Raw genomic sequence first — 70,650 nt, 5'->3', positions numbered from 1 at the left:
GAAGAGAAAATAATTGGAGAGAAGAAGAGGAAAAAAAAAAAAAGTGAGTTTTCTTTCTCTCAAAAAGTGGAGAGAAGAAGAGAGAAATGGAGAGCCCTTTTAAAATATTTTCTAATTCCAACTCTACCCCTAGATCTCTTGTAAGATATTTTAAAATTTCAAAATTGTCCTAAATTCTCTTCTGTAAATTCAAACATGGTGGAGAGAAATTGAGTTTCTCTTCTCTTCTTTTCTCTTAATGAGTTTCTCTTATCTCCATTTCTCTAAATCCAAACATAGCGTAAGTGGATTAACAATTTTATCTATTGAAAAAGATACATTAGCAAAAATTGAATATAAAAACTTAATTACCACTTTTGCATTTCAAAAAGTAAAAAAAAGTAAATTTAAATATTTTTATTATTATTATTTAAATACATAATTATTAATATTCATAGTAAAATAATAAATATTAAAGAAAGGCCCTACATTGAGTTTTGCCTTAGGCCTCAAAAATTGTATTGAACTGGCTTGCCCGACACTAGTCCTTAGACAAGACCAAGGGTGGATTTAGAGTGGGTGCTGTTTCAAATTCTATGGATTAATGTGCTATTGAAACAGATTTTAGTAGTGGATAAAGAAATCGGCCACTATTGCCCCCACAAATTTTTTTCCTACTCTTAGTTGTCCCCACAACTATTTTTTTACTCTTAATTATCCTCACAAATTTTTTTTCTACTCTTAGTTGCCCACACATGAGCAAAATTCTAACTCGGCCCTAGGACAAAACCATGCTCTATAGACTGGGCAGAGCCCATATATGGGCTCAATCCATTGTCTACAGGGGTACCTGGTTATCACAAAAAAAAAAAGACGTGGATTGATACACCATATCATGAATGCATTAAGATATGGTTAGGGGTTCATAGGAGATTGGTAATAGTCGAATAAAAAATCCAGTTTCTAAAAATCAAATTTAAATCATGTGGTTCTTTACATCCAAACCAAATATTGCTTGTTACAGAATATCAAGATATGAAATTTAAGGGAAAATTATCAAAAGAGGGTTAAACATTTTAACATTTACAAAAAGGAATTTATTTATTTTTTATAATTATAAAAAACGAATTAAGTCGTTAGACAGTCTAGCGTTTGACTGTCCAGCGTTTTAATATGTTAAAATACATTGCTTTGCCAAAAATGCCCTCCAAATGATTAAAACGCTGGATTGTCCAGCATTTTATTAACTTGCTTTAACACCCTAAGAATCTAGCCCCTACTTAAAACGTTAGACAGTCCAACGAGTTATTAAAACACTGGATTATCCAACAACTTAATTCGGTTTTGATAAATTTTGAAAAAAAAAAACAAAATAGAATTTTTTTATATTATAAATATTAAAATATTTATCCCCTTTTTAGTAATTTTCCCGAAAATCAATATGTCAAACATGTATGATAAGGACGAGTTGCATTTTGGATCATATTTGTTTCTCGTAAACATGGATATGTGTAAATCCTAAAGTAGCCTCTCAAGTGCTCGGGTATCTATATATAAGGCTAAATGATTCCCCAGTTATAGGTATTCCAAGGCTTGCCATCTCTAATATACGATCGTGGAGATTAGTTCCATCCCAAAGGGTGTGGGGGCTCTGATGCTATATCCCCAAAAAAAATAAAAAAAAATAAAAAAAATATTCTTGCCTAGCCCAAACAAAGGGATCCATTATCCGGTTGTTGATTTGGGTGCAGAAGTTCAGTCATAGGATTACAAGTAGATGGCACATTTCTAATCACATTTTTATTTGTGAATGATCTGATACTTTTCTACAATGGCAATAAATAAGTCATTGCGTTATTTAAAAAAAGAAAGTTTATTTGTTCCTACAAACAAGCCTAAGTCAATAAGTAAACTTTGAAAAGGCAGGTACTTCTCACCCAATTGTCATTCTATGTGGGTTTGAAAATTATCCATTTTTTAGTGAATAAGTCATCCAATATGATTTATGAAGAGAGCTTCTATTGCTACACCAATTTTTGCTAACGCCATCTCAAGATGTGTACCAAATCTTTGGTGATTTACATATGAATTGGGGTGGCGTGAGCAAAAGTTGACATCATGATTTTAAATCTTGTCTGATAAATCTTAGTATCGTCCACTAACATGACATATAGACAAGTCAAACGTATCGGAAGAGATTTAAAACCATGGTTCATCTTTCTCATTGTTGAACGAGACAACTCAAGCATATTGAAAAACTTGTCCGAGAGGATTCGGTCTCGTTCATGTACGAGACAAGACATCAAAACAAGTTTTAAAACTATGGTTGATGTGGCAATAGAATCTCTCTTAATGAATATAAGTTAAAATTACTTTCTAAAGGCGGTACCTTATTTTCTTGCCATGGACTTGATTTCTCTTTAGTATGGATGAGGGTTGACTTTCGAATGTTAGTTGAAGACGAAGGCAAAATTAAACTTTTACCCAAGAGGTTGAACCTGAGTGTTTTTGGGAAAATCCATCCTTGTACTCTTTAAAATTTTCTTTATTAAAGTTTTCCCTGTGATTGAGATGTTCAAACCTCTTAGAAAACCCGACTATGGATTCACTATGTACACTTGTTATGTCTTTGCTACATGTCTTACATGCGTAACATGTAAGGCATCCTCGGAAAGGTCTATGGGGAAGTTGGCTACCCCCGACCACATGGGACGGTGTGCTTCAATGTGTGCGTTATGACAAAGTATGGCGACATTGTGCCCAAGTATGATATGTGTCTTGTGAATCCTATGTTGCCTCAAGATACTTGGTCATAATCCAAGAGTTGTGTTAGGGTGTGGAGAACCCTCAACTTATGTTACATTTGTGTGTGTTGTAAGAGCACCAAGGCATCATGTCATGTACGGCACACGAAGGCTTGTGTTAGTTGTGTTGTTACTAGCACGTCACATGACCCGTCAATGGTTGTTTCTATAGGTCCATGAGAGTCCATCCTTATACTTCTCCAAAAATCTTGTCCCTTTTTATTAGTGGGGGAGGACAATATGTATCCCCTCCCCCACGTGCACCTAGTACGTTTTGGAATAAATCCTAGAGGGTGGCCCTTAAGGGACTATTCGAACTCAAGACCTCCACTTCTTAAGGGGTCAAAATCCTATTTGGTTATTGATGTTTGAAGGCTCAAGAAGATAAAATCTTAAGATTAAAAACTTTACAATTGAAGACGACTATTTTAAGAAAAAAAATCAAGAGATTTTCTTGCAAAGGTTGAAGATGAGGGCATTTTGGTTATTTTCTTTCTCTCTCTCTCTCTCATCATGATTGTAAAACTCGTTTTGAAGCCTTTGTTAACAAAATAGGTTCAATTGAAACAAGAAAATGAATAAAAAAATCAAACACAAGATGCAATCACATAAATAAACACAGAGATTTTATGTGATTCCCTTTAGATTGAAGTACATCCAGAGATTACACCAATTCCACTATGAAGAAAAATTCGAAGTTACATATTACTACCTTTCACTAAAAACGAGAAATATAAATACTGTCGAAAACTTAACTAGGGTTTTATACAATATTAGTGAAATTATGAAAATGCCCTTAGAAAAATTTCTTTCGGGGGCTTCGCCCAGTACCTCCTTGTTGACCAGTGCTATCAGGCTCCACAAACCACAACAACCTTGTCTAGTCCAAGAACGAGATTGAGTAGGTTCGATTTATTCAAGTTGTCTCATTCAACAATGAACGTCCTCTACTTTATTTGGGAAACACATCAGGTTTGAGATGACTTGTCTATCCTTCTTGTTTATGGGTGATAGTGAGACGAATTGGACGAGTCATCTCGGTCTCGAAGGATGAATTTCAAAATCATGTCTCTTATAGAAGACCAAGGTCAATAGACATATCAATTTGAAAACGCGGCAAAACTAACGGACATGTATCACTCAAACAGTACATGAATAATTTTTTAAGGCTGTCCATATCTTCGACAGTTTGACCCGTTCTTCGCGCCAACAAGACTCAAAAGGAAGAATCTTCAGAACTTCTTGAGAGATTTAATTCTCTTTTCTCAAAAATTCAATTTTCTGTTTCAGAAATAATCGATTTTCAAGATGAGTGTGATCGACATTCTCACACGAGTCGATTCGATCTGCAAGAAATACGATAGGTACGACTTCGACAAACACAAGGACCTCAACGTCTCTGGAGATGATGCCTTCGCTCGTCTATACGCAGTCGTTGAATCCGACATTGGTGCAGCTCTTCAGGTACATTTCATCTCTCTCTATTGTTCTACTCTTTCTAGGGTTTCTCTTCTTAGTTTAATTTGGTTTTCTCAATCTCTTTTGACAGAAATCGGAGCTTGCATCGAAGGAGAAGAACAGGGCTGCATTGGTCGCCATGAACGCTGAAATTCGCCGAACTAAGGCTCGATTGCTCGAAGAGGTTCCAAAGTTGCAGAAATTAGTGCTCAAGAAGGTCTTTTCTTCAGAATCCCTTTGTATTCTCACCAAATATCCCCAAATGTTTAAATAAATTCTATGCGGAATTCTTCTTGTTTCAATTTAACTGAAAGTTTAAACTTTTCTTCTTTTTTTTTTTGCAATTGTACAATTGCATTGAGTTTCTTCAGAAAATTATCAAATAGGTTTTACATTCTGGGATTTTATGAAAATTTGTGATTTTCTGACTTTGTATTATCGTGTTTTTCTTTTTTGGTGAACCCAAGAATTTTTTTTTTTTTGCTAAGAAAACCCAAAAATCTTGGGTCTTATGGATCTTTAGTTATAGTATTTGATTTGTGTCAATCCGGTATAATCAATCATTCAAATAAATTTATCTTTCAAAAAAAAAACGTTCATATAAATTTTCTTTTCCAATTGTAGAATTGCGTTGAGTTTCTTCAGAAAATCATCAATTAGGTTTACGATTCTGGGATTTTATCAAAAATTGTGATTTTCTTAAATTTTATGTGAACCCAAGCAATTTTTTTTGCTAAGCAAACCCTAATCCTAGAAATTTTGGGTTTTATGGTTCTCTAGTTATAGTATTTGATTTATCTCAACTGTGTATAATCAATCATTCATATAAATTTTCTGTAACAATAAACACGAACTAATAATAGGTTAAAGGGCTCTCTAAAGAAGAACTTGCCATCCGTAATGATTTGGTTATTGCGCTGTCGGAGAGGATTCGAGTGATACCGGATGGGACTGCAATTGGAGCCAAACAAACTGGAGGTTGGGCAGCTTCAGGTTCTCGTCAAGAAATCAAATTCGATGCAACATCTGGTGATCCAAATTTTAAATCTTCTTTCAATCTTAATTTGGGATTTTAATGATTGTTATACTTAACCTAACATTTATTTTCTACAATATATTGCAGATGGAACATTTGATAATGAATTCTTTCAGCAATCTGAAGAGTCAAGTCAATTTAGGAATGAATATGAAATGCGGAGAATGAAACAGGAACAAGGCCTAGATGTTATATCAGAAGGTTTGAATACACTGAAAGATATGGCAAATGACATGAATGAGGTTTGTTGTTTTGCATTTTGTTCTGTAATCACAAGTGATAGAAAGAACATATTTAATGGGTTTTGCAATATAAGCAGGAATTGGACAGACAAGTGCCTTTGATTGATGAGGTTGATATGAAGGTGAGAAACTTGTCCAGGTTTACATTCTTCTACTCTTTTTGATGACATTTTGACACTATAATGTGGGTAAATTTATTCTTTTGATGTCATAACAGGTGGACAGGGTGACCTCAGACCTTAAGAATACTAATGTTAGACTCAAGGATACTGTTAACAAGGTAATCGAATCGCTCCAATATTTAAGTTTGACTATCATCTATGATTTAGCTGTCAATTGTGGATCCTTTTTTCTAACATGGTTCTAAATTGTAATAAATGGAATATTTGGTTTCCAGATGAGGTCCAGTAGGAACTTCTGTATTGATATTATTCTACTTTGCGTTATTCTGGGCATTGCTTCCTATTTATACAAGTAAGTTCCTTTATCTTCCACAGTACTAAAATTTAGAGGCACACATTGTATACAATTTTTGCTATCATTGCTACCGTTTTATTCTGTTTTGTTCTAGAATCATTTTTTTATTCTCTTTTTAGCTGCAAACAATTTTTCCACATGTGAGGGATTAAGACAACACAAGGGTCACTTCTGTTGGTGGGTGTGCATGGGAATAGTGGTGGGCCGTGAGCGTAGGTGAGGAAGTAAGGAAAACGTTAAGTAGGCACTAGTTTAGTTACCAACAACATGGTGGTCTATGGTACCTGTAGTTACAATCATTTTCACTTAATCTAGTTGGGACGTGGCACTTCGATAAATGTGCATTAGAGATACCCAGGAGTCACAAAACTAAGAAATGGTACTCAAAAGTCTCATCCTAATAAAAACTAGATAATTGTACATGGTACCAAAATATAAGATGAGATACCCATACCCATATCCATATCTGTTTCCTAGACTTCAGGAAATGAAGAGTCCGGTCATTTCCTTTAGTGATGTCTATATCCGAATCTAGGCATCATAGATGGTAGTGCACATGGAAAATGTGGCCCATCAAGACCTAGAGCATAAATCTGTCCTGCATTTCTGATTATTGGATAACATGTCCCAAGATACCCAGATACAAATACTAGCATGGGAAATGGGGATTTGACTCCTGATTTCCTGAAATTTAGAACAAGAAAATGGATACGGGTATCCCATCCAATATCTTAATAGTTAATACCATGCTTTTTTAAAAGCCTTTTATAATTAAGTATCATTTTTGTATAAGTATATGGAACTTGTATTATTGATTTTTTTTTCCTTTCTAGTAGTGACATGTTTTAATTTACTATGTACATTTTTTTTTCAGAATGCAAACAAACAAATCATTAGGAACTTAGTAAGCAAATAATAGTACAATGGGAAATGAGAACTGTAGCATAATAGCATCCATGCTGTATCTTGTATCGTGTACACGTTGAAGTATCCTTGGTATCATAGCATATGGCTCACGAGGAAAAAACAATTGGATAGACTAAATATCTTGTTGGTTCTGGTCTATGAGAGAGCCTTCATCTGTTAATCTCTCTTCATGTACATTTCAAGTTTTGGAAATCCATGGAACTTTTTTCTTGTGTTCTTTCATGGTTCGGTAATTGTTTTGGGTTTTCCGAGCATACAAAGTAGTCTAGAAGTTTGTTCTACCTCTTGATGATGATGTTCTTATCTTCCTTCTTTATATTTGAAAATTGTTATAAAGGAGTTGTGCTTGGTTTATTGCAGTGTATTGAAGTAGTGAAATGATCCCAAAGGCCACTTCTACTGCCCGTTTTATGTTGGTGTTGTCTGGTATTTTTCTGTGGTTTGAAGCCACCTGTGCATACTTTGTGCAATTGTCAATTCTTTTATTCTTTATACATTTCATCATTCTTGTTCACATTGGAAATGAAGGTTGTCTTTCGGATTTTTGGTATAATTCTGGGATATTGTATTAAATAATGCTCTACTTATTTTTCAAACAATTTCATCAATCTAACCAGACATATATTACAGTTTACAGAACAATATTACATACTATACTCTATTTTTATAACTTGGATATGGCCGTCTCCCTTATTTAATATTAACAAGAGCCTGTTAGCCTAAAATGGTATTCTTCATTTTTTCCTAGAATTGACTTTGACAACCACTCCTTTTTTCTATTTATTTTAATTTTTCTCTGAAAGGCAAAATTGTTCTAAAAGTGTGAGGAAAGCCTTGCTGGGATCTTCATTCAACATTTACTTTCTAATATACTCTTCCATAGTTATAGCTGCCATTTCTTTCTCTAATTTTGTAGATCATCATTACATCAACAACTAAAATATGCCAAGGGATCTCTTCTTGCATCTATAACAAATGTAAAAATAAAAAGGCCAAACTTAGATTTGATCTCCTTGAGCAGATTCATTTGTGGAAAAACATACAGACTCAAGGGTGATACTTAGTGCAAAGGGAGTTGAAAGTTCTAAATGATTCACAAAATTCTCAAATTTTGAAGCAAGGATTTACTTGTAATGATATTACAGTATGATTGCATGAACCTCCCATATGAATGGTTTAAAGAAATTCGAACTTGTAACCTCTCACACAACAGCCATGCATCTAACCACTTAATTTATGTAAACTATTAAAACTGCTACGAAGAAAAGTATGTATTATTTTAACCTCACAAATAATTAATTTTTGACATAACACCAAAATAAGATTTTTTTTTATTTTTATGGATATTAAACATAGATGTAGAGCCAAACACTACCTAAGCTAGACACTCTTATAATCTGCATGTTAGTGAATCTTCTAGGTTTCTAGGCTTTATTAGATGTCGATATAAATCATCATCAAAAGATTATTCATTAATACAGGGTTGCAGTTAAGATCCCAGTTAGCTTCTGCATACAGCACAACAATTCTCCAGCATGGTTACCAAACGATAATTTACTCAGACACACTAGCTTTTGTTTTCGGGACTTCCCAGTCGCAGAAGCTGGCAGCAATTCTAAATGAGGCCTATGTACCATTATTTTTAGTAAAATTAGGACACAATTTTTTTTATATGAAAAAATAAACATCTAGTGGTGCAGCCATGAAGAAGTTTCAGGATTAACAAATATATACAAACATTCCAGCTGATCAAATAGTTCACACCTATATTATACAGCTGAATTACAGATTTATATACAAAAACTATGTATAACAATAGCTATGCTATTTCCCATCATTCTTAAGCTGTACACGTTGGTAGCTTTCATTCTCCAGGCCTTCCTCCCATCTTCACTACTCTGAGCAATCATAATCTTCTTTCCAAGACTTCATCTTTGAATTTATTAAGATCTTGAAATTCGATATTGGGATTTGATGGATAAGGATTAAACATGTTATAGTCGGGATACTGTCTACAAAAGCTTAATTCAGTGGTGGTGTTTGGTAGTTTATTGCTATTGTTGACTAGCTTCTTGTTTAATGGAAGAAGACTCTCATATTCCAGATGACTCTCAAAGGGTTTCCTCTTCAATGGATTGAACGAACTATTGATGGAAGAATCTGTAATGAGTGAACTACCAAGATCAGATATGTTTTCTTCATGGACTGAATTACCATTGTTACTATTGTTTCCGCCTTGAAAACTTAAAAATGAAGTGGTTTCGATACGAGGATTATTCTGAGAAGCAAGAATCCAAGCTAGCAATGGGCAACCATTCTTGAGATAATTCTCATATGCATCCAAAGTGGGGTCTATATTCATTGAACTTTGCTCCTCAATCACCGGAGAGTATCCGAAAGGTTGGGTATTAGAAATGTTTTGATCTTCCCACATGTTCCTTAGCGTGTTGTCTTTCTGTCGAACTCGACATAGAACCCAATCATCTAACTGCATAAATAAGAAACATCTTTACATGAATTAAATTAAATGTTTGAGAGCTTTATAGTAAATCTACATGTACTAAGATTCCGATGATACTGTTGTTATCGATGTGTTGGTTCGTCTTATTTCAAACATAGAGAACTCTTAAAAAACTTACTCTCATGGAACCCCGTAATCTTGATGGCCTAACCATGTTATCGGGTAATCTATACTCTTGCATGATCCAATTTGTTTTCGTGCCCTTTGGAGGACGACCCATGTAAAAGACAAGAGCTTTCTTAACTCCGACGCTCTGCAATCTGCAAGAAGTGAGTATGGGTTTATCGGTCCCAGTCGCCTTCCAATAACCCGAAGCTGCAGCTCTATTAGGCCTCTCTCCATTTGGGTACTTCCTATCTCTTGGACTGAAGAAGTACCACTCATTATCTCCAAACAAAGCCTTCTCTGAAAAAAGAAGTGAGAAGTTTATAGTTATTTGAAAAAGCATTGCTTCTAATGGAAGCACTTCAGTTTGAATCACTTCTATATGAATTGTGATATTACGTAATTGGATTTTTGGTATATCATGCCGAAAAAAGTGCCATCTTGGGTCTTAAGTGGGTTTGATTGATTGCTAAAGCATCCATTTCATGTACTAGATTGTGTGTGTGTGTGTGAGGGGGAGAAAGAGATGATGGTAGTGATGAAACACATACTTGGCAGCTCCCACGGGTCATGCTTATAGAGATCAACTTCAGCGATGATTGATGCTGGAACTGGATTTGAAGTAACTTTGTTCCTCAAATAATGAACGATGAGTTCCTCATCAGATGGGTGGAATCGAAATCCAGGAGGAAGTTGGATATTTGAATTGGATTGTCCTTCCATGGAAGGGGGAGCTTCGACCTCGACGAAGGAGGAAGGAACTAAGAGAATCAAAGAACACCGAAAATATCGATCAAAATGGTTGTAAGTTGGAGTACACTGTGCAGAGGTGTTTTTATGGTGTGATCTAGGCAGATGTGGACATTTATTTAAGCTTAATAAGTTAAGAATTTTGTTTATTACATGTTGGAGTTCAAAGAAATTGATTTGAAAACAACCGATTTGGTCTTACATGTTGGAACATTCATTCTTCTCTAATATTATAGTGGTAGTTTATGATCTCATCATCTCCTGCTCAATCATTGACTTCAATCACAAATGGGTCCATTGAATGGATGGTTATGATCGTTTGATGTAGAAAAATAGGCAAGAGATGTGACGATAATAATCAAAATAAAATGTAAACCAAAGATAAAGCGAGTACGTCTGCATATTTTACGTTATTAGGCAAGATTGCTCATGTCCACAGGTGTCCTTTCGCTTATTTATTATTATTATTATTATTATTATTATCAATTTCACTTCTTTTATGTAAAATTGAAATCTCCCTCTTAGAAATCCTAAAATGAGTTGCCTACGAATTTATAGACGATAGAAAATATGAAATTTCATGGCTAGAAAAATTTTACGAAATTGAGGATTTTTTTTTTCATGGAATCACTTCTAGCGTAGAATCCCATTCTACCAATATGATACCACCAACCGAATCCAAACCAAAAACTTAATAGTCAATTTAAGATATTGCCCATTGATTATGATGATTTGGATCAATTGACACGAGCGCCCAACAATTTTTGGCGAGATTGTTAATTCAAAATCATACTTTCAAATGAAATTACATGCGACGAAGAAATGGTCAAGGTTTAATTTCTGTACGGTGTTTTTATAAGGAAAAAAAAAAAATTGAAACGATCTCAACCGAAACCTTTCAATACATTTAGAGACAATCCAAAACATTGAATGTTTCGTCCCAATGATCTTGGTTGACCGAAACATTCGAAAATATTCCAAAATGGTGCGAAACTTTGAACCATGGCAATGATGGGTGGGATAAATAGATCAAACTGATTGCATAAAAGCAGTTATGTGGGCCTATAGATTGATTAGTGTGTTTCATCAAATATCCAAATATTGCCCAAATTCAAGAGTGGACCCAAAGGATGCTGTATTTGGCTCTTTGTTTCAAATATAGCTTAGCTTTGTCCGCCCCAGAGTCCATGGGCGCTAAGATACTCCATAAAGACAGGATGAAGCCAATATTACAACCTGGATGTGTTTCTTCTTCTAAGCATTTTAATCTTATTCGTAGGGATCCTGTGCTCCAGTGAGTTGGATAGATACCCAATACCCTGAGCACTAAAACTCATCCTGATTGGTGATCTATACAATGTACACAATGGGTTTATGCATTTTTCTAATGGGCTTGGACCAACCCATGGGCCTAATTGAAAAATGAATTACCAAAATACTCAAATCAATGGCTTGAAATGAAAAATCAGGATCTTCTTTTATGTGAAAAGCCAGAAACATCCATGGCTCATTGCAATTTGAACAGTGTGTCATATGGCTTGCAAAGGAGACATGAAGTTAAGTAGCTACCCAAGTCCTGGATGCTAACGAGTCCAATACTTCTTGGGGACATTAGCATTGTCTAATACTTTTTTTTTTTTTTCAATAACACCTCTTCTTATTTTGTCTTTTAGTGAAACAAACAAAGGTGTATTGGACTTTCACATAATGAATGCTTGTTTACATAAATGTAACGAGTATTTAAGTGGTTTGAATTAAATATATTTTATTTTTGTAATAAATATTTTGACAATCAATGACAATATAATAAATGTATTATTGTGTAAAAAACTATCATGCCCTTATTTTTTTTACTAAAAGACAAGACAAAAAGGGGCATTGTTGAAAAAAAAATAAGTGTTAGACAATGTTAATTTTCCCATGAAATCTTGGACGTTAGTATTCTTTTATATATATAGTTTTTAAAAACTATTTTACAATGGTAACTCATCACATAACTACAAATTATTTAATCAATCGTGTTATTTATTTAATTCTTTTATAATATAAATGAAAACGGTTATATACATGGGCGGATTTAAAGTGGGGGCTGTGAGGGCAAGTGCCCCCACAAGAATTTTCAAATTCTATAGATTAGTGAGTTATTGCAACAAATTTTAATGGTGGATAAAGAAATCTGCCACCATTGCCCCCACACAAAAAAATCCAGTCTTAGTTGACCCCCCCCCCCCCCAACTATGCTTTTTTTCACTCTTAGTTGTCCTCACAAAAAATGTCTACTCATGGTTGCATGGGCAAAATCGTGGCTCCGTCCTTGGTTATATACCTAGTTTTTTTTAGGTTTTTAATCGGTGGGTTTATGACTACGTTCATGTGTATAAAAATAGGCTGATTATGTTATTTTGGAAATATATATATATATGTATATATGTTATTAATGATTCTCTTGCCTGAGAACCGCCATTCACGCAGGAAACAGAAAGAACTTAAAAAAAATGCTAAAGTTTTTCCCTTTTTATTTGTATAGAGAAACCCATCTCACAAATACTCTTTAAATTGACTTGGAATCCAAGGATAGTTAATAAAAAATTCCCTCTTTCTTTATTTTATAGATAAAGGTAATATAATTCAGGTTTTTAGTTCATTAAAGGAGGAAAAAAGAGTTTGATGAAGCTCCATCGAAGAATCCAGCCATTGATACCCAGGTTTTATTTTTTTCTTTCTAAAATGGATTTTATTTGTTGGGTGTTGGTATGCATAGTTCATATCGATGTATGGTCATGTGTCATACTGTAAAGACAAGGATGTCGAATCCAAGGAAATATTATGAGGCTACAAATGCTAGCTAGAAAACAAACTAGAAGAATATAAGAGGATGAAAATTATTAGAGAGAGAGAGAGAGAGATCAGATTGTCTTTAAGTCTTAAATGCAATTATCATTCTTATTTATTTTTTGTGAGCAAGGGTTCTTCACTCTTGAGTTTTGGAGAATTTCTAAGGGTCTAAGGGCACATGGAAAATTAGATGGAAAACAATTTTTTGTGATAAAATGATATTTTCAAGTGTTTAACTAAGCAAATAAAAAAATGTGTGGAAATTGATTTGTCAACACGCAGTATTTTTCACGATTATAGGCAAATTTAATTCCTTCCCTCTGTCTCGAAAATTGATTCACCAATACGTACGAAAAAATTATAAAAGAAAAGAATTAGAAACCTATACTCCTTAAACTCATATATATATATATATGTGTGTGTGTGTGTGTGCGCGCGCGCGCCAAAAAATCCCTTCTAAAAAAAATATGAACTCTTTAGTAATACTATTTTTATTAAATATTAGTCTAAAGAAGATTTTTGAAGTAAAAATACCTTAATTACTCTTTTAAGAATGTTTTAGGTTTCAACAAATGTGTTTATTTGAGAATATTTGAGGTTCTCCTATGTTTTAAATTTAATTAAAAGCCCCATGACTACGGTCATGTCTTATATAATAATGAAAAAAAAAAATCCTTATTTTCTCTTCCCAAAACTTTTAATCTTTATCTCACATAGATGGTGATAAAGATGAGTAAGGTCATCATCATCATCATCAAACTGATTTGGATTTATTAAAATATATAAATAATTTTCAATAATTAAAATATAATTTTAAAACTCGACTTGAATGTTCATCGAATTGATTCAACTAAAAAAATTAGCAAGTCGATTTAAATTAGTCAAATAAAATTATATTGAATTTATGAGTAGTTTCTAATAAATAAAAATATTTATATTTCACAGAAATATCAATAACCAAATAAATTGATTAAGTTTTTTATTTGACTCGGTATATTTTTAGATCAAATCACTTTGTAAAGTTGTTAAAGGGTATTTCAGATAGTTTTCTTTGAAAAAATTAAAAATAAAAACCCTCCAAAGATCCTTAATAGGTTAATACTTTATTAAGTGGGACTTAAATGACCCATATTCTTTAATAGGTGACTATTTAGTCCATATTCTAAATAAAGAGCCCTTCACCGTCATTTTCCCTAAACAAGTTCCTTTCTAACTAAGCAAAGATTTAAGCTCAAATAGATTACGACATTGGCAATCCAACACCATAACCCTCTAGATTGCATCGAAAAACTTAAATCCCAAAAAAAAAAAAAAAAATCAAAATACAATTTCCTTTGCATTTAATCTAAGATTTTGAAGATGGGTGACTACATAACTCCCAAATTTAAAAGTAAAAGTCAATGATAAAATATATATATATATATATATATGGGTCCCTATCCGTGGCCAACAGTTTGGCAAACACTTTTTCAAAACATGGGTTAGAGGTCTTGGAATGGGCTGATTTTTGGTGAGGATGATCTCTACGGTGAGGAGATCATCCTCACCAAAAATCAGCTCATTCCAAAACTTCTAGCCCCATTTTACAAGTTGAAAAATCGTGAACCGTCCATTTTTTGTAAACCATTTTTGATGAGGTTAGAAGTTTTGGAATGAGCTGATTTTTGGTGAGGATGATCTCCTCACCGTAGAGATCATTCTCACCAAAAATCAGCCCATTCCAAGACCTCTAACCCATGTTTTGAAAAATGTGTTTGCCAAAATGTTTGCCAAACTGTTGGCCATGGATCGCTACCCTATATATATATATATATATAAAGGGTCCCGTACAGCAACAAACATTTTGACAAATATTTTGGCAAAACATTTTTCAAAACATGGGTTAGAGGTTTTGGAATGGGCTGATTTTTGGTGAGGATGATCTCTACGGTGTAGAGATCATCCTCACCAAAAATCAGCCCATTACAAAACTTCTAGCCCCAGTTTACAAGTTGAAAAATTGTGGACCGTCCATTTTTTGTAAACCATTTTTGATGGGGTTAAAAGTTTTGGAATGGGTTGATTTTTGGTAATGATGATCTCCTCACCGTAGAGATCATCCTCACCAAAAATCAGCCCATTCCAAAACCTCTAACCCATGTTTTGAAAAATGTTTTGCCAAAATGTTTGTTGCTGAACATTTCCCATATATATATATATAGGGAAATGTTCAGCACCCTAAGTTTTACCACACATTTTAACAAACGTTTTTTGTCCTACATGGGTTAGAAGTTTTGGAATGAGCTGATTTTTGGTGAGGATGATCTCTATGATTAGAAGATCATCCTCCCCAAAAATCAGCCCATTCCGAAATGTTTAGCCCCATGTTTACACGTTGAAAAATCGTGGACCGTCCATTTTTTGTAAATCAATTTTGATGGGGTTAGAAGTTTTGGAATGAGCTGATTTTTGGTGAGGATGATCTACTCACCATAGAGATCATCCTCACCAAAAATCAGCTCATTCCGAAACTTCTAACCCATGTAAGACAAAACGCGTTTGTTAAAGTGTGTGGTAAAACTAAGGGTGGCGAACGGGACCCATATATATATATATATATATATATATATATATATATATATATATATATATATATATATATATATTATATATATATATATATATATATATGGGTCGGGTTCCGTATACCCCTATTACGACTCACATTGCGACACACCGTTTTGTCTTATATGGGAAAAAATGTTTGGAATGGGCTGATTTTTTGCGAGGATGATCTCTATGGTGAGGAGATCATCCTTGCCAAAAATCAGCTCATTATGAAACTTCTAGCCCCATGTTTACAAGTTGAAAAATTTTAGACCGTCCAATTTTTGTAAATCAATTTTGATGGGGTTAGAAGTTTTGGAATGGGATGATTTTTTTCCAGGATGATCCCCTCATCACAGAGATCATCCTCACAAAAAATCATCCCATTCCTAACATTTTTGCCCATATAAGACAAATGGTGAGTCGCAATATGAGTCGTAATAGGGGTCGTAATAACGTTGTCCTATATATATATATATATATATATATATATATATTTTTTTTTTTTTTTTTTTTTTTTTTTCTTTTTAAAAGTTCATAAAACTTTATCCTCTGCAACCCTCAAGCATTTGATCATGGTTTTTGGATGCCAAAATTTGAGCCTAAGGGCCCTTATGAGGGTGAAATCGTTGCTAACTTGGTAAGGCTAGTTGGACATATATTAAAATAATGAATTTTATTTTTTATTTACGCAATTGGAAATAATAATAATAATAATTTTCCATGATGTCCTCGTACAGTAGAAACTGATTTATCTGAAAAATCATTTGCCATGCAATATTTTCCTTGCAATCAAACATGCCCGTAAATGTTTAGCTGACGGCAAATAGATGAAAAGGAGTAATTGAATCCCTTAGATAATTAAAAGGGAGGCAAGTGCAATTGTCAAAACACTAGGGGGTCAGCATGGAATTATGTCAAACCACGGGGGTGAAAGTGCAATTGGCAAAGCCTTATCTTCCATTTCGCTGAAATATCCCTAATATGGACAATTTTACAAGGGGTAAACCAAAATTCTGAAAAAATACTAAATTTGTAGCTAGCCAAAAAGAAAATACTACTTTTATATACATAGTGCCAATAATAATAATAATAATAATAATAATAATAATAATAAAACAAAAGTTTGCAAGAACATTATAAGAAAAACGAATAATAGATAAAATTACGTAGCAATGGAAGTTGTTGTAAAGATCTGAAATCTGAAGGTTGGTTTACTAGAGAGAAATTACATTTTAAGGGGAAACAAACTTACAGATTATAAAAATCTTAAAACGATCTACTTTTGGTCATGAGTGGATATGATTTGATGTAATTATGCATAACTTAAGAGATTAAATAAATATTGGCAACTTAAGAAATATATAGTTTGGTTCTCTTTAACACAATTATTCAAAAGATATAACCACCTTTAGTACAAGTATATGGTTGCCTTACGTAATAGTACTAACATATGTTGAAACTTGAAAGTATTTAATGAGTATGTTTTTTAAGAGTCATGATAATCTGACGTCCCCATCACAGAATCGTAGATCATTTGCCTTGGGATACACAAGAAAACAATTTTGCATATCTTGAGAAAATGATCTACGATTCTGTGATGGGGGCGTAGGGCGGAGTCAGAAAATCATTATTCATTTTTTAAACGCGCGTGCACTCACACACACACATACACTTGTTTTACATATTAATATTATGTAAATGATATTTACAAAGTGGTTTATTGGGTATTGTTGTACTTGAGGGGATTTGGATGAGATATGATGCTCTTAGAGGCCAATTGCCTCGCTCCTACTAGTCGAGCCTACGGACCAGAACCCCCATCTTAAAAAAATAAATTAATAAATATTTACATACTTAATGAATGAGATAGAAAAACAATACAATACATCATTGAAAATGTACTAAAAGGCAAGATCAAAATTGCAATAAAAATGATTGTTTGAGCCATGCATCTTGAAAATTCAATGACATGAAGGCAAGTAATGAAATGATTGCACTTGTGTCGGTTACATGCTCAAGTGCCTTGTGACCCCACTTCTTACATAATAGTTGTCCTTGTGAGAAGGTTCTTGTGCTTGATTATCATTCATACTGCAGATATATAGGTAATGCTGGGGAACCAATTAGGCCATAATTAATTAAGACTGATTAGCATCCATGGCGTGTCTTGCACATAAAGTGGATCATATATACTGTCTGAAATAAGTTGATGTGGGATCCATTTTATATGTAAATCATACATAAGACTTCCCCTTTAGACTTACAGAAATCTTATCATCATTACGACATGCAATCCTCACCTTATAAGCTGGTTTTTGTGGGGATGAATTAGGCCTATGGGCTTCTATATGGTATCAGAGTGGGTAGCCACATGCATGTAGGAGATAATTTACATGTGAGGGGGGAGTGTGAGTGATAGTTCCACATCACTTGGGTATCATGACCTTGGGCCATATATAAACCTTTGGCAATTTCCCCATCCTAACTTACATACTGCATAGAAAATAAGCTAAGAAATTAGAACATAGTTATCGAATTAAAAATTAAGTCTGTTCAAAGTTGAGGTCATGAAAGTAGGAGGCATAAATTATTCTTTTTTCCACGGATCGTGCACAACAATCATGTATGATCACATGATGAAAATCTATTGACCAATAGTGAAATCTGATGCTACATAATCATCCTTATCATGTGATTAATCTCAGTGTTTTTAGTCTTTTTCTTTTTGCTTATCCGTGGGTATCCCCACCCTTCGGGTGAGATGAATCCCACTGTCACACGCACCATCTCCTTGGAAAGTCCTACGTGCAACTAGTTGAGTCAAGGGTCAACCCAACCCTGGACGATGGCCCCAAGAAATTCATTACTTCATGGGGGTTTCGAACAATTGATCTACTCTTCCTGAAGAGCTTATCAAGGCTCGACTTGCCACTAGGCGAATCCCTTGGGGCTTGGGTTTTGAGTCTAAACACCTCTTGAACAAATAAAATTAATTAATCACCACACAATTCATTCTCTCTGTTACCAATAACAGCTTCAATATTTTATACACCGACGGCACCAAGCCAAATCAGGGATGAATTTGATTTATTTAAGAAAAAAAATCAACCAAAAAACCGAAAACCACAAAAATTTACAGTACCATGGTTTCGTGTGTATAATAAATCTTGGAATAATTAAACGTAACGCACTACTATTGAAACTGTGTGAGAGAGAGACCAGATGCAACAAAGTCCAAAGCAGTAAGAGACATGAAGGTCAGAGTGGACCCATACGAGGTCTAGTAGATAAGTTAGCGAATAATTCAAAATTCGGACAGTGGTTCAGATTTCAGACTTTTCATAATTGAATATACTACAAGCAAATTGTACACAAATTATTGAGAAAAACAGTATTTTATGTTCTTAGAAATAATACAAATCTCACTTTATGTTTTTATTCTTTTATTTTTATAATAATAAAAAAAAAAACAATTATATTTATCAGAAAAAATTATTTCACGTTCTCAAGGATTTGGATTCCAATGAGAATCATATTATATAACCTATCGACCATGTCCCAATCCAATAAGGTTTCGATGGGGTGTATATTTTGTTGAAAGTACCTGCTTGTTAAGTTCATCATTAAAGGGAAATTTACCTAAATGGTTTATGAAAATTAAAAAAAATTATCAAAACAATGCGCTATTCATTTTAATTCTGAAAATGGTAAAAAACCCTTTTCAAAAATAAGTTATTTTATACAAAAACAGTAAATTTTGAAATGAATAGTGTTTAATGTCAAAAAGACATTTTCACCGGTTTAAATATGTATGTATCTCTTGTTTAAGTAAACAGATAAAAATATAATTTTTTTTAGTACAGTGGTGTTTCCCTTCAAGATTTAGTTTATTTCATTACTTGGTACTAAAGCAGTTATATTTCAATCTATTTAATTAAAAAGGGGATACGTATATTATTTTATAAAAAAGGGAGATGTGTATTTTTGATATCGAAATATTGTCCATTTCAAATTTTTATCGTTTTGGTAAAATAACTTATTTTTAAAAAATGGTAATTTACCAATTTTCGAGTTAAAATGAATGGCACATCATTTTGATAATTTTTTTAATTTTCGATGCATGTTTTGATAAATTACTGTTGATTAAAGATTGTAAGTGTTTATAGCATGATTGGGTTGAATACCTTCCTTCAGTCACCCACTGGTCAATGAATTTTTGGTTTGTGGAAGCCACCATTCATTCCTTTTTTTCTCAATGGGCCCAGATCCCACCCATTGACCATTTCATAAAAGCCCATTTGAAAACAGTAATTTTGAGCATGCCACATGGCACAATATATGATGAGATGAGATATAGCCATAGGGGGGGAGCAGATCCTCTGTAGCGCGATTCTCTTGTAGCACACATCATGAGGGTGTGGCACATCATATGATTACATCCAATTATTAAAATATAGGAGTTCAGTGACCGTCCATTTTCAAACACTTGATTAAGATCAAAATTTTTTTTTTCAAATTTGATCTAAACTATGAATCCAAGAGATTTGTGTCGTTATTTTCCTTGAATGTAACATTTTATGGATTGTAGAACAAGAGCTACAGGAGAAATGGGCTAAGAGAATCCACTCCCGCCATATGGGATCTGTATGATTGCAAGGAATTCATCTTCAAGGGAATATGAGTTCTTTGAAGAAAAAAAAAATTATTGGAAAAATGACTTATGCTGTTCGAATACACCTAGGAAAAATGTCTAAAGGAGTGATAATTTCAGTTTTTAATTTTTAATTTAATTTAATTAATTTATTATTATTATTTTTTTGGTGGGGGGGGACAGGTGACATTTTCCCACTAGCATCTCGATGAAAAGTATATATGGTTCCCACACACTTCCATATCAAGAAAGTGATATATGAGGTATAATCTTTGGAGTGCTTTTTGGCTCATAGTCTAACAGCCATTTGACGTGACACAAATGATATCAATAATAAGAGAGGAAATTTCCTAATCGAATCACCTTGTGGCATTCAAAAACATGATCCGATGCCATGAGGTACTAGAGGACGAAATTCTACAAATTAAAAGAAAATGAAAAAAAAAAACTTCATTTTTCACCATTGAATTTTGATATTACGGATATGTTTGGTAACACTTTTGTAGTCTAAAGTCTAATTTTTATTTTCTGAAATTTGGAATATATATGAAATTTGATTATGGAAAAGTTGTTTATATGTCATTTTTAAAATTTTCTGGTTATAAATAGAATTTTAAAATATAATGGTCATTTTGACAATATTACCCTTTTATAATTCTAATAAATTATTAATAAAAAAACATAATATGTTATGCATGATGAAACCATTTGAGAGAGCTCATTTTAAGATTTTTAATCTTAAATGGTCATTGGGCTGTGAGCAAAAAATCATTCATAATCTTGAGGTCACTCTAGAGACTCAATGCAAAATAGTACACCACGTGTATGTGTATCGAATATATGGATACATAAAGATATTGGTCGGAATTCCATTTAAATTATTGTATTATTTCAGCTATAATGCTATATATAATTGGCTGAAATTTACCAACCAAAAAATATTTGACAATGTGTTTGAAGTTATAGAAAATAAAACTTTTGAAGAAAATCGATGTGCACATGACATGAGGGAGATTGGAATCTATGGAATTGGATGGAGTGGACGTCGTATTCGGTGGAAATTTTCAAAGATCAAACTTTAAGAAACATCTTCCTTCCCCCCAAATTATCTCCTTGGAATTAGGGTTTGGGGAACATATTGTGTTTGTTTTGGAATCCATGGGAGTGATTCCAGAGGAAGCTCCCAATACATAGAGCCAAAAGCAGTTAAATAAAGTGCTTCCTTTTGCCTTTTCTCTTAAAATAAATTGATTCTTCTTTCTTTTTGTTAATGAAAAAGCTAAGGTAGTTATCACAACAAGTCAACTTGGATGCAGATTGCTTACCTTCCGACCCCACGCACCTTAACTACCAAATAGTATTCATTCAGTCTTTTTTTTTTCTTCAAAAAATCCCATTATTTGTTATTTACACCCAATAATATATGCATATGGCACATCGGGTTGAAAAAAAAAATTCCAATATGAACTCCTAGATTTTGATAGTCAATAAATGTTGGAGTTGTCCATGCTCTGGAATCCACCCTACCAATCACAGTTAGATTGCACATTAGATATGAACATCGATCCAAGATCACAATTAAACAGACATAAAGAGAGACAGATCAAGATTTTTTGGGATTTGTCACTCAAGTTGTCGACTACATTCGCGGCGCCAATTTGCTAAAGCAATTTTTTTAACATACTCTTTGATGGAATGAGAATAGATACAAATCGTGCACAGGTACGAGGAAACTAGCAACCTAGTGCGAGTATGCAAGTGTACATTCAAAGTGTCTATGTCATAAGTTGACATTTGAACAATTCTTGTATAGTTTGCGCCTTGTAAGTTAACATTTGAACACGAACAAACAATTATTTGAGGATATCTCCCCAATCACGCGGTTGCTTTGTGTGAGTTCGCCGTGTAGGTTGGTTTTATAAGCTTAATTACTTGCAGCTCATCACCTAAATGTACCGCACAGTTTGCATTTCAAAAGCACAACCATGACATAGACATGGACAAAGTTTGAAGGATTGACATACTTTCTTTAATAGGTAAGCTGGACTTGAACCCACGATCACAAAGTTGCTTTGCAATGTGTCATGCCAACTGTTTCTCTTCCCAAAATTGATATCTTCAAGATCTTTAACATTAACAACTAACTGTAACCCACCCCTTCCTTGAGAAAATCCTGAATTCGCTCCTGATTTTGAAATAGGAAACGTAAATTTCAATAATCCTAACTATAACTACCTAGTAGTTAGAGATTCAAAATACGATAATTCCTACATTAACTTAGGGCTGGCAATGATCTGAAATATACCCAATGTCCAAATAGGTTCGAACCGAAAAAACATGAAAAATCGAATTTGAATCTATCCCAAAAAAAAATCCGATTCAAACATATTTTAATAATTTTTTTATTTTTAATTTCATATAAATACATATGGATAACAGGTTTTAATCTTTTTAGTTTCCCTCCATATTTTTAGTTGGTAAGTAGCTAGATTTTTTTTTTTAATCTTTTATGATTGTATATTTTTAAAAAAAATTTGAACATTGATCATTTGAAAATAAGGCATGTGTTCGTATTGGATTGGATCGATTTTAGATTAAGGATGAAATGAAACATATCAGATTCGATTCACATACTCATTAACCTATTCGAATCGGGTAGATATTCTTTTTTTTAATAAAAAAATTGGATTGATATTGATTTGATACTGATCCGGTACAGAACTGATCCTTTCCTAGCCCAACTTTAACCTGGGAGTCTCTCTTTCTTAGAATGAGACTATATTCCAATCTTATTTGGATTTGATTAATTCAAACTTTTTCTTATTAATCATGCGCCAATCAATTTCTTAAGATCTACCTTAGATTATTTTTGAAATAATACATATATGCCAATTAATGCCTTGTCTTATGTGTTAGGTCTACCCTAAGATCCACTATCAAGATATGCTATTTTGTTGTCACATGTCTGATATGATGTTTCCTCTTATATGGTAACTCTTAGCACTTTTTCTAGAATTATTATATTTCAAAGTTAAGTTATGCTCGAAATGTTGGAAATGAAGTTGATTCACGCGCTACATCTTCAAAACATGCCCTGAAGGAATTAATATGTAATATTATATATATTGTACACTATGAAGTCATGTGGAGATAGTCTAGTAAATTGTAGATATTATTTAAGTGTTTGTTTAGTAATTAAAACCCTGATGGAATAAAACTGTTTCTTTCCTTATTGTTGAAATAAAATAAACTGAAAAAGTGTTGGATACATTCTTTTAATGGTTGGACAATATATTAGTTAGATGCTTGTATGGATTAGTTACCAATCAAATAGTTACCTAATTCACTAATGCACATAAAAAATTTGTAAATAAATTTTGCGAAACAGTCCCTTTATGAGGTCTTATTGATCGATTTCTCCAACTATCAAAATAGAGCCGCTATCCAGAATGGTGTCTTGTTCCTATAACTATGTTAGGTGTCTACGTGGAACCTTTATATTGGGATTCAAACACTTCGGTTTGCATGCACGACTTGATCAAGAGTCCTAGCTAGGTGTTCATACTTCAACAAAAACGTGCCATGTAAACACTTTACCTTTATTATATGAAGGAACACCATTTTGGATCCTAACTCATCAAAATAACTATTTTACTTTATATGTCAAAGAATATCCAATCTATCACTTTATATACCAAAGACTTTCTTAGGTAACTTAATTCTTACAAAACACCCCCCCAAATGTGTAGGGTTAAATTGTAATTTCATGTCGGCAATTAAGTCAACTAATTAGTAGTTTAATAAAATTTCTAGGAGAATTCAGAGAAAATTGCACACATTGGTCCTGTTTCTTTTTTCTCTTTATATGACTAGTTGTTGGGGAGAGAGGAATAGATGACATGTTTCAACAAGGTCATTCCATCATTATTGTCAATCCTTATGATCTATTGGAGTTGTTTCACTTGTGATCAAATAGGATTAGATACATCATGGTCTCATTTCATAATATTGCATTAATTGGTTATGTCCAATACTTGTTTTGATTGTTGCCTCTAATTTCCTTGAGGGCTCATTTCTTTGTTAGGCTTTCCTATTACTTTCTGCACGAGCAATCTTCTTGTCGAAGATCTTATTTGCTTCAAGCACGTATTCTACATCATCCCAACTCTAGAGAACAAGAGTTTTATCCACATAATCGATTCTTGACCATGAAAAGCATTATGGACTTATGATGCAAGTCTTAAGAGGTGATTGATACTTTGCTTACCCCGATGGCACCGATAAAATACTAGTAATATGATCTACTATAATAAAGTGTACAAGAATATATCATATCACGAGATCGTGATTTTATGAAGTTTCTGCCCACTTGAAAAGTAGTTGTGAGTTGTGACTAATCGAGTGGTTAATATATCCAATCAATGTCAATAACCACATATTATTTGTGTATCACATGTATTACCCATTAAAAACATTTGCATTAGCAAGATTAACTGATTAATCAAACAAGTCAAACCAAGGTAGGCAAATGAGTCTGTAGGGACCAATCACATTCCAAAGGGTGCGACGATACCCCACAATATAATTATAATAATATTAAGAGTCGCGATAAAATGATGTGTTATCACATACATGGTATGTAAGGAATTGACATGGTAAGCCCATAGAACCATCGATCTTTTCTTCGAGATGCACAAGAAAAAGGATCTACGATTATGTTCGCTTGCCATGTCAACCATGTACAATACAGATCGTGTATGTGTCGGCGAGTCATTTTATCATTAGTGTGACAATAATATTAATAAACCGATCAACTAATAATAATAATAGACAACCAAGTCCCCTTCCCAACTCGTTGATATTTCTACCGCTGCAACTCAGTCATGAATGACAAAGATGAAAATATGCTGATCCGATCTGACTGGACAAGCCTAGGACTGATGTGTGGTATCCTTTCTCGAAGGAAATGTATTGCTTTTTTGAAACATGTGGGCCCTCCCCTCGGGACCAAGGACTCATCAAACTCAAAAATTATTTGCCAATGCTTTTAACATGGAAAAAAAAATGGAAGAATAATAATTTTCTAATTAGAAAGTCTTCACCCAGTCAATACTCGACGTGTTATGGACACGGAGTCATAGATCTATTTTCGTGGGATACACAAATGCAAATTCTCATAAAAGATGTGCGTTTATGTATCCCGAAAAAATAAATCTATGATTCTGTGTCCGTAACACGTTAGTCAAGTATTGAGGAAGACTTTCTAGTTAGAATATCAACACTCAAAAAAAGGAAAATGTTGGATCAACTCCTTGTTAGCAATCTCTCGTTTAATTATTGAAAAATTAACGAATTTTTTATTTTTTTCAATGAATTTTATTCTCTTGGTATTCTAAATAATTCACGGATTTTAAGTCTGAAAAGAATAAAACGTGATTTTTATGAATTTTACGAATTTTTATCAAATTCAGTGAAAAAAAAATGTTACTATAACTTGTATGTTGCAAAGTGTAAATTGGTAAGTTATGACATGTAACACAAGTCAACTTTGAAGCAGTCATACTTCAAAATTTTGGAGAAATCCATTTTTTTACGTGACAAATGTTTATTTACATTTATTTGAAAATACATTTTAATTTTTCAAATTGATGATTTGTCCCTTGACTATAGTCTTCTTTCAAAAATCAATAGAACAATAGCCTTAATGTCCTTATTATCACCACCATCATTATTACCATCAACATTAACATCACCAATTTCATCATCAACATCACTATCATATGGTGGAATTTTTTATTTTTGAATTTTTGAAATGAAACGGATAATACACGCATGAAGTATATGCCGCATATTTTTCATTTATCGAAATTTTGACTGAATTTTAAATCAGATTTTTGCAATCCCAAATCGAATATAACTTCGAATTTTCACGAATCAAATTTTTGTCGTATTCCAAATTGCTAACAAGAACCGAATACGCTCCACACTGCATTAGACACTGTGCTGATGTGGTAGTATCTTCAGAATCATAGATTTATAACATCGTATCTCGAGCAAAAAATCCATGATTCTAGGACACTGCTACGTCAGCGCAGTGTACCACTCTGTGCAGATAGTTTTGAATGCTAAAAAAAATGTTTTACTCCGCCAGTGGAGTAACATACGGTGATCCACCACCCCCACAGAAATGCCACGTAACAAACTATTATTCAGTACTTAGTGGACCTACACACATAAAATAAAAATATCATAAACTATTTTCCATCATGTGGTTGATGATCGAATCCAACGTTCATAAGTGAGTGGCACATGGTGCACCACGTGGCATTTTAAAATTATGGATAGTTGATCAAACTTTCCTCCACTGCCTGGAAAAACTAGCAATTATCATTTTCCGTTTATGCCAATACTTTCAGAAACCTAACTATGATTGGATTGAAAATTTGAATCGTGGACGGACCTGCCCTGTTTGCATTTATTAAAGAATGAACCATAGTAACCTTACTAACTTAGTAAGATTTTAAATTTTACTAAGGATTGTTGGGACACATGGATTATCATATTAGCAATCAAACACCAGTCTTCTAGATTTCATTGACAATCATAAATTCAAAAAAAAAAAAAAAAATTTGATCCATGAAATTGAAAATGGATGGCTATCGAATTTCTTATTTTAAAATTAAAATTCTATGATGAGAATTAACTTTTTTTTTGGATTATTTTTTCACTGATAATGGAATGACATTGGATTTACTATGATTTTAACATTTCTGACGTATCGAGTAAACATATCTACGATTATTTGCTCACCTCCACGTCAAAAATGTAAAAATCGTAGCAAATCCAATGTCACTCCCAGCATGACTCTTGTTTTTCCAAACTTTTTAAAATTTCCTCTGCAACCTACCAGTGACATCAGATCATGTTTTACATGTCATAATGTGATGTAGTTAGGGAATTTTTCTCACTTTGTAAGGAAAGTGTTTTCTTAAAGAATTTTAAATATATTACATGAGTTTAAAAAAATTATATTTATAAAAATATAAATACAATCCAAAAGTGTGGGGGTAGTATCGACCTCACTCTACTGTTGTTGGAGTAAGATGTTTATATGTCACAACTGTAATTGGAGTGGAAGCCGTTGTTGTATTTTATTATATATATATTATTAAATATATATATGATAAAAATTAATATAATTTAAACATAACACTAGTGAATATTTGAGACTACATTAGGTTTGAAAACTGATGACATCATTCCTTGAATTTAATTTTATCTTATAGACTAATGAAAATTATCTAAATACCCTCATATACAAATTATAAGAAAAACCCTTGCTTATTCTACATGATTTTATTTTATTTTAGTTTTCAAATTCAAGCTTGTCAATGGTCACTTATATTTAGGCCATGTTTGAAAACGTTGTTTTTTGATCATCATTGTAGAACAAGAACCAAGAGCTTTAACAAATTTGGTACCAATCGAGATCGACATTGATTTTGTAATTTTGTTGTGTGTTATCAATACCCGACCAACATCTTAATTGACAATAGCAAACCTAATTTTAGTTTATCAACAAATCATTTGCCTTAGTCTTTTGAGAATCCTCGAATTATTTTATTACAAGTCGAATATGAGAGTATTTATGGAAGAGTCGTGCTATAGTGACCTCAGTGGAAGACACCTTGACGTGGTGGGGCGTACATGTCCGCAGATACATTTTACTCGTATCTCAAAAAAAATACATCTACGAACATACTCACTCCACCACATCAAGATGCCCCTTGAGATCACTCCAGCATTAATTTATAAGAACTTTTAACGAGTCGTCTTAAAGAAGAATGAAGTCAAGGAGTGCGTAATCTACTCGAAAAGATAGGCTATGTCAAATAGTCACGAGAAATTATAGGCTTTTAAAAACAGTTAATATTTAAAAAATATTTCACCAAAATTGGTGATAGAATCGCTTCAATGATTGGGTTTTGTAAAATCCGACGGATCTTTCAAAGATTCCAATTCTATCGAACTAGACTAACTTTATTCTAAATCTTGACCCAGCCAAGCCCGACCTGATCACCTCATTGGGTCCAGATTTTATTAAGATGCCAGATCCTGTACTTAAAACTTTCCAATTCTACCCAAATAAACTAACTTTATTCCAAATCCTGATTAAAGAAAGCCTGATCAGATCACCTTTTCCATTCAAATTTTAGAAAGAGGCCAGAACTTGTACTTAAAAGGTCAGGATGCCATTTTGTGCTAAATGACACTTTTATTGAGGTTGTCATCAAATGGGTCAGGTGAGGTTTGTATCCATACTCGCATCCAACTTTTTAATGAAATTTATATTTTTGAACAAGATATTTGTATTAGACTTAAGTTGTGGTGAATATTATTTTAACACAAGCAATTAAATTGGGGGAAAAAAAATACATCTTTTTTTTATTTATATATAATCCGTATTCTATCGTGTCCCGATAAACAATAGATCGAACTTGTATTTGGGCTTTGCCCAGTCCATATACTATGATCTTGTCCAAGGGTACATCACACGCACCAGGTAAGTGACAGTGTATCCTCGTGGGTGGTCCCTAAGGAATTAATGCTCATACTGGATATTGAACTCATGACCTATGGGCATTAACAGCTTATCGATGAGAAATTGCCATTGAGCCAATCCCTTGGGATTGAAAAAAAAAAAACATACATCTTTCACATGAACATGCGAGCAATTCTACAATTTTCAACATACACGCATGTTCCATTATTAATTTATTGTATTACCCTCTGATGCATGGATCGAAGGCTATCAATGGATTGGCTCAAACTCAAAACCTGATTTGTTTGATCTGATTACTTTGGGGTGTTGGATTGATGATTTAGACCTGCTAACGATCCAAGCTGATTCAATAAAATGTTAGGAAGTATATGAGATATATTATACATTTTTGTTAGATGTATGAATCTTATATTATATTTTGTACATGAATTTGGGTTTGAATCCTAATATTGAGATCAAACAAAAATCTAATTCGATATTTTATCAAATGATTAGTTACGGGTCCAATCTGATCCATATTGAATTGATAACAAATTGACCCTAATTTGATATCCATATACCCAACAAATATTCAAGTGAAAAATAATTGAATAATTTTACAACGAATTGATCAGACAATTGCCAACCCTATTTGGCTCATGCTATGGTTGATATAATTGTCGATTTTTAGTCATTTTACTATTGTAATTCATCATGATTGGCATGTAGGCCCATAGAGCTGGGTGCTAAACCACTCCCAGTTGTACAAGATCTTTAACAGTTTCATATAAGGCATCATTGCCACGCTGTACAGTGTACAGAGTACAGAGTATAGTCACTGCCACCTTTCTCATACATTTTGGTTGGATAATGCAGAGTGGCAGTCTGCAACTCTCTGGTGGGTTCCCCCACTCTCCAGACAGCTATCACGGACTATTCTTACATTTCCTCGGGAAACGTGACAACAAAGTAACAAACCCATCTCTCTCTCCCTCTCTCTCTCTCTCTTTTTATATCTCTGCATGAACTTCAAATATTTAAAGTTTTATTTATAAAATAAAATTATGGTTTAATCATGGATGGATGGCTAGAAAGGCAAGTGACTTTTTCTCTTTAAAATCAAACTTATCTGACGTGAACTATTTTACTTTTACTCCATTTTTTTTACCACCTTTTTCTCACTTATAATGGAATCAATCTTTCACTTTTTTCTGTAAATTTGAGAGAGCTCATAACCCTAGTACTAATAGACACCGTATAAGACATTCATCTTAACGACAAGCTCACACTACTAAATTACAAAGAGAGAGAGAGAGAGAGGCGGTGGTCCAGCTAAGTCTATGGCTGACCGACTTTGAGAAAGCGTGTAGGATAAGGAAAGAGGAAGATGTGTATGTGTGTCTGTGTGTGGCTGTGTGTCTGTGTGTGAGGGTGAGAGATGAGGAAATATTCTTTTTAGCTTTGATGGGGTTTGGCTGTTTTCTTATGAGAAGACACAAACAAGATAGAAATGTCTGTAAGAAAGAGAGTTTAATTTAATTTATATAGTATTGGTTGAGGATTTGGATTTGTTTGATTAATTTTTGAAGTTGGTTTTTTCTTTCTTTCTTTCTTTTTTGGCAGAATCGGTGAATCAAGACTTCAAGATACTGGATTTTATCTCTTTGTTCATCTTTAGAGAAGAAGCTTTTGTTTTGATTTGTAAACTACCAAAAAAAAAACAAACTCAATTTCAATTTGAATTGAAAAAGGGTTTCATGCAGATGATGTCTGGAGATGGGATTTCAATCCCCTCTTCAATCAGAGGGTTTGCTCAAGAACTTAACTCAAACCCTAACCCAGACCAAAACTCAAACCCAAACCCAAACCCAAACAGTAATCCTGTTGTGAAGAAGAAGAGAAATCTACCAGGAAATCCAGGTAAGCTTCAGCTTCTTATATACCCTTTTAAATTCTTTAATATCTATGTTCATTTAATTTGGATTATTAATGGGTTTTGTTATTTTAATTTAACAGATCCAGATGCAGAGGTAATGGCTCTATCTCCAAAGACTCTTATGGCAACAAACAGATTCTTCTGTGATGTCTGCAACAAGGGTTTTCAAAGAGACCAAAATCTTCAACTTCATAGAAGAGGTCACAACCTTCCATGGAAGCTCAAGCAGAGAACAAGTAAAGAGATTCGAAAAAAGGTGTACATCTGCCCTGAGAAAACATGTGTGCACCATGATCCATCAAGGGCTCTTGGAGATCTAACAGGAATAAAGAAGCACTTTAGTAGAAAACATGGAGAGAAGAAATGGAAGTGTGAGAGATGTTCCAAGAAGTATGCAGTTCAGTCTGATTGGAAAGCTCATAGTAAGACTTGTGGTACTAGAGAGTATAAATGTGACTGTGGAACAATCTTCTCCAGGTAGAATTTCTTAAATATTTTCTTCTTGATTTCATGATGATTTATAGTTTTTTATTATCATATTTATAAGATGATGTAGTTGAAATAAATGCTCATGTAGAAGCTTTTTCATGGACTTTGAGTTGAATTTAATGCTTTTAAAGCATAAGCTGTATATCATTATTGGTGTATCTCATCACAGTAGGAAAAGTTTTGTCGTACAACATCTAGAATTACTATCAATTAATTTTCTAATTAGAAAAATATACAATTATATTAAGATTTTTATGATCTTTCTTATTTGATTTTCTTTCTATATATTGGTTGATACACTTTCTCTATAAAAATTAAAAGCCCTTTTAATTATCATCCTATTCAACAAAGTCTTTTTATTTACAACTCTATAGGGTTAAAAGTTTGAAAATTGAAATGGCTTTTGTTTTGAACTTTTAATTGAACAGGAAGGACAGCTTCATCACCCATAGAGCTTTCTGTGATGCTTTAGCAGAAGAGAGTGCAAGATTCACATCTGTTCCACCAACAAATCTAAATTTTCGACCTGGTTTTTCGAGTGATGAAACCATTGGTAATTCTCAATTATCAAGTCTTCAGCATGAATTTGGCATTCAGGGAGGCCAAGATGTTACAAATATTCCCCAATTCTCCTCAATTTTCAGGCCTGATTTTTCCAACCCAAATGCAGCAAACCAACTTGATGCAAATGGGCAAAATCCTAGATTGTCACTTTGGCTTGATCAAGCAAATTCTCATGTAAACCCCATTGATGTATCAACTAGTCTAAGTGAATTGGTTCAAATGGCATCAACGAATCACTACGGTTCGACATCGATGGTTGATTATGGAGGATACACTCCATCACACTTGATCAATAGGTGTGCTGGAACATCAAAAGATGCCAATCTCTCACTTTCAACTTCACAACAAGGTCTCAAGGAGGAAGATCAAGGAAATATGGTGGAAAGCTTAGCTTCTTTATATTCTAGTAATCAAAACCATCAATCTAATCCAACTCACATGTCAGCAACAGCACTTCTACAAAAAGCAGCTCAGATGGGAGCTACAAGAAACAGTCCTTCATTCTTCAATAATCACCATTTGATCAACAAGAACTCCTCCATTGGTGATTCAATGTTAGGTGGGTTGAGCAATCTTGACCGTCTGATGATGAGACCCAATGCAGAACAAATCCAATCTGATCCATTAAAGCTTCATCAAGGTGTGGATTCTGTTGAGAACAGTCTGACAAGAGATTTCTTGGGTGTGGGTGGTGATGTCAGCCGTCCATTCTTACATCATGAGTTGGTGAAATTTGCTTCAATGGGGTCATCATCCATGGACTTGAGTCAGTATAATGGCAGCCATTGAAGTCACAGAGAAGACTCTACAGTATCAAGCTGAGTCAACGCGGCGACCAAGCGAGAGACTTTCCAACTGAGTCGACTCGATCCTCTTTACGAGAACATTAAGATAAGATGAAGAGACGTAACAGATGGGAGGCATGCAATTGCAAATTTGCAATTGAAATTTCGTTTCTCTCTAGTAATTGAACGGCGCCGAAAAGAAGAAAAAATAAATAAAAAGTTCGTTGACATAGGTCAAACTAATTGGCACATCTAGAGTCAACGTTGGGTTGAGATGCCTTGTTGTTTCCTGCAAGTTATCTAGTTTTACTTCCGTTTTCTATTTATTTCACATTGTCTTGAAACTTCAAATAATATAATTTTGTTTTGTTCAGTGAGTTTCCGATTCCACTAAAAAAATTGATCTTTTTTTTATGAGTTTGTGGAACGAGTTACTTGGAAATTTTCATGGCAAACTTGACCGAGTTTCTAGGTAAGCTATGGAGTTTTACTTACAGTAGTCTTGGAAGTTGAAACAAAGAAGAAGAATGTCTGACGTGCATGAAATGGATGTTGAAGTGTGGAGGAATGCGTTTTATGGACTAACATTGTGGTCTCTTTTCAAGAATCTATGGAGAAAGAGAAACGTTAATAGGTTTTTTGGTCTCCTATGTGAAGTATGAACCTCATCGAAATTGGAGTTTTTTACTCTTTGGGGTTGTAATATTCTTGATATAGAAGTAGATTAAAAAGGGTAAATTAATTCTTCTTTTCTTTAAATAATTGATTCAGAAAAGTGGGTGATTGATGTAGGGGAAATGTGTGAAAATAAATCTTTGATCCATAACCCCTAGGGGTTGACCTTGTTGGAAACAAAAGATGGAAGTTTTTACACAATAAAAATAGAGAAAGCAAAGGATATACGTTTTCGACATTACTTTATTAATCAACAAACAACTTATATATAGGTTAATACATAATTGATAATAACATGAAAATAAGCACTACCCATCGTTCAAAAACAAACTTCTATTAACTAGGTAAATAGACTCCTATCGACTACGTAAACAGAAACAAATTCACTGGCAATCCTCAAAGTTAAGACAACCCAAACGTGCAAATTACTAATGTTCTCAACAATCCCTCTCTTAAATTAATGTTCCAGACATAACATTCAGTTTAGTAAGAGTCAAATTTTGAAGTACAAACACCAAGTAGCTTCCTGAGCTTCTGAAATGTAGGAAATTTGAAAGGCTTGGTTAGAATGTCAGCAATCTGGTTTTCACTTCTGCAGTAAATAAGATTAATGACTCCATCATTTGTAAAATCCCTCAAGAAATGATACTTCACATCTATATGTTTGCTTCGACTAGGTAGAATAGGATTTTTTAAAAGCTTTATTGCTGAACTGTTATCACAATAAATCTGAATAGGCCCATCCTTCTTGAAATGCAGCTCTTTAAGAATTTTCATTAGCCAAATAACTTAACAAGCACAAGTTGTTGCATCAACAAATTCAGCAAACAACAGGAAGCTCCGCCTGGGCGATCGTTCCCATCGAATACTCGAAATTTCTGACGTTTTTTCAAACGCCCATATCTCACTCTCCGCTCGACTTGAAAAATCCGTAGCGCATACCCACTCGTCCGTACGGATGTTAGCTATGTCACCATGTTCCCGGATTTCATCCCTTTTAGTGATTGATTATGTGACAATAGGTTTCTTCATTGACGACCATGAAATAGCTCCTATCCCCATTATGAAAACATACCCATACATGTTTTTTCGATCATCTGAATCTCCTACATAATCACTATCTGTAAAGTCAAACAGATCTGACTTTTCTCTTTTCTTGTAGAACAACCCAAACTCTTTAATACCTTGCAAGCACCGAAAAATTCTTTTTGTAGCCAGGAGATGAATTTCTATAGGACACTCCATGTACCTACTAATCACACTTACAACATGCATTATATTAGGTTTTGTTGCTGTGAAATACATTAAACTCCCTACTATCTGTTTGTAAAGAGTGTTCTCAACCTTATTTCCTCCATTATCTTTGTTTAGCTTCAAACCAAACTCAGATGGTGTGTTTACAGGATTACAATCCTTCATCTAAAACTTGTCTAAGATTTCTCGCACATACTTCTTTTGAAAAATAAAGTTTCCAACAAAGGACTACACTTCTTCAATGCAAGAAAGTAATGCATCATACCAAGATCAGATATCTCAAATTAAACCATCATGGATTTCTTAAAACTTTCAAACATGGCTATATTATTTCCAGTGTAGATTAAATCATCTACATATAAGTTAATAGTGCATTTTTCCTCCATCTTCAATCTTTATGAAAAGTGTATGTTCATAAAGACATTTTTGAAATCCTTTATTCAAAATTTTTTATATGATTATACCAAGCCTGTAGAGTTTGTTTTAATCAATATAGAGCATTCTTTAACTTATACACTTTATGCTTATTGCCAAGTTTCACATAACCAGGAGGTTGATCGATAAATACATTTTCTTTTAAATCTCTATGTGGAGATAATGAGGCCTTCTCTGACTTGGATGAATCTTTTCGCAGCTCTGTTAAGTTTGGTGTCAATTCCATGGTTTCTGTTATGGGAAAAGGAAAGGTAACAGTCCAAACCAAAGGAAATTCCACTTACACTATCACTAATGTTTTTTTAGTACCAGAATTAAAACCCAACGTGCTTACTGTGGGTCAGTTGCAAGAAAAGGGATTCGTGACTTCTATCAAAGATGGAGTATGTCAGATTCAAGATGCAAAGTTGGGCTTAATTGCTCAAGTTAACATGATGGCGAATCGTATGTTCCCACTTTATCTCCACAACACCACTCATTCATGCCTCTCAGCGAAATTGAATGATGGGGCATAGCTATGGCACTTCCTCTATGGGCATCTGAATTTTGGTGGATTAAAAACACTACAACAAAAGAACATAATGTCGGGTCTTCCTCAAATTACAACTCCTTCTCAAGTCTGTAAAGAATGTGTTGTTAGCAAACAACACCGCAATCAATTACCACAAGGAAAATCTTAGAAAGAGAAGAAGGCACTGGAGTTTGTTCATTTCAACATTTGTGGGCCAATAACACCACATTCTAATGAAGGTAAAAGATATATAATTACCTTTATTGATGATTATAGTTACAAAATATGGATTTATTTTTTGCAAGAAAAATCTAAAATCTTTGTAGTTTTTAAATGCTATAAAGCATTTGTTGAGAAAGAGGTTGGTAACTCAATAAAAGTTTTTTGCACGAATCGTGGTGGAGAATATAGCTCACATGAATTTACAAATTTTTGTGAGAATCATGGAGTCAAGAGACAACTTACAACAACTTATACATCCCAACAGAATGGTGTATGCGAAAGGAGGAATTGAACTACTTTAAATATGGTGTGAAGCCTTTTGATAATGAGTGGCAATGCAAAAAGTTTTTGGCCTAAAGCAGTTAATTGGAGCATTCATATATTGAATAGAAGTCTCACAGATGATGTTCAAAATATGACACTAGAAGAAGCATTGAGCGGAAGGAAACTTGTTGAAAATCATTTTCGAATTTTTGGGTGTATTGCCTATGTCCACATACCAGAAGAAAAGAAGAGGAAGCCAGATAACAAGGGAGAAGAATGTTTTTTTCTTGGTGTTAGTGATAAGTTAAAAGCTTATAAGTTATACAATCCTAACACCATGAAAGTAGTTATCAACCATGATGTGGTTTTTAATGAAGAAGACACCTGCTCTTGGAATGAAAATGGTGTTAAACAAAATATTTCAACAGATTTTGATGATGATGAGAAATGACAGCAGCCTATGGAGAATGAGAAAGAATAGGAAGCCACTCAGAATGTTCCAATAGCTAATCAAAGCCCACTTGCAGTTGAATAACAAAGGCCTCAAAGTGTTCAAAAAATCTAGCATGGATGACTGATTATGAGGTAAATGAAGTTGACCAAGGTGATGACCCACTTACACATTTCGTTCTGTTGTTAGATTGTGATCCTACCACTTTCAAAGTGGTTGTCAAAGAATCAAAATAGAGAAAGGTTATGGATGCTAAAATTACATCCATCGAAAGAAATGATACTTGGAAATTATGCGATCTTTCAAAAGGACAAAAAACAATTGGTGTAAAATGGGTTTATAAGACAAATCTAAAGGAGAATGGTGAAGTTGACAAGCACAAGGCATGCTTGGTAACTAAGGGCTACAAGCAGGAGTTTGGTAATGATTATAAAGAAGTCTTTACTCCGGTTGTAAGGCATAACACAATCAGATTGGTGATTGCATTGGCAACTCAAAACTCATGGCCTTTCCTTATGTTATTGATACTATAACTACAAATCTTTTGGGATTTTGTAGTTCTTATTATAATTTGATGTGTCTTAAGTGTTTGAGATATTTCCACGCCCAATAAAGTTTTTGTTTTTGAGTCTATTGGAGGGTATGAAGTAATACCATTATTCTTGTTTTTTGTTGTGGCATGTGGGCCAGGTTTGGGAAATTTAATAAAATTTTTGGAATTTTATGTTGACTTGTTGAATGTTGGTGTGAATAGTTTCATTAGTAAGTTAATTTCCATGTGGTCTAATGGATTCTTTTATCTTGGGTCTAATGAAAATTTTGTTTTATGTATGCACTTGTGTTTCGGGTAAATATAAGATTTTAAGAGTGAGATAAGTATATGCAATTCCTTGGAAACCTTCACAGACCTATCTACTAGACTTAAAGTTATGTTTGTGGGTTTCAACTCCCCCAAGCCTAATTGTTTGTACAAAGAAAAAGGTAAAAGATTCATACCCACTCCTAAGTATAAAAGACATTTTTCAACTATTATGTCTCCAAACACTATCAATGCCAAAACTTAAGAAAATCTGCCAAAACTATACAGGCCAAAACACTATAAAGGCCAAAACTTAAGAAAATCTGCAGATTTTTTTCACACTCACATACTTTTTTCCTACAAAACAAAACCATAAATTTGGTGAAATTCTGGTTTTCTTTCTCTGTTTCTGTTTTTTTTATTGTTTTGTTTTTTTTTTTTTTTTTTTGCTTTTGTAGGTCTGAATTTGGTGGAAGGAGGTCCTATTGAGTTCTATTTCAATAATTTTCAACTCATTTCTGCAGTTTTTTCTTTCTTGGTAAGATGGTTTAATTTTAGTATTTAGATCAATTTTATTGTCTAATTTTTAGAATATCTGTAATTTAATTTTTAATAAGAAGCATGAATTCTATCAATAAGAAGCACTGATTGACTAATTTTTAGATCAACAGATAAATCATTTATTTTATCATTACAAAGGAGATGAAAATTCTCCCAATAAGAGACATTCTTCCCTAATACTCTAGGCAAAAAGGAGGTTCAACACTCTATTTGACTTAGACTATAAAATAACCAGTCAGATGTGTAATGAAGTTTTCAAATATAACTAGTATTTCCACAATTACTAATGGAGAAATACTAAAGGAGACTCAAGATCAAAGCTTCTAACCGTAAAACCATTTTTTATTTTTATTTTTAACCAAGTACTTAAAAATTACATAATAAGCTTCATGTCTTATCTTGAAGGTGCCAACTTAGCTAAGCTGATAAAGGCGTGTGGAGTGCTGATCCCACAATCAAGGTTTAAATCTCCTTGAACCCCATTTTTATGTTTACAACTAACCACTTTGCTTGCCTAACAAAAATATTTTGTCCATTAAACATGTGGTTCAAAATAACTTCAAGCCAAGTTGTTTCCATTTTCACCAAAGCCCATTTTATGACAAAGAACATTCCAGATTATGGGTGTCCATTGTGTTTGCTGGCCCACTAGCCCACCCGACAAAATAAGAGTTAAGGCCTTTACATGGGAGTCCGCAAAAGTAGGGCTAGACTCAATAATTTTAAGCCCGTCAAATTCAGGTTGGGTTAGCGCTTAATGGTGCCAAACGTTTTTTCAATGTATGGGTTAGTAATTTTGAAATGGGCTGATTTTTTATAACCAAAAATCAACTCATTCCGAAACTTCTAACCCTATCAAAAGTGATTTATAAAAATCGGATGATTCATGATCCTTCAACTTGTAAACTAGGGTTAGAAGTTTCGGAATGAGCTGATTTTTGGTGAGGATGATCTCTTCACCATAGAGATTATTCTCATAAAAGATCAGCCCAATCCGAAACTTCTAACCCCAATTTTGAAAAATGTTTGGCTCTGTTTAATGTTTAATGGATATGGATAGAAAATATTGATTTTTTAATCAAATCAGATTCAAAATAATGCATATCATAGGATAACACTACTAGGATTATAATTTCCTTTTGAAAAACGAATCCTGGGAAATCTTTATCTATAAGAACCCATTTGTGATTTTCCTCCCATTTAGCCTTGAGTTTGGTGGTTTCTTTCTTTCATCATTTGAGACTAGAGAAGTTGAGTGATTTTTCGCTCACAAACTATGTAGAACGTGAGGGTAATTTTGTAAAATATGGATTATTAAATACCACACGTGTTGATGTGATTGGTTGATCAAAGACTCTGCCAGCACTATCAGCAAAAAAATGCTCTTGGAAAATCTTTATCTATAAGCAACCATCTGTGATTTCCCTCCCATCTAGGCCGTACGTTTGGTGATTGATCTTTTTTTTTTCCTTTCACCCAGGGAGCATCCCCACCTTTGGTGAGATTAATCTACTTGGGGCCACACTTACCATCCAACATCCTGTCCAGTGTTACACAGTAAACTCAATCGCACCATACCATCTCAGCTAACACCTATGTGGTTAGGTCAACTAAATACGTCTTAAAAATTGAATTTCCTATCAAAAATGCCTTTAAAAAAATTTATTTATTATGAGAAATACCCTCAAATGCTTATTTTAAAGGTGTGTTCTTTCATACATTATAATCCACGTGGCGATCACTGATAGGTTAATGCAACGTGGCCAAACTTAACTTAACTCGACCATATCAAGGACTATAAATAAAATTACAAGTTATTTCTTTTTCGTCTTCGAAACTGTAACCTGTCGCAAAGATCTATCTCTCCGTGTGTCGTGTCTCGTCTGGTACGGTAACGAAGAAGAAGATCTTGAAGTTGTTCTCCTCCTCCGCCATGGATTTCTTGGATTGGAGGGGACTCGTTTTCCCTCTTTTCATCCTCGCCTTTCAACTTTTCCTTCTACAATCATTAATTTCTGCCCAAGGTAACTCTTTTTTTTCTTTTTATTCCTAATTGGATCTTTTTTCCTAGTTAGATAGATAGATTTCAATTGTAATCTCTACTTCACTTTGATTTTGATAGTTCTTTTTATTTTTTCCTTCAATTTAATTTCTTTAATATCAAACGTTTTGTTTAATTATCCGATTCATAATTTTGTTTTAATCTTAAAATTAAGTGATTTGATCCCGTTAATTAGGTTCCATTATTTTAGGTTTAGAAGCAGTTTGGATCGCCATTATTTCTGTGAGAAAATTGGGACGTAAATTTTTATTTTTATTTGCACCGAAAAATAGTAAACTTTCATCTCTGAGATCAGTGAAAGAGGCAATTTTGTTGGATTGAAGCTTTAATTAAGGTTTTATATGAATCTATCACCATATTCATTGCAATTACAACAGTGGCCACCCGATTAAAGTTTAGAAATTGATTGGCTGAATCCAATCCCATGAGAGAATGAAATGTACTCTCTAAGGTGCATGTTCAAATAGACAATCCATTTTTGTTGATGGGGGCGTATAAATGAATTCGTCATAGACAATCCATATTGACTTGTGCACCCCGGCGATATTGATTCTCTACTACATTATCCAAATAGGGATCAATACTTGTTTAACTTAGGGGTTTGTGGTCCTTTGATGACGATATCCACAATTTTCACTTTAGTGATCACATCTATAGGAAGGCCAAGTTGGCCCAGATGACACCTCTGCCTCTAGGGTATGGTTCATGGTTCAGATTAGGTTTAAATAAATTAAATTCTTTTTGCCTAGTCAAAGGGTTCGAAAATGGATGGCCACTGAACTTCCAAATTTAAAATGCGTTGACCAATGATGAAAAAATGTCTATTTTTTGGAGTTTTTAAAATTTTATGAAACTTATTCCGGATTAAATCAATGAAACAGAAAGAGTTCAGTTCCATTGGGGGGCATAATCTCTTTATTCTTCAACCTTCTCATCCCTACACCGACTTTAGGTTATTGGTAACTTGCAAGGGTTAAAAGTCATTGATGTGGCGATGTAGACTCTACAAAAATTGTGGAAAGCTAGGACTCAAGTAGCCTTTAAGCAGACCTATTAACCATCTCTCTTGATTGAAATAGGAGTAGATGTACCATTCCAAATGGACAGGCACTGAAAAAGCTAACCAGCTTTACATCCTTTTCATTTCAGCATGTCATGAGAAGACTAAACACATAGAGGTGTAAAGAGATTTGTGATCTATTGACTTATGTTTGGCAGCCTGTATAAAATCTTTTCTGTTATCTGCCATAATTGACTTTTTCTTCTAATTGAGACTATTGATTAATGAGAACGTTATGTGATGCACAATTGCACATTGATTTGTTTCTAGTACTTTTGAATGAGTGAGAGTATTTTCTAGTTTCTCTCTAATAATTTTTATTCACATTGAAGAGCATCTTATATCATTTTGTTGGATATGCAGATGGTAAGCCTGGTAATGGTGCGGACTTTTTCAAGAGAGTTTCGGAAAATATACAAGTTAAACGTTATAGTGAGGCACTTACTGATCTTAATGCTGCTCTTGAGGCAGATCCAAGACTTACAGAAGCGTATCGGCATCGTGCATCAGTTCTACGTCAATTGTGCAGGTTCCCACCTCTTTCCCTCAAAATATCATTCTAAGTCGTTGAAACAGTAAGCGTGAAAGTTTTCTTATATGTAAACTTAAGTTCCCTCTAAATTACAATAATCGTTCAGTATCCACATACTAGAAAAAATTTCATGTAGTGCCGCTTCCACAAATTGGAGGATTTTCACTGACTATAGTGTTTTAATATTTGGAATTTTAAAACAAAGATTGTTATAAATTTTAACAAAGGATAAGCACGTAGTTTTGGGTATATTATAGTTAGTTTAAAATGACAAAAAGGAAAAAAGAATCTTCTTTTATTTTCTGATTGGAAGATTATATGATTCAGGCAATTTTTGGCTGATGTAGATTCGAGGAATCTGAGAAAAACTACAAGAAGTTTCTTGAGCTAAAACCAGGAGTTTCCACTGTGGAAAAGGAACTCTCTCAGTTATCACAGGCTCAAAGTTCGCTGGACACAGCATTTAATCTTTTTGATTCAGGCGATTTTGTGAAAGCTTTGGATCACATTGATAAAGTTGTTCTTGTTTTCTCTCCTTCATGCTCCAAGGTAAGCATATGGACCAAATAATGAACTTTTATTTTTAGTAACACTAGGTATTAACTTTCTGAGTCTTGCTTGTTGCAGGCAAAACTCCTTAAAGTGAAGTTGTTGTTTGCATTGAAAGACTATTCTGGTGTCATCGCAGAGACTGGATATATGCTCAAAGAAGATGAAAATAATCTGGAGGCACTACTGTTTCGTGGACGTGCCTATTATTATCTGGCAGATCATGATGTTGCTTTGAGGTTTGTTTGGTGACAACTTTCTTGTAGAAACACTTTGGTAATGTATCACTAACTTTTTTCATAAATTAATACCATATTTATATGAAAGGTTTTATTTGTTTTTTTCAGACATTATCAGAAAGGTCTCCGACTGGATCCAGAGCATAGTGAACTAAAGAAAGCATATTTTGGATTGAAAAAACTACTAAAGAAGACCAAAACTGTAAGACCCATGGCACTTTTCTAGAGTTTATAAGCGAATTCATCATTTTATTACATAATATGATACAATTTGACATGCGGACAAAAATTCATGTGACGCACACAGGCCGAAGAGAATGTGGATAAGGGTAAGCTGCGTATGGCAGTGGAAGAATTCAGAGGAGCTCTAGCAATCGACCCTGAACATATTGCTCATAATGTGCATCTTCATCTTGGTTTGTGTAAGGTCTTGGTAAAGCTTGGCAGGGGAAAAGATGCTCTGGATAGTTGCACAGATGCACTTAACATTGATGGGGAGCTTATTGAAGCTTTAGCTCAGGTTTGTTCTAGTTTTGCCTTGGAATGACCACAGAACATGAACATTTTCTCTCCTAATTATACTGTTGGACTCACAGATAAGCTTATAAATTTATGGCTTTCAACACTTCGTTTAAAGTTAGATCAGTCTCATTATGTCTTTTTGTCTTTCTTTGTAATTTTTTGACCCAACAGATCCTTTTTTTTTGAGTTTTTGGTCTGAGAGCTACATTATCTTACATTTACATTACTTTGTAACTATGAGAGTATATTTTGTGGTTGACACTGGATGAGAACTATCACTTGGTATTTAGTTATTATAAAACCATTATGATTAGATTGTATCTAGCTCTTTGTGCATTGAAAATTTTACAATTTCTTGTTGCATTTGTGATATCTAACTGGGAATGGTTTATTTTCCAGAGGGGTGAAGCCAAGCTTTTGACAGAAGATTGGGAGGGAGCTGTGGAAGATCTGAAAGCAGCTGCTCAAAAATCACCTCAGGTTTGTCATGAATCTGACATCTTGTGCAAATTCTTCTAATCATCTAATTACTGCAATTTTTCTGGCTGCTAAAGATGTACATCCAAATAGGACTTAATCAATATTAGGTTGTATAGAACATCATTAAAATTTGGATGCTATGGAATTTCCTGTTGCCAATTTTTTTAATGGGTATTTAGGATGCTCTGGAACCTCCAAGTACTTATTTTACTATGATATATATGCAAGTCAGAAGAGGAATGCAGATCTTTTTCAAAAAAAGAAAAGGGAAAATATGCAAGCTTTTCATACTGGAGAAGGATTAAACGTGAAAGAATTATTGTCATGGGTTTTACAGAATTTAATCTTCTTTCTCTCATTCTCTGGATGATGCACAGTTTTATTAGAACAATACTCATTGATCTTAATATCCTCGCATTCCGGGTACTTCCGTCAAGTATGCATTTTTTTTTTTTTTTTGAGAAATCAAAGCTTTCTTCATTGAAAGAGAAAGGCATGGTCGAGATGACCATACCAGAAAAAGGATACTGTGAGAAGAAGATAAAAGTTAGGGTTTAGAGAGAGAGAGAGAGAAGAGTAGAAGAGAGATGAAGGTGAGTTTGATACCCTCTCTAGGGTTCGGCCCTCACTATTTTATATATAAAACAGTCACATAGTGATGGGCTTAAGTTATGGGCCCGTCACATACAGTGAATAAAATATAAAAATATAAAATAAGAACTCTAACAGATACAAAGACACAACAAGATAGAAAGCAAAAACAAGAAGCTAAAGGAGCCGGTTATACAGAAAGACAACAGGATAGGAGAGGACTTTAAGATTGTGACAAGGAAATGATAGTGCAAGAAAAAATGAAAAAATGAAAAAAAAAAAAAAAAAAAAGAGGAGCAATCCCTCCAACAATTTCCAGTCCTTATAAAGTAAAGTTGTGGGGGCAGAAAAAAAGATAATGCTACAAGGATACCAAGAAAACTATGGAAACGGCAAATTCTCTGTAATTTTTTACAGTATTGACTACATTCTTGGATACTGATTTTAGGTACCCTTTTGATAAGGACAGCCCTCTATTAGATAGAATGATATTGCATATTTTGGAAACTTGCTTGCAGATAAAATTATCGTTTGGCTGTCCATGTTTGGACCATAGCAGTGTCTGCATGTCATCATTGGACCCATCCAGCGTTTCTAGTAACATGCAATGGAGTCTGTCCAGCTTTTATGTGGGCAGATGTTATCTATATTTGTCAAATTGGATTGTTCCATGTTTATATTTTCATAATGGTTGAACCTTTTCAATAATAAGTAATACATATATAACATGAAAAGATAGACTTATTAGTAATTGTTCTTTTGTTTACAGATTAGGTCCTATTATGTTAGCATTATTCCACAATTGTTCAGTTACTATGCTTTTTGTTCCCTCTTTTTCTGGGTTCAAATATATCCGGGAGTTCCAAAGTGGTCATACTAATATTGTGAAAATTTTGCAGGATATGAACATTCGAGAAACACTGATGAAGGCTGAAAGATCTTTGAAGATGAGCAAGCGCAAAGACTGGTACAAGATTCTGGGGATTTCCAAAACTGCATCTATAGCAGAGATTAAACGTGCCTACAAGAAGCTTGCTTTACAGTGGCACCCTGATAAGAATGTTGATAATAGAGAGGAAGCAGAGGCCAAATTCCGAGAAATAGCTGCTGCATATGAGGTGTGATTTCCATAGTGATAAGACTGATATTTTCTTCTTTGTCCTGCATTCTTTCTAGGCCATCTGCTTTGGAATTTTGCTGTCACATGGTCGGTCAGTTAGAGCTGGTAAGCTAACATTTGGTGCACACAAAAACCTCAATAAGTCTAAATTTCCCTCCCTTCTACTGTTCTTGCACCTTTGTTCCACTGATTCAGGTCAGGCTTTTATATAATGGGTTGTGATATTGTTCCATGAGTTTACCTAAGAATTTTCAAGCTTGCTTGAATTGAATCTTTTCTTATCTAAAGCTTCTTCATGTTGGTGATTGCAATCTGGTTTTGACAAAGGGTTAGATTCAATTCCGCAACTTTCTTTTCTTTTGCTTCCAAAATCATATTGTTGCACATCTTTACCGTAGCTTCTTTTGCTATTAATTAGAACTTATGTTTCTGTCATTCTTCTCGACATGTTAGGTTCAACCAGTGATTCAACTTTCTGTGCAGCCTTTTAATTGGACTCTACAATCGGTGTTCCTTTTGTGCTAACATTTACCCCAACCACTTGCCAGCTCTGACTATTCATTCATTGTTTTTTTTATTGATCTATTAATTTCTTGTTTACAGGTACTTGGGGATGATGATAAACGTGTAAAATATGACAGAGGGGAAGATATTGAAGATATGGGAATGGGTGGCGGTGGTTTCAACCCTTTTGGTGGTGGTGGTGGTGGTGGGCAGCAATACACCTTCCACTTTGAAGGAGGCTTCCCTGGTGGATTTGGTGGGTTTGGTGGATTTTAATTTTATTAATGGTCAGATTCCCTAAATTGTCACAGATAAACAACAAGTGCTAATGCCATCTTTAGAGGGGGCAAAACCCTATCTGACTGCTAACAAGTATGAGTTGGTAGGTTGCTGAGGCCATTCAGAAGAGATTTGTTACTCTAAAATGTGTTACTTGCGGCATGTCCCTGGGCAGGATTTTGTTTGAATGGTTCATAGATGCCCTCCTTTTTTAGTTTTTTTTATTGAACATTAGAGAGACTTGAAATCTTAAAACATAGGAATTTTTATTTTATTTTTTCTATTGGAATTATTATACCAAGTTTGTAATGTCATCCAACAAAGAAGCATTCAACATTGGCAATATTTCTTCGTTGTGTCTTTTCTCAACCAACCAGCAAAAGCCCCTTTCTCGTTGAATTTTTTTTTTTTGGTACAAAATGTATCCGTCTTGAATCAATCCATCATAAAGCTGTTTATGGGTACGGAAAGGCCCCGTGAAAAGGTGTCAAGAAAATCCTGAAAATTTAAATGAGTGTCGGGGGATGAAAATAGATCTTGTGGTATAAAGAAATTGCATCCAGGGTCGAGAACTGAAGAATCCAATATTTGTGCATGATGCTTCATTTCATTTCATGCCCTATCTGTGTGTGCACCAGAAGCCATTCTTCTCACTGGGACATCATTTGCTCAGTGGGTATACTCCAACCTGCCCTCAAGCAATGCTCTGGTTTCAATTACTTCCTAATTTCCAATGAGGAAAATTTGCAAGCACGAATCAACGATTAGTAGCAGAATATTAGTTCTAATAAACATCTTGAAAGGAGGTTGTCTAAGGAATCAAACTTCAGTCCAAAGATAAAATTTACTATTTTTTAATAAATTTTTATTTTGCTAATTGTAGTCCTAAAGACTTTTAAAGTGTGGTCTAGCTAAGAAATTCTTACTTTGGTTTTATTTGCTTGTTTAGTTAAAGCTTTTTATTTTATTTTATTCTAAATTATTAAATATTTTGAATTTTGAATGAGTATGTGGAAGTGCAAGATATGGTCAAATTAGAAGTCTATAAAACTTTATTTAAGCTATGGAAAATGATCATTTAAAAACTAGTACCACATTATTTTCAATTGAATTTGTTTCTGTAGAGAATTTCCTCTCTCGTGTTTCTTGTGGATTCAAAGATTTATAGTAAAGAAGAAGAGCACAATCTTCCTTCTTTTTCTCCATATTTCAACTTGGTCATTAATTAGCTTGAAAAAAAAACAAAAAACCTGCCAAATTGGTGTGATTAATAAACAATAATTAAAGAAATTTGAAAATTAATGTATAATCTGTCAAATAGGTAATCTCGTTAGACCACATGTCATTAAGGATTTTTTTTTTCTTTTCTAAATTACCATTTTTTAGAAGGAATAAGATATTTGATTATTAAAGAACTTCTCTAGTTTGAAAATATAGTTTTTCCAAAGTATAATATATTAAAAAGAAGTTTTTTTTATTTTAAATATATCTGATTTTATTTGAATCCAATCAGGTTTTTTATAAATCCAATTGGAACTGATCAGAGTGCTTGATTGCCTGATTTTGAAAAAACTGATTAAGGGAGTCATATCAAGGAAGCTAGAATGCTAATGAGCTATTATTTCAAGTGGGAAGAAAACTACTGAATTTAGTAATAGTATTACATGGAAATAAGATTGGAGGGCAAATGGTAATTGCCCTTATTTTACATTCTTAATCAGAAAGCAAAGCTAAAATCCAACCAATATATCTTAATACAATAAATATGTTTAATAGATGTCCAACAGAAGGTTCATCAATATTGAGCCACCCCCTCAATAGCAGCTATTGCAGACTGGAGTCGTCCGAACCTACAAGCCTTGCAGAGCGGCGAAAGGAGGGACGGTGTTCGGTACTTATCCTCACCTCCCATCATTGGCATGGGAACACCAATCTTGGCTGGGCTAACATAGTTCGGCCGGTAAGTCTTTCCGAGCACTCCCTCGACAAAATCTGTTAACTTGGTGAACCTAAATTCTGTTTCCAAGTGAGCAAAAGCATCATCTGATGGCAACTGATAGTTGTGCACCCTATTTTCTTCAGCTCCAATTGGTGTCACTTTCACATCCACCTCTAACAATCCAGTTATAGTTACTCTAACACTGTTTGTATCATCGGTTCTCTCTACTACAACATCTGTCCCTCCATCACGAATCCGCCTCTCGGCCTCTCCATCGATGGGCACCTCAACGTCCTTACCATCCCACCGAATAATGAGAGCGTCAACTTTGTCATCCCAATACGAGATTCTCTTGGCAGCAAGGACTAGAGTGTGAGCATCGAACATGAGGGAGAGAGCTTGCACCCATGTGAAGTCACGTGTCCTACCCACCGGTCGGGTTCCAATGAAGTGGGCATTGATGTGGAGGTCGTCGTCGGAGACTAAGGCGAAGTTACCTCCCTTAGCCCCATGGAAGTAGAACATCCTACCATCCCCACCGACAAACCGTGGGTCATAACAAACCGAGCCATAGCCCTCACAGTTGGGTCTCCTAGCTGCAATTGCACACGTATGTTCATTAGTATAATAGACTCATCATCTGCTTCATATTGAAATCTTCTTATATTTATTACAAAAAAGAAGTAATATTTATGGTTAGAGGGGGGGCTTACATTTGCAAGTAGTCTCGCATTTGCTGCTGCAGTCCATGAAGCATCCCTTGGCCACCTTGTTATTCTTAGGCTTCCTCTGTGGGCACTCAAGAGGGCACTCAAGAGTCTTGCCATAGCACTGCCCATAAACCTTGCAGACATCTCGGTCACGACTCGATCCCTCCTTTGGTGGTGACCCATCATTCCCATTCCCATTGTCTCCATCATTTCCATTTCCATGGCCATTCCCATTCCCATTTCCATTTTCGTTGCCGTTGCCATTGCCATTGCCATTTCCATTGCTGTTACCGTTGCCATTGCCATTTCCGTTCCCATTGCCATTTCCATTGCTGTTACCGTTGCCATTGCCATTGCCATTTCCGTTCCCATTTCCATTACCATTACCGTTGCCATTCCCATTGCCATTGCCATCAGCATCACCATTGCTATTGCTGTTTCCATTGCCATTACCGTTACCGTTACCATTTCCATTTCCATTGCCGTTACCATTCCCATTCCCATCTCCATTGCCATCACCATTGTTGTTGTCATTCCCGTTTCCGTTTCCATTGCCATTGCCATTGCTGTTGCCAATGCCAACATCTTTGCCATCACCGTTGCCAGTGCCATTCCCTTCACCATTGCCGTTGTCATGACCATCGTTGTTTCCCTCACCTGCACCCATAACAAAGATGGCTTCCATAGAGATAAGCAGAACAACAAAAGCCACCAGAAGAGATGTCTTCATCTTATTGTCCATCTCTTCTATCTCTCTATATTTTCTCCTCTTGTTGATGCTAAATGTTATAGGAGTAGAATAGAGAAAGATAAAGATGGAAAAGTATGAGGAGAGTGATTGAGAATGGAGAGTTAAAGAAGGTATTTATAGGAGAGTAGTAGAGGGAAATGCCTTGGAGTTCTGCTTAATCCAAGTGCATTCCCTTCTCCCAATAAAGAAAACCTTCTAACCACAGCTTTCTCTAGTACTATTCTAATTAAGTTGGTTTGGAATTTAAGCAAAGGATGTCGAGTTTCTCATTACTTAAAACCCAACACCAATTTACCTGTTTGAGCTTCTTCTTTTTCCATACAAGTATTGATTCCTGACTTTTTTTAGTTGACTATTTTTTTGATACCTAGTTATCGATACAATTTCTTATCTCGAGGTGAAATGCCATAACCAAAGAGCAAACAAGAAAATGAGATGGTTGTTTCTTGGTTTATGTCAATGGTTTAAAATTCATAGAGTCAACTCAAAACTTTGTCAAATACGCCTCGACTAGATTGAATTCCAAGTTTAGTGGTACTAAAACTCTTTGAACCACTCTCCATGTCAACTCTAAAATTCAACCAAACTATTCGATTAGATTTAATTTTTAATTTTTTTTTGGAAACATTAACAAATTATCACCATCATCAACATCAAAGCCTTATCCCAAAGTTTACGTCTTTAAAAGTGTACGTGTTCCTATCAACTTTCATTATCTCAATATATCCACATTCTTTAGAGTTTTCCATTTGTTCATTTAACATCTTCTTGCATTTAAAAACAAAAATTCATAAATTTAAAATTTTAAAAGTTATCTTTTAAAATTTCATATATTTATACATTTTAAATTTTCGTCGACTCCTAAAACATTTAGCATCAACTTGATGGACATTGAAGGTCATGTTTTCAAGTTCCAAAACATGGATTTCTATAATTGGGCCATGATGACCTCTTTCCCTCTATATATGCTTCTCCTTAGATTTTTTATTTTTTTATTTTTAACATGCAAACATTTTTTTTCCATTTTGTTAAGCAAATAAAGTTTTATTTATTTATTCAAATGAGCTTGTTAAGCAAGCTTAAAGGCTAGAGGAGCGATAGGATCGGCCCCTCAGTGAAGCAAAGCTTTTCTTAATGAGCTTGATAAGTAAAGCTTAATTGAAAGCTGGAGAAGTTAACATCATCCCAAGGTTCAGCTTTTCATACTGTTGATGTCCTCAAGATACACACCATCCAATCCCGAGGATCATCCAATGCTCTGGAGCTTGGGATTAACTAAGGTGCCTACCCATATATGATGGAGGTAGCATTGCTTTATGGTGAACTAAGCTAAATACAAAGCTTATAGGCAAGTAGTATCTGGTCAAGTGCTTTGTACGTAAGTAGAGAGAGCACATGGGACCATTTTTAACTAAATAAAACTTGCCAACCTTTCAAGATTGAAGCCACTTTCATTCCTACCACGTTTCTATCTTATGGACTTTTTATTCACCAAAAAAAAAAATCATATGTGGGGTATCTTCTAAATATGAAAGAAAGACTTTCACCATTGCAAATAAAGGAGGGTCAATGGGAATTCAATATAGAATTAATTGGAGAATTTTTTTTATTTTGTTTTATTTTGATTTCGATTCCATTTGCAATAAAATTGAAACAATATGAGGTGTGGGGAGACGAATTAAATAAGAAGATCACCATTTACAATCAACTCAAAAAATAACAAAATTTTCCTAGATAGAAAATAAAACTTGAAATTGATCTCCAAACAAATAGATTATCCCAAAGTAGGCTTCTAACTGAACTCAACTCACGAAATCCTCAAAACTACTAAATAAGCAAGGTAAAAAGATACTAAAAATAGTGAAATTCAACTTCAAAATGAAATTTGACCTTGCATGAAACAATCTCTTTTCATGATTTGTCTCTAGGCCTCGTCGTTAATTTCCCAACTTGCAAAGTTGGGTCTATTAGAAGCTGTAGTGTACAGATCGACTGTTATTTTCTCTTTCAGCCTAGTTTATCTTGATTTGGACACCTCGGGAATTCATCAATACCTGCTCTAGACCAAAAAATCCTCATCATTATCTACACTGTACCCTAATTAATAGTGTCGAGAACATGAATCCTGTGAGGGAAATTCTCAATTATGGACACGTGGCTCGAATGAAGCTCGGAAATATGGACTCGAGGCTCGGATGGCCTGATATTTGGGCCCGGTTGGCTAAAATCCTCAGATGCGCGGATGTTCAGCTCGAACTTGTACCACCAAAGTAGCACGGATGGCATGCTCGGTGGATATCAGGCGTCAGTATAGGTCGGCAGGACGAAGCTAACCGATGTGCCATTGATTGACAACTCTAACAACCCACATCATGTCAGATCAACTCTGATTATCCCAAAAGTAGCAGGGCAGTTGCAACTACTCCTGCAGCTGACATGTCAGAAAGTGAGCCAACCACCCTGAGAGAAATCCAACTGCTCTGGGTCTTTTTAACAAATGGCACAGAAAACGATCAAGTGGGAAGCTTATAAAAGGGAGAGGACCATGAGTAAAGGAGGTTCGAATTCTTCTTCTCTCTAAAAGCTAAATTAAGATTGATCAATTCTCTTAGAATCTAACTTGATCGTTGGAGTGGACTGATTCGCAAGTCGACCCGAGTAAAGAGAGAGGAAAAGTGTGGAGCAAAATCTTGCATCTACAAATCCTATTATCATTTAATTTTATATTCAATTAAGGCATGTTTCTGTTCTAACCTTCATCCATGTTGTGTCAATTTTCCTCTCTCCTTGACCTATTGATATATTGATTTGCACCAAAGTGCTTGCACATGTTCAAAATATGTCAAATGACTTTACCTTGTTTAATTTTCTATTGTGGGGTTATTAAAAAAAAATCGTCAAAATATCTATTTCTGAATTTGTATTTTCTAGTTTTACAACTTCTCCATCTCAAAATCCTTCTCTCTATTATGCCCATTCTCTATGAACATGTTATTGCTTGACCAAACGACATGTTACTCTATTTTTTCAGTTGGATTGGTATACACTAATTGCATGACATTCCAGAAGTGCTCAGCGTACCATTGCCAAAGTTATTTTTATCATGACCAACGTCATTAAATATGTCTTATGTTTTTTCAGTCGATAAAACACCTAATGACCTCGACGGTAGCAAATATTACCTAGGAAATAAGACATTCTTACTCCTTTCTCTCGATTCAAAAGCTAATATGTGTGGGTACCAGCCCACCACTCATCAATAATACACATAAGAATGTAATAATAGATTGGATTGTGAGGATGGTCTCCAAGGCATGTATAATTTCATTCTAAATTTTTGGGTAATTTAGATATACCCATCCATGTTTTAGTGAATATTTTTTGAGTTAACCCCGCATTTCCAAACTGATAACAAACCCTTGACCATGGTATTTTATGAGAGAGTAACATAAAATGACAGGAAAACCTCGTCTTGTCAAAACCTCTAGACTTATTTTCCTTAAAAATCTACCCTCTTCAATCCCTTGAGATAGGCAGTCTCTTAGCTGCCAAATTGAATCTGTGGGCTTGGTTGTATCCCAAAGGTAATGTTACCCATTTTCCCCTTTTCATCTTCAGTAAATTATGATATCATGCCTTCTTCTAGTGAGAATATTCCTCTTTCCACAATGTGGTTCTTCATAGATGCTTCTACCCCACACTAGCTAGGATGATTGCATGATATTAACAATTATGTTTCTTGAAGATTGAAAATCTTGTGTTCAATCTCTAGTTCACTTTCTTATAAAAGGAAATTATGGGCACCCAAATTCCTAACTTAACCAGATACTTATAGGCAGACAGCCCATGTCTTCATGGATTTTGGGCTGATGGTTGTGGGTAACCCACCCTTCTTATGTGAAGAGGTTCCTAGTCAAAGAACATGCTTTTTGGTTTTAGACTATGGGTTAAGATATGTGAAGCTTTGAATTCTCATGAGCCAAGAAGATTGGCATATTGTTAGTTCAGATGAATAAACTTCAAATGCCCCTGGTGGTTATCACATTAGACTTTAGAAGAATAGATCAAGTATTTATTGGCCACCGTATATCGTTCCACGCAGTGGTTGCATTGAGTCCTACTATTTCAGAGGACCTTTGGCCCGAGAAAATGCCTCAAAGACTGGCAAACCATCTCAGAAACTACAAGAACAGAGCTTTTGCTTAAGGAAACTAGTGTTACTCAGGTGATATTGTTTGCGATCTTAAGGTCGGTTCCATGAACCGTGTTCATGGGGCAAACCAAGTAGTAACAATCTGTTGTTCAAGAAGGATATCCAGGCTGATTCTTTAGCTGGAATTCCAAGTATAAATAAAATAAGATAGTCTCTTTAATCAAGTTTTGAACTCATATCTTTTAGCTCTTCTTTGATCCTTGGGAGACATATGAACACACAACGGTGGGGGTCAATTTCCATGTATTCAGGGCAGAACCCTTAAAGTGCTTCTTTCTAACACATCTGTAGAAATAATGTGATAGATTCAAATCATTTAATTTATAGTGACTCGACGAGGAACCTTACATGTTGTCCGCTCTCATCGATCCATCCGTTGTCACTTTGGGTAGGTGAACTGTTTTGGCAATTTCCAACCTGTGAATCGAGATGCATGGTAATAATGCCCGAAGAAAGTTTGTTGGTCTGTGAATTAAAATCAACCTAGTTATATTTCAAGCCACTGGGGATATAAATGAACAATTCGCACAACGAGAAAAAAAACTCATATTTGACAGCCCAAGGCCGTTAAATTTCGTAAAACTTGATGGACCATGGCATGAAATTTTTCATTGTCAAATTTTTTCTGCTGACCGGTTGAAACCATCAAATTAATGGAGGTTGGGAGATATTTGATGGCTATAAGCCGTCAAATCTAAGGAACATCACAAATTACGACAGTCCTAAGGCATTGAATTTTGATTTCTAAAATTCATGGGCCTTGGCACGTCGATTTTTCCTGTAGAATTTTCCAGTTTTCATATAGTGTCAGCCTTTTTATCATCCTAAATGAGCCAAACAATGAAATAGCACTTATATATGATGATCCAAACTATCAGCACAACTTAAGAAAAAGGCTGATCTATGCAGCAAGTTGCAGTTTTTTATGCGGCCATCAAATGTTCTCTGTTGTTTGTTGTGTTTAACTGCTAGTTTTATAGGTTGAAAAGATCATGTCAGATTCAATGCGAATCTCAAGGTATGGATTGGTATATTAGGGAGTCTCTATATAATGATATATTTGGATAATTATTGATTAAGAATACTTGGATTTGAGGGATGAGATTGATTCATTCCTCTCTAGATTAGTTTTTCTATTTAAAGAGGGTTACCATGTAACAGGAGGAGAGGGATCGGAGGAGAAAAGGTGGTAAATATTAGAGAAAATCTTGTAATAATTTTGAGAATAGTCGAATGGCTCTTCGGAACCCAGGGAAGTAGTCCAGATTTGCGACAAACCCCGTGAACAAATTATGGTATTATCTGTTTCGTAATATTTATAAACTCATTTTGTAGTATTATAATATGAACTCTGAATAGTTTATTATGAACTTGTGGAAAGACACAACTGAATTTATTGGTGAAACATGAAAGTAGGATTGCATGGACTAATGTTGACTGCCCTTATTTACATTCTTAATTAGAAAACAAACCCAAAACCCAAACAAGATATCCTATTAGATATACCAGATCAATATTGAGCCACCCCATCAATGATGGTAGTCGAAGACGTCAAGCCATGGAATCTGCAAGCTTGGCAAAGAGGCGAAAGGAAGGATGGAGTGCGGTACTTGTCCTCACCTCCCATCATTGGCATAGGAACACCAATCTTAACAGTGCTGACATAGTTCGGTCGGTATGTTTGGCCTAACACCCCCTCGACCAAGTTCGTAAGGTTGGCAAACCTAAATTGAGTTTCCAAGTGAGCAAAAGCATCATCTGATGGTAACTGATAGTTGTGAACCCTATTTTCTTCTGCTCCAATAGGTGTTACCTTCACATCCATCTCCACTAGTCCGGTTACCGTTACCCTTACATTGTTTGTATCGTCAGTCCTCTCTATTACCACTTCTCTCTCCCTATCATTAGCACACCACTCGGCTTCCCCATCCACGGGTACCTTAACGGCCTTACCATCCCATAGGACAATGAGAGCATCGACACTGTCGTTCCAATGAGAAATTCTCTTGGCAGCTAGGATAAGGGTGTGAGAATCGAACATGATCGAGAGTGCTTGCACCCATGTGTAGTCGTGTGTTCTTCCTTCCGGTCGGGTTCCGATGAAGTGGGCATTGATATGGAGATCATGATCAGATACCAAGGCAAAGTCACCTCCCTTGGATCCATGGAAGTAGAACATAACACCATCTCCACCAACGAAACGTGGGTCGTAACAAACCGACCCATACCCAGTACATTTAGGTCTTCTAACTGCCAATATACCCATCAATGAGTTAAAAAGAAAAACCACTAGATTGTATTAGAGATGATTTTCCAATCTATGGTTTCTTAATTGTAACAGTTTCAGGTTTTGTAAAACAAAACTTGTTTAGTTTTCATGTAAGACTCTATTTGGTTTGCACTTCACAGCATGAAATTTTCAGAAAAACATATCCCCTTAAAATGATATTTAAAGTATCATTTGTTTTAGAGTTGTGATCCAGAACGGTCTCCCATTCCTATAGGTCTATATGGCACTTTTGATTAGAGATTAAACACATTGGACTGCGTGCCATGAAGAAAACGGTTTGATTAGGAGCCCGTCCCTATTCTATAGGAACAGTGTCTAGGTGGCACTTTTTAGTTGGAGATTAAACACATTGGACAACATGCCACGTAGAAAACGGTTTGTTTAGGAGCCTGATGTGTTTTAAACTCCTACCAAAAGATGGCATGTAGACAACGGTCTGAATCTTGATTCTTTTTTTATTTATGGGTAAACTGCTGTTGAACCCAAGACCTCAAATTTGCTTTGCAATGTGTCAAAACCAACTGAGCCATGGATCTAAGCCCATTTAAATGTGTCGTTTTAAGTAGACATGTTTTTAAGAAAAATATATGCTACGAATCAAATAGAGCCTAAGCAGAAGAAAGTAGTAGTAGTAGTATTAGTAATAATAATAATAATAATAATATAGTGATTGTAACAACGATGGTGGTGGTATAGTCCATCACAAAACGGTTTGTTTAGTTTTTTTTTTCCTTTCTCTTGAGTCTTGAGTTTTGAAGTGAGAACAGGAAAATAATACGTATTTTAATAAAATACTTACAGAATATACATACAAATCACAATTCAATTGTTAGGATTCAAAAATCTGCGAATTAATCTGAATCTTTGAATCCAACGGCAGTTCTAATCGGGAAGAGTAGTATAAGTCTAATTCGTATCTACTTCACGAATCAATCACGAATTTACTAACTATGATTGTAATAGTGATGGTGGCGGTATAGTCCATCACAAAATGATGGTTCGGTCGATTAGAGCATTTTGTGACAGTCGAGAACATTTTCAAATCATTGAATATTTTGGAATCAATGTTTCATTCCAATCTCAGTCGATTAAAGCATTCTGAAATGGTGGTGGTGTAGTAGTAGAAGTAGAGTAATGGGTAGTAAACAAGCTTACATTTGCAAGTGGTTTCGCACTTGCTGCTGCAGTCGATGAAGCATCCCTTGACCTTCTTATTCTTCTTAGGCTTCCTCTCTGGGCACTCAGCAGGGCACTCTAGAGTTTTTTCATAGCAATGCCCTCTAGCCTCGCAGCGAGCTCGTTCCTGCTTCGAACCCTTCTTTGGTTTCAATGCTTTGTAATGAGTTGAAGCCGCATCGTATTTCCCCTTCTTTTCATTGTCCCCTTTGCCTTGACCATGAACAAATATGGCTTCCATGGATATCAAAACAACAAGGAAAGCCATCAAAATAAATGATTTTCTACTACCCATCTTTATATTTCTTTTTCTCTCTCTATTCTTTCTCCTTATGTTGATGTTAACTTACTAAATGTTGTGGGAGTGTAGAATAGAGAGATATATAAGATGGAAGTATAGTATGAGAATGTTTATGGATGATGGAGGTGTTATAGGAGAGAAGAAGCCTTGGAGTTCGGCTTAATCCATGTGAGTTCTCTTGTTCCCATGAACAAAACCAGCTAATCGATGATCATAGCTTTCTACAATTATTATTCTATAACTTGGGGTTCTGCTTTGACCCAAAGACTTGGACCTTTTTACATAAAATCTAAAAGAAAATTTAAAATTAGCTTTACTTTTGAGTTCCCTTTTTTATGGGTAATTTTGACATATCCTCTTGATTTTGGTGAATATTTTAGATACACCCCTGCAATTTCAATATTCTCCTAACCGAAAACCCTTGATATTTTTTTCCACCAAAACTCAGTCATCATCTTCAGCTCACCCTAAAATTCATCATTTCAGGTTGATTTTTCTTCTGTAATTTAAAAATGAGGGCATATAAGTCATTTAATTAAATATCTTAGAGAAGAACAAGGTCAAGGGAGTATGTCATCAGTTTAAAAATACAGGGGGTATCTCTAATATTGACCAAAACGTAGGGGATATGTCTAAATCACCCCTTAAGTTACCTAATTTCCCCTCCTATATCAACCGTCCTAACTGCATTGCTTATAGATTTGAGAATTCATCAACAGCCTGAAATCACCAATCATTACAGTTTTCTCTTTGTGAGCCCACTACAAATCATCAATCAATCTTTGGGTCATTGAGTTCTCAATGGTTCAGGAATCATAATCGCATCTCTCTCTCTCTCTCTCTCTCTCTCTCTCTCTTGAAGTCGCTTAAAAACTATGTTACTGACGTAAAAGTTGGCATCTATGTTGCATTGCTTGAGGGGTCAACAGCATTTAAAGCTGTAAAGTAGAAGATGAACTGGGGCACATCACATGGGACAAATGGATCTATCTAACCCCTGGGGCACATCACATGGGACAAGTGGATCTATCTAACCCCTCTAATACTCTAAATCTTGCGAGCCCTGCAATCATGGCTGAATGTTTCGAGATTGGGAACCACATACGCGTTTCATTACTAGCTTCGCCACTCGCTTTCGTTAAGAGAACCTATCTACTCTTGCCTATGGAGCTCCCCGCACGCACACAGATTTTAATGCCAAATCACGCATCTTATGGGGTGGGTGGGGAATATAATCACAATTAATTTTTTAACTTAAGATTTCTGCTACTTCGAAACCCACACATTATTTATTTCCATTCCATTAAACTGCAAATCATCAGAATTAAAAGTTCGAAGTCAACCATACTTAGTTGCTCACATGGCTCATTGCCTGTGGCCTATATGGATGCTTGGGCTTATCGAATATGGTTTGATTGTGAATGGATAATGACCACATGGCTGTTTTTGTAAGTTCTAGTTACTCTAAATGTTCATTAATGGGTAGAATAAAAATGTAATTCAACTCTTAAACTGCTAATGTAGATTTTTTTTTTTTTTTCTTATATCGGGGAAAAAAATTCCTACCTATACTTTTCATTATGCAATTGGCCTTGCATTTCTTTATAAGGGAATGCTAACATCCCTAGCATTAACCAACATGTTTTTATTTTAATATTATTTTATCTTTTAGTTAAAAAGACAATGATATGTTAATCATTTACGTAATAAATATATTTATTATGCCATTAATTAATGTATTTATTATGTTGGCATTGATTGCTAAAGTAATTACTACAAATATATATATATTTAATTCAAAATACTTAAATGCTCATAATATTTATTATGTAAAAGACCAATACATCATTGTCTTTTCATTAAAAAATAAAACAAAAAAAGTATTATTAAAAAATGAATATGGTAGACAATGCTAACATTCCCATAAAATATTTGATACTAGCATTCCTCTTCTTTTTATTAATAAATCTTTATATTTATCCGATAGAATATACTTTTGAGATCCTTGGCTTAATTCAAATTAAGATTGGAGAATTGAATGGTTTTTTTTGCATGTCGTGGGTATCCCCACTCTTCGGGTGAGACTAATCCACAATCACACGCATTGCCCCCTCGAAAAGTTCTACATGCAACTGATTGAGTCGAGGGTCAATCGGACCATAGAGGGTGGCCCCAAGGAGTTCATTGCTTTGTGAGGTTTCGAGCACTTGACCTACCCTTCCTAAAGAGCTTATCAAGGCTCAGCTTGCCACTAGGGCAATCCCTTGAGGTCGAACTGAATGATAACTACGTTATCATCACCATCAAAGTCTTACCAGAAAATTTTAGAGTAGGTTGAATTAATCATGTCCATTCCTTTCAAAGATCATGTTTTTTGTTAGTTTAAGAGTGTTCATAATCACTTTCACTCTCAATCTATTTTCTATTTATCTTCCTCTTGCTCCTTTAGAAACTTCAAATCTTCCTTACACATGATCAGCAACCATCTCAATCAACTTTTCCTCAATCATCTAATAAGGTTATTCCTCACATTGCATTAGTATGGATCAATTGTAGACTTGCAAGCTGAAATTTAATAGGAATCGAGCACGGATTTCATCATGTAGCCCAACCCAACCCAGTTTCTGGCTGGGCTCAACTATTCAATATGATCCCAACCCGAGTGAAACTATATACGTCAACCCAAAAGGGCTCCTGTTGAGCACACCCAATTGCATCCCTAGATACCATAGAGGCCAAAGATTCTTACGCCAGATTAAAATATAATTGACACAAGCCGATTGATAAGGGCGCGGTGCGGCGCCAAATGAGACACATAAGAAATACCCTAAAATGAGGAATTATATTTATTTATAAATAGGTTGTTGACTGAAAAACTAGAGGTGGATGGCTAGAGTAGAAATGCACTACTTTAGCTTCAATTATGATGACCTCTAAATAAACCTGTATTAGGGTATTAACCTTCCCAAGCTTAAATAGAAGAGAACAATTGCATAAGGTGGATAATCAATACGAAATGATTTTTTTTTTTTTAAAGAACTTGGCATGGATCTGGGCTTGTTAACTTTAGTTCTAGTTCCATCATAATCCAGATGTTGTATCGGGGCAATGGTTGCATAGGATGTCCTCTCGAAATGTTGCATACAAGTAGGCAAGGATTCCTGCATCAAGGTAGAAGAATGTAGGTAAATTAGTTAATTCAAGAAAGATTCATTTGGTCATAAAACTTGCCAACTTCGAAAGACAAACAAGGAGGGAAGTTGGTTGAAACACTGAAGAATTATAACTAACATAAAAGCATATCTACAAGAGAGAAATTGAAAAGTATGTAAAAGTAATAAAAGCTATTATAAAAGAATACAATAATATTAGAAATGTGGAAGGTGCAGTGGTAGAAAAAGATTTGAGTAGAAATGGTATTGTCACAAGAGTTGAGTGTTAAGTTAAAATTCAGTAACTAGTATTTATTACGAGAGCATTAAGTGATAATATTAGGAATGACATCCCTCGGGGCATCTTCAGATCGACATTTCTGTGCCAGAGAAAAATAACAAGTGCATGACATTCTTCAAACTGTTAGAACGATAATCCCACATCGCTTGTGGGAGCTCAATCTGTGTGGTATATGAGGAGAAGGCAACCCTCACCTCATGACCATGGTTTTGAGATTAAGTTAGGCTCATGGACCTTAATATGGTATCAGAGCTGGACCCATCTGTTTCTGGATGTGAGGAAACGTTTCCCTAGCTCTGCACATGGAGTCCCATGTGAGGGAAGGTGTTAGAACAATAGTCCAACATCGCATTTGGGAGCCCAATCCATGCGGTATATAAGAAGACAACCCTCACCTTATGACCATGGTTTTGAGGTTGAGTTAGGTCCATCGACCTTAATACAAACATCTTTAAAGATGAAACGATATAAGACTTTACAAATATGGTATGGACATACCTATCAGCTATCTCCTAGCTACTATTGAAATATGGGAAGATCAGTCTTAGGCTGGTGGCCGACACTAAGATTATCTCCCTCAGGATTAGAGATGCTAGGAAGACTCTGTTCTCCTCCCTCGCTCACCATCTTCAAGAAGTACCTATGCCTGCACAAAGAAATTCTTAGAACCTCAAGTGAGATGTGTCGCTGATACAAGTTATTTGGTATGTGAAATATATACCATCGAGTGTCATCAGTCAACTCAGGGTGGAAAGCAGTCCCAAGCAAGTTTCCTTGCTTTACAGCGACAAACACTTTCTCTGCAGACCTGGTTTTCTCCTGAAATCATGCAACATATAGATGAATTATAGCTGAATGTTTTACCTAGGTGAACATGCCTTGTAAGAATCAATAAGACATCGCAATATCCCAATAACTCTAGATCATCATCATTGTTAAAGCCTTAACATAAAAATTTGGGATCGGGTGAACGAATCATGTTATCCATTCAATTATCTTCAAAACCACATCTTTTGTTAGTTCAAGTGTGTTCATATTCATTCTCACCACCTCAATACACATCTTGTTTGGTATTTCTCTGGCTCTAACTTTCAACCTGTGTGTTCCTTCTAACTAAGACTGTTATCATTCTTCATTGTATTTGATCAAACCATCTCAGTCAACTTTCCCTTTATCACATAGTGGGTCTACTACCATATTTTCACGAATACGTATCTAATGTTATCTTTCTTAACCTTTCCCACTCATTCATCTCTCTCATGCTCTATCTACGAATATGTTGTTTCTTGATTGCCCAAGATTAAGCTCCATAATTAATTTGATTGGGATGTACGGGTCACATAGCAATCTAGAAGCACACCTCCAATTTAACTCTAATTCAATTGACATCCTCCTCCTCAATATCACTATCCTAATGGATAATAGAACTAAGGTAATGAAAATGGTACCGACAAAAAAAAGGTAATGGAAATGGCCGTTTAGACATTTCCGGGCAATCAATTTTCATTAGCTCTTCCTACTTGTTTCATGAGTAAAGTTGCATTCCATGTACGCTATATTGGCCTTATTTATTCTAAATCCTTAGCCATCAATTCGAGAAACTGTAAATACCAAATATTAATGCACAATCATATGCAAATTGACATCTTAGTTTCTTCACATTATAAGAAGATTCAGGTGGAGACACGAGAGCTTATTCATCCAATCCACATTTTTCACAAAATCCAATAAATGAATGAAGCACCAAAACCTATTCAACGAGATGATGTTGATCATTTGAATGAATTTTATCTAGATTGTTAGCCCATAAGTTATCCTTTCAAATCCCATGCAACTAGTCTGGCTGGTTAGGAACATAAAAGCAGTGTATCATCTCAGGCATGGACCATGGTATCCAAGAGGTAATATCAATCGTACAATGGATACACAGGTTCAATGGCTATTGCCGGCAATACAATTGGCTAAACATAAGACACTCTAAGCGAATTCTCACTAAACTGATTCAGTTTAACCCAGACACACTTTGCAAGTTCCCAAATCACATGTCAGGCCCATCTCAGTCATGTTCAATGCTTCAATCCACAAAAGTCGGAAACTAAACAATATTAACACAAATCAACAAGTTAGTGCCTACTTTAACACACCAAACCACCAAACTTAGGATTTTTGAGAACGAACAAGTGAAAACAGAAAATAATTCCATCTTCACCAATATGGAATTAAAACTCTAAAATAGAACATTTAAAAGTGGTACATATGCACAAAATATATTATCCAGGGAGCTTAGTGTCAACATTTGCATATACAAATGTTATTAGAATCTCGTTACAGAGGAATGTTCTCTGAAGATCTTGTTTTTATGAAGGGTTTGGTTGTAAAATTAAACCTGTAGTCATTATATGGTTTTCTTTTTTGTTTTTTGTTTTTTTGTTTTTTTGGGTAGGTTTTGTATGTCCTTCTTTAATGAAATTTTCTTATATGCAGGTGTCAGCTAGCTTAGTTGGTAAAGTCTTTGGGCGATGATACAAGAGACCTAGGTTCGAATCCCGCCAGCACCAAATTACTCGACTCATAAAAAACAGGCTCACCAATAATAATAAAAAAAGAAATTTTCTAATATTTATCGAGATAAATATAAATTTCGTTATTGAGCACAAAAAAAGAATGTTTATATGTCACAGGAAACAAAGATTTATAAAAGCAAATACATATGAAGATGTTTGTGAGTGGTACAGAAAGACCACAAGTAAATGCATGCTCCTCAGTTATGGAAAGGATATTTAGAAAATAAACTGAGTCCAAAGCTCTGTTATAGGGGAAAATTAAAACACGAATAAATACTGAACATAGAATGGCAGACCTCCTGGTTTTCAGCGGTAGATTTTGTATCCAACGGAACATGATAATCAGCTAGGACTTCAACTTCAGGTCCTACTTCCAAGATTGCAGGAGCACGAATAAATACTCCACAAAAATTTGTAGGGCCACCTTCCTTAGCTGCAAGTTCAGGTACTGGAAGCTCTGCTACAAAGCTCTGAATCTGTGAGGACCATGATCTTTATTTGTGACAAGCATTTCCAAAGATAAATCCACAAGTGATATGTTGAAAGTTAGAACATTGTTGAGAGTATATTTTCCTCCACTCGTGGGTGTGTCATACCCTAGTTAAGCCTCGTGAGCCTTTTATATTTATAGTTTTTCCCCTCTCAAACAGATCAGTCTTTGTAGTTGGTTGGTTAACATGGTATTAGAGTGCTACGTTCGTATAGGTCATGGGTCCGATTCTTTTCACCCTTATAGGTGAGGGTAGTGTTAAGTGTATATTTTCCTTGCTCCAATCTCAGGTGCATCATACCCCAGTTAAGCCCCGTGACCCTCGTATATTCATAGTTCTTCCCCTCTCCAACAGATTGGTCTTTTGGAGTAGTTGGTTGGTTAACATGGTATTAGAGTGCTACGTTCGTATAGGTCATGGGTCCGATTCTTTTCACCCTTATAGGTGAGGGTAGTGTTAAGTGTATATTTTCCTTGCTCCAATCTCAGGTGCATCATACCCCAGTTAAGCCCTGTGACCCTCGTATATTCATAGTTCTTCCCCTCTCCAACAGATTGGTCTTTTGGAGTAGTTGGTTGGTTAACAAACACTTCATTAGGTTTCCAAATGAGTTGATTCCCTATGAAAACGTTTATGATTAGAATTGAATTTGACGGATCAATGTTATCAAATAGCATATGCGACCAGCATATGTGTGCGCATATGCGAAATCGCATATTGCACAAAATATTTTTTATTTTAAAATAAATAAATAAATAAAAATAGTAAAAAAAATTAAGGTGAAAAAAGGGGGGAAATGTTTAAAAATCAGAAAAATATAAAAACATACCTGTAACAATATATTTGGATTTTGGATAGCACTCATTTTTCAATTGATTACATTTAGTCATTTAGTAACAAGAATAAAAGAACTCAAGAAGCTAAATAGTCAATAATATATAAACTATTCATGATACCAAGGTGGCATACTTTAATTATCAAGTTCTAGTTCTAGATAATTAACGTGGATTCTGCTTTAATAGTTTAATCATTGGATACTAGGATCTTATCTTAAAATGCATAAATTCAATATTTTGAAAAAACAAAGTAAAAAATAAGATTTAAAGAAAATATATGCGACTGAAAGAATAACAGAAATAGCTGAGAATAATGCTTGAATAGGGGGTGGAAATAGGGTAGTTGTAGGAGAAGGTAGATTAAAAAATACTTGAATTTAATGCTCCAATATTCAAATCATTGCCTATTGGAGTAATATGCCCTTGCATACTTTTGTATGCCATGGCATAATGAACAAGAAACCCTAAATCGCATATGCCATGTGGCATATGCGATTGCATTTGACAACATTGTGACAAATTGGTTCTAGAGAACATAGTGATCTTCCCATGGTCTAAAGCTTGCGATCAAATTTAGATGCAGACATTTAAGGGCGGCTTCAAACTCTCTCCTTGCTACTAATTGTCTAATAGGGAAAGTCCAGCTCCCTTGGTACATGGTCATTCCATCAAAAAGATTAGAGCCAATTTTCTCATGAGTATGCTTAATGATGTAGGCGAGATCGAGTTAACTCTAAGTTCTCTCCAAATAGAACTGATTGACATTGTTAGGGAAGGATGCAACCGGGCTCTCCTATGTTAAGTAGCAATCCTATTTCTTGTTAATTCTGGTCGGGGGGTCCCACCTAAACATGGACCCCCTGATTACCATCCAAAAAAATGCAATTTTTATGAATCCTCTCCTTTGTTTGTTCCTGTCTGTTTAATTTAATGCGCCGAAAAATATAAAATACTCAAAAATGCAGAATTTGAATAATTACCTGACTGCCAAAGAAATTCCGATGGACGGTACAATCTAGCCCCCCAATGAGCTCCTGTCCTCCTTCTTTGTGCCCTGAAAAGAGAAAATTCCATGTCTCAATCTTAAAACTAATTTCAATATTTCCATTTCTTTCATTTTAGTTTCTTAATAAAAACAAATAGAACTCTGAAGTCTAAACATTATAAAAGTATAACACTCACCAACAACTTTGTTTGCCAAGAAGATAAGCCCTGCACAAGTCCCCCACACGGGCTTCCCCATTTTAACAAAGTCACGTAAAGCAGGAAACTGAAAATTGGATAAAAAGAGGTCGATTAATTCATTGTTTCTGCAAATTCTAGCCAAAGCAACAACAACCCATTTCATCAAATTATGTCTTTATTACAAAATATATCTCTTTCATACAGTCTTGATGGATTAGATTAAATGGGTATCACTAGAAATTAAACAAATCTAAAAGGGAAAAAAAACAATAAATAAACATTCGTAAAGATGAAGAGAGAGAGAAGTTAACCAGGTTGTGAAACTCGGCTAGCTTGGCCATGGTAGTGCTCTCGCCTCCAGGGATGATAAGGGCGCTTACATTGTCCAGCTGTTCTGCCTTCCTAATCTCCACCCCTTTCACTCCAAGCCTTCTCAGCGCTGCCGAAAGAAACAAAAAAACCAAACACCAAACGCAGAGATGAGATAGAACAGTAATTCCACTCGTTAAACGATTTTAAAAATCAGAGAGAGAAAGAAAGAAAGAGAACCAGCGATGTGTTCGTTGAAAGATCCCTGTAAAGCAAGGACGCCTACGGCCATGATCGAAGAACACTTGCTCGCCCTACGAATCAGCGAGGTCCGAACACTGATGGAGGAGAAAAATATCAACATATCCTTCATTTTATAGCTTATTATTATGGTAAATAATGCTGCTATTGGCACCCCAACTTTTAACTGTTACGTTTCAGTTATAAAAAACCAAAGAAAGGTAAATTACCATTTCGTGCTCTTATATTGCAAAATTCCTATTCCGATACACTAGTCATTTTAATTCCCAAATCATTTTTGCAGCGAATCTGAGACTTTTATAATCAACAATCTCACTAATAAAATATTAGTAAACTCTTCGTTAAAAATATTAAAAGTATTTGATTTAATATTACCCGTGATCTCGTTGGTAATTTATCAGTGAGATCGTTGATTGTAAAATAACAAACTAGTTGAAAAAACATGTTTTGAAAATTAAAATGAACAATGTATCAAAATTAGAATTTTATCATGAGTTGTGCAAATTTATGAAAATTAATTTTTTCTAAAATAAAAAATGAGTCAACAACTGAGAATAAGTAAAAGTTCAGATGCTAATAGAAACTCTCTCTCTCTTTAGATTTCTATTTAGGATTTTCCAAGAGACTAATCCAAATCGTAAAAAAATATTGAAGTTGTTGGAATGTCTTATAATGCTTTGTAATGTTGAGGTAATAACTTGAACCAAGTGCTTGAATGATGTGTTTTAATCTTTAATTAAGGTGTGATATATAATTTAAGAAATGGGATGTAATAAGTAAAAGTTGGAGTGCCAATAAAAGCTTTATAATATTATAGCATGACAAAAGTCTTACATCCTTTTCTTCTCCTCGAGATTATATTTTATGATGGATTAACTTCCCATCACAACCATCGAATAAATAAAAGTTAGGGATGCCAATAACAATTCTCTATTATTACAATATGACAGCCGTGAGCCCTATTCTCGTCCTTGAGATGATTTTTCATCACAACTATCAAATAAGTAAAATTTAGAGTGCCAATAGCAGCCCTCTATTATTATAATATGGCGGCCGTGCACCCTTTCCTCTTCCTCGAGATGATAGTTTATGGTGGATCACTATACCGTTCTTTTCATCACAACCATCGAATAAGTAAACGATGGGGTGCCAATAGTAACTCTTTATTATTATAATATGGCGGCGGTGCACCTTTCCTTCTCCTTGAGATGACAGTTTATGGTGGATCACATTCGTTTCATCAAAACCGTTGAATAAGTAAAAGCTAGGGTGCCAATAGCAGCTCTCTATTATTATAATATGGGGGCAGTGCACCCTTTCCTCCTTCCCGGCCACACTGCTCTTTTTCATCAAATAATTAAAAGTTGGGTGCCAATACCAGCTTTCCATTAGTATAATATGGGTGCACAGCACACCGTTTACTCCTCCTCCTCGAGATGATATTTAATGGTCTGTTGAGATGTGAGACTTAAAAAAAAAAAAACTGAAAATCAGTGTAAAATTCTATAATTGTGGCTCAAGTGAATGGTGAGAGAGAAATCCATCAGTTTCGCTTCGAGATTTGTTAAATCCATCCTACGGTCTGAACACCCCCCTCACAATCCTTGTTAGCAATCTCCCTTCGAATTCTTGAAAATTTTACGAATTTTCATATTTTTCAATGAAAGTAGTATCCTTCGGATTATTTAACTATTTTGAATAATTCACACATTTTAAATTTGAAAAGAATAAAACACATTTTTTTACAAACTTTTATAAAATTCGATGGAAAAAAAATGATACTGTAACTAGTTGTATGTTGAAAAGTGTAAACTTGTAAGTTTTGAAATGTAACACAAGTCGACTTTGAAATGACTATATTTCATGATTTTAAAGGAATCCACACCTTTTTACATGATAAATGTATGTTTTATCTTTAAAAAAATACAAATAATATTGAAGTGACCTTAGGCTGAAATTTTATTTCGTAGTTCTTGACATGAAAGTGGATAGGAATCATTGATAGCAGTGCAATATGAGATTCCAGTTTGAGGTCACTCTAGTACGATTCAAAAAATAATGACAGGACCCTCTATATTTATTTAAGATTACACCTTAATTTTTCAAATTAATAATTTGTCCCTTGACTTTGATCTTTTTTTATAAACCAATGAAACACTAACCTCAATGCCCTTACTATCACTATTATCGTTATTGTCATCACCTTCACCATTAACATCACCAATTTCATCATCACTATCACTATTATATTATCGAAGTTTTATTTTTAAAATTTTAAAATAAGATGAATAATACATGTATGAAACATATGTGGCATATTTTTCATTTATCAAATTTTAGAACTGATTTTTGTAATCCAAAATCGGATAGAATTTAAATTTTTACTGTATTCAAGGCTCACAATAGAGGAAGTGGACCCCAGCACACGCCCTTTATATGGAACAGTGATATTTTGTGGCGGCTTTCAATATACTTTGAGTAGCCAGAGTCATGATTATATATGGTCGGTCAACAACAACTCCTCAGCTATATAAAATGAGGAAAAATTATACTAACTTAGTAAGGAAAGTGTTTTTCAAAAGTTATTTACCCACATAAAATATCTCCCCAATTTAGACAGTTACCTTTTTTTAGCCTTTGTGTGATTGATAAAATTATTCAAAATGCTGTGAAATCTTGAATTGACATTTTTATGAGAAAAAAAATTTCTCATAAAATAAGATTTATGTTATTAAATATCTATTAATCTACTTTATATAAATCTCAATTCTGGATAATCATTGGTGTGTATTACATTTTGTATTAATCTAGGTGAATCACATAGGTGGCATGTGCAAGCCCATGCACATGTATTTTAAAGGTGTTTTTCTAATTTAAAATATTAATTAAGATGATTTTGAAGATATTATAACAAAGGGATATTTTTTTAATTTGAAAATTTGACTATTGATTTTTGACGAAAATAATCTTGATTGAATTAAGCTTAAATGTAAAGATGAAGGGTATTTTTGGGATTTGGAATTTTGATGTCCAACCATTTCTACTCCATCTTCTCTCATTATAATAACTAGAAAGTGGCTTGTGCAAACGCACATTAATCCGAAAGGGATTATTTGTGATTTAAAATATTAATTGAGGTTGATTTTGAAGATTAAATAGTAAAAAAATAAATGATATTTTGTAATTTTAAAAATAATCAATATGATTTTAAGGATGTGGGATTGCGATTTTCTTGGTTTTTGATCAAAATGACTCTAATATTAAGTTTAAATACAAAATTGGAGACATTTTTGGAATCCAAAATTTGGTGTCGAACAACTTCTATTCCACCTTCTCTCATTATAATAGTAAGACTAATGATTTTCTGACGCCCCCTCTGACACATGCACCCCTATGCCCCCATCACAAAATCGTAGATTATTTGCCTCAGGATACGCAAAATCATAAATCATTTTTTTGTGTATCTTGAGGCAAATGATCTACGATTCTGTGATGGGGGTCTAAGGGGAGTGTGTTCGAGGGGGGCGTCATATTATGATATGACTCTAATAGTAAATCTAAAGGTAGCATATGTAAACACACATGGCTTTGAAGGCTTTATTTGCAATTTAAACTATTGATCATATGGGTTTTGTAATTTTAAAAACCAACCAATCAAATTATATGGCCGTGGTTACAATTTTCTTATTCTAGACAAAAATGACTCTGATTATATTAGGTTTAAATTTAAAGGTGGGTGCATTTGTAAAATCCAAATTTTGATGTCGAACTACTTCTACTTTACCTTCTCTCATTATAATAGTAAAGATAAAGAGGTGTGTGTGATTATGTTGCCCTGGTTGGAATATCATAATTGTTGTGGAGTCTTGAAGAGTCCACTGTCAACTTAACATGTCAAAATTCAAGATTTTCTATGAATTTCAAGGAAATTTTGAGATCAAGGACATCTAAGTTCTAAGCAATGTTTAAAATATCATCTCGAATCAATGTTTCAATTGGGAGAGAACTGAAGTTTATTTTACAGACAAATTTCAAGACAATCTTAATCAATGTTCTGTTTGTTCGATTGAAATATTTTGAGATGGTAAAAAACTTTAGATCATGAATCTAAGGTCTATTTGTTCTTTATTTTTCTCTTATCTTGTACTCATGTGTTTTTATGGTTTGGATTTCGATGTTTTTCAATTTAACTTCGTGAAGTTCCGTGAAACCCTCGAGCGATTTAAAGAATCCAGACTCATTCAATACAATGGGGCTATGTTTGTAGGAAGAATGGTATTGTGATAGATATCTTGAAAGTAGTTGGTGATTGCATTATTGGAAGTACTATAGATCTTGAAAACATTTGACAATTTATCCAATTTGGATGTA

The 70,650-nt window shown here is 34.5% G+C and overlaps 7 protein-coding genes across 9 annotated transcripts; 3 read left to right on the top strand and 4 right to left on the bottom strand.

The window, feature by feature from the left end:
* The first annotated feature begins 3,973 nt into the window (after positions 1-3,973).
* On the top strand, positions 3,974-7,476 carry LOC147399826 (syntaxin-71-like). 2 transcript variants are annotated; one of them, XM_086445337.1, is made up of 8 exons: positions 3,975-4,247; positions 4,333-4,458; positions 5,105-5,270; positions 5,365-5,519; positions 5,597-5,641; positions 5,737-5,799; positions 5,917-5,993; positions 7,284-7,476. In XM_086445337.1, the coding sequence occupies exons 1-8, from the start codon at positions 4,092-4,094 to the stop codon at positions 7,294-7,296; spliced, it is 801 nt and encodes a 266-aa protein (XP_086301463.1). In that variant the 5' UTR covers positions 3,975-4,091; the 3' UTR covers positions 7,297-7,476. The 2 variants fall into 2 exon arrangements, with proteins under 2 accessions (XP_086301464.1, XP_086301463.1); XM_086445338.1 differs by lacking the exon at positions 7,284-7,476 and having other exon boundaries at positions 3,974-4,247; positions 5,917-5,997.
* A 1,353-nt stretch (positions 7,477-8,829) lies between these two features.
* Positions 8,830-10,583, bottom strand: LOC147399825 (NAC domain-containing protein 67-like). Its single transcript, XM_086446556.1, has 3 exons — positions 10,101-10,583; positions 9,563-9,849; positions 8,830-9,411 (listed from the first exon to the last, which is right to left on the bottom strand). The coding sequence occupies exons 1-3, from the start codon at positions 10,270-10,272 to the stop codon at positions 8,830-8,832; spliced, it is 1,041 nt and encodes a 346-aa protein (XP_086302682.1). The 5' UTR covers positions 10,273-10,583.
* A 19,570-nt stretch (positions 10,584-30,153) lies between these two features.
* Positions 30,154-33,063, top strand: JKD (C2H2-like zinc finger protein). The gene is made up of 4 exons (XM_086445336.1): positions 30,154-30,428; positions 30,540-30,836; positions 30,933-31,329; positions 31,770-33,063. Exons 2-4 carry the CDS (start codon positions 30,674-30,676, stop codon positions 32,692-32,694), a joined length of 1,485 nt encoding a protein of 494 aa, XP_086301462.1. The 5' UTR covers positions 30,154-30,428; positions 30,540-30,673; the 3' UTR covers positions 32,695-33,063.
* A 6,616-nt stretch (positions 33,064-39,679) lies between these two features.
* On the top strand, positions 39,680-46,143 carry P58IPK (DnaJ P58IPK-like protein). Its single transcript, XM_086445335.1, has 9 exons — positions 39,680-39,886; positions 41,348-41,513; positions 41,864-42,065; positions 42,144-42,304; positions 42,413-42,506; positions 42,612-42,824; positions 43,226-43,306; positions 44,797-45,015; positions 45,621-46,143. The coding sequence occupies exons 1-9, from the start codon at positions 39,796-39,798 to the stop codon at positions 45,795-45,797; spliced, it is 1,404 nt and encodes a 467-aa protein (XP_086301461.1). The 5' UTR covers positions 39,680-39,795; the 3' UTR covers positions 45,798-46,143.
* A 1,327-nt stretch (positions 46,144-47,470) lies between these two features.
* On the bottom strand, positions 47,471-49,191 carry LOC147399822 (uncharacterized). The gene is made up of 2 exons (XM_086446555.1): positions 48,453-49,191; positions 47,471-48,335 (listed from the first exon to the last, which is right to left on the bottom strand). Exons 1-2 carry the CDS (start codon positions 49,189-49,191, stop codon positions 47,596-47,598), a joined length of 1,479 nt encoding a protein of 492 aa, XP_086302681.1. The 3' UTR covers positions 47,471-47,595.
* A 5,601-nt stretch (positions 49,192-54,792) lies between these two features.
* On the bottom strand, positions 54,793-57,613 carry LOC147399821 (uncharacterized). Its single transcript, XM_086446619.1, has 2 exons — positions 56,859-57,613; positions 54,793-55,663 (listed from the first exon to the last, which is right to left on the bottom strand). Exons 1-2 carry the CDS (start codon positions 57,172-57,174, stop codon positions 54,924-54,926), a joined length of 1,056 nt encoding a protein of 351 aa, XP_086302745.1. The 5' UTR covers positions 57,175-57,613; the 3' UTR covers positions 54,793-54,923.
* A 2,390-nt stretch (positions 57,614-60,003) lies between these two features.
* PDX2 (pyridoxine biosynthesis 2) lies at positions 60,004-66,413 on the bottom strand. Of its 2 annotated transcripts, XM_086445333.1 has the most exons (8): positions 66,259-66,413; positions 66,021-66,148; positions 65,707-65,794; positions 65,505-65,578; positions 63,494-63,673; positions 61,355-61,452; positions 61,132-61,279; positions 60,152-60,341 (listed from the first exon to the last, which is right to left on the bottom strand). In XM_086445333.1, exons 1-7 carry the CDS (start codon positions 66,389-66,391, stop codon positions 61,153-61,155), a joined length of 828 nt encoding a protein of 275 aa, XP_086301459.1. In that variant the 5' UTR covers positions 66,392-66,413; the 3' UTR covers positions 60,152-60,341; positions 61,132-61,152. The 2 variants fall into 2 exon arrangements, with proteins under 2 accessions (XP_086301460.1, XP_086301459.1); XM_086445334.1 differs by lacking the exons at positions 61,132-61,279; positions 61,355-61,452 and having other exon boundaries at positions 60,004-60,341.
* Positions 66,414-70,650: the final 4,237 nt, after the last annotated feature.

The sequence above is a fragment of the Akebia trifoliata genome, chromosome 6 (assembly GCF_017979445.1).
Source record: "Akebia trifoliata isolate Shusen 1 chromosome 6, ASM1797944v1, whole genome shotgun sequence".
NCBI lineage: Eukaryota > Viridiplantae > Streptophyta > Magnoliopsida > Ranunculales > Lardizabalaceae > Akebia > Akebia trifoliata.
This window is presented reverse-complemented; position numbering and strand designations above follow the sequence as displayed.

What these genes read in the sequence shown, in the direction of transcription:
- LOC147399826 (XM_086445337.1), top strand. Translation starts at nt 4,092, where the DNA reads ATGAGTGTGATCGACATTCTCACACGAGTCGATTCGATCTGCAAGAAA. An exon ending in ACATTGGTGCAGCTCTTCAG is followed by an intron (nt 4,248 to 4,332) that starts GTACATTTCATC and finishes CTCTTTTGACAG; the next exon opens with AAATCGGAGCTTGCATCGAA. An exon ending in AGAAATTAGTGCTCAAGAAG is followed by an intron (nt 4,459 to 5,104) that starts GTCTTTTCTTCA and finishes AACTAATAATAG; the next exon opens with GTTAAAGGGCTCTCTAAAGA.
- LOC147399825 (XM_086446556.1), bottom strand. Translation starts at nt 10,272, where the DNA reads ATGGAAGGACAATCCAATTCAAATATCCAACTTCCTCCTGGATTTCGA. An exon ending in TGACCCGTGGGAGCTGCCAA is followed by an intron (nt 9,850 to 10,100) that starts GTATGTGTTTCA and finishes TTCTTTTTTCAG; the next exon opens with AGAAGGCTTTGTTTGGAGAT. An exon ending in GATTACGGGGTTCCATGAGA is followed by an intron (nt 9,412 to 9,562) that starts GTAAGTTTTTTA and finishes TTATTTATGCAG; the next exon opens with TTAGATGATTGGGTTCTATG.
- JKD (XM_086445336.1), top strand. Translation starts at nt 30,674, where the DNA reads ATGCAGATGATGTCTGGAGATGGGATTTCAATCCCCTCTTCAATCAGA. An exon ending in AAATCTACCAGGAAATCCAG is followed by an intron (nt 30,837 to 30,932) that starts GTAAGCTTCAGC and finishes TTAATTTAACAG; the next exon opens with ATCCAGATGCAGAGGTAATG. An exon ending in TGTGGAACAATCTTCTCCAG is followed by an intron (nt 31,330 to 31,769) that starts GTAGAATTTCTT and finishes TTAATTGAACAG; the next exon opens with GAAGGACAGCTTCATCACCC.
- P58IPK (XM_086445335.1), top strand. Translation starts at nt 39,796, where the DNA reads ATGGATTTCTTGGATTGGAGGGGACTCGTTTTCCCTCTTTTCATCCTC. An exon ending in TTATTGAAGCTTTAGCTCAG is followed by an intron (nt 42,825 to 43,225) that starts GTTTGTTCTAGT and finishes TTTATTTTCCAG; the next exon opens with AGGGGTGAAGCCAAGCTTTT. An exon ending in CTGCTCAAAAATCACCTCAG is followed by an intron (nt 43,307 to 44,796) that starts GTTTGTCATGAA and finishes AAAATTTTGCAG; the next exon opens with GATATGAACATTCGAGAAAC.
- LOC147399822 (XM_086446555.1), bottom strand. Translation starts at nt 49,191, where the DNA reads ATGGACAATAAGATGAAGACATCTCTTCTGGTGGCTTTTGTTGTTCTG. An exon ending in ATGCGAGACTACTTGCAAAT is followed by an intron (nt 48,336 to 48,452) that starts GTAAGCCCCCCC and finishes GTGCAATTGCAG; the next exon opens with CTAGGAGACCCAACTGTGAG.
- LOC147399821 (XM_086446619.1), bottom strand. Translation starts at nt 57,174, where the DNA reads ATGGGTAGTAGAAAATCATTTATTTTGATGGCTTTCCTTGTTGTTTTG. An exon ending in GTGCGAAACCACTTGCAAAT is followed by an intron (nt 55,664 to 56,858) that starts GTAAGCTTGTTT and finishes GTATATTGGCAG; the next exon opens with TTAGAAGACCTAAATGTACT.
- PDX2 (XM_086445333.1), bottom strand. Translation starts at nt 66,391, where the DNA reads ATGAAGGATATGTTGATATTTTTCTCCTCCATCAGTGTTCGGACCTCG. An exon ending in TTTCAACGAACACATCGCTG is followed by an intron (nt 66,149 to 66,258) that starts GTTCTCTTTCTT and finishes TTCTTTCGGCAG; the next exon opens with CGCTGAGAAGGCTTGGAGTG. An exon ending in GGAATTTCTTTGGCAGTCAG is followed by an intron (nt 63,674 to 65,504) that starts GTAATTATTCAA and finishes TGGTCCTCACAG; the next exon opens with ATTCAGAGCTTTGTAGCAGA.